Source organism: Sarcophilus harrisii, chromosome 6, assembly GCF_902635505.1.
Source record: "Sarcophilus harrisii chromosome 6, mSarHar1.11, whole genome shotgun sequence".
Lineage (NCBI taxonomy): Eukaryota > Metazoa > Chordata > Mammalia > Dasyuromorphia > Dasyuridae > Sarcophilus > Sarcophilus harrisii.
This window is the reverse complement of record NC_045431.1, coordinates 142,187,545-142,259,633: the sequence shown is the minus strand read 5'-3', so window position 1 is coordinate 142,259,633 and position 72,089 is coordinate 142,187,545. Positions and strand designations below refer to the sequence as shown.

At 34.0% G+C, this 72,089-nt stretch overlaps 1 long non-coding RNA gene across 2 annotated transcripts; it reads right to left on the bottom strand.

Moving 5' to 3' along the window:
* Positions 1 to 35,083: 35,083 nt before the first annotated feature.
* LOC116419776 lies at positions 35,084 to 55,807 on the bottom strand. Of its 2 annotated transcripts, none has more exons than XR_004230077.1 (3): positions 55,763 to 55,807; positions 46,940 to 47,121; positions 35,084 to 35,847 (listed from the first exon to the last, which is right to left on the bottom strand). It is a non-coding gene; the product is annotated as an uncharacterized LOC116419776 (long non-coding RNA). The 2 variants fall into 2 exon arrangements; XR_004230076.1 differs by having other exon boundaries at positions 55,642 to 55,794.
* Between the last annotated feature and the right edge of the window lie 16,282 nt (positions 55,808 to 72,089).

Genomic DNA, 72,089 nt, shown 5'->3' with positions numbered 1-72,089 from the left:
CTCCCTTTTATTTGAGAGTAGGAATTTGATTTATATATATATATATATGTAGATCTGTATACATAAATATACATATATATATACAAACAAATATGTATATAAATTCATAAATATTTAATATGTGTATGTATATACAGAGAGATTATATGTATGGGTATATGTATATATGTACATATACATACATATATCCATACATCACAAATATTTGTTTCCATGTCAACTGGGGAAGGGTAGGGATGGTCTTTTACCTTTTTTAGTATTCCCCAAGACTTAGGGCAAAATCCAGCACATAGTAAATGCTTAATTGATATTTGTTAACTAACTTTTCTCCAATATTTCTGAAGCACTTATAGCATTTTCTTTTATTTAGTTTATGTAAATATGTCTTCTGATAGATTGGTCAACATTACAAATTATCTAAAATTTTTATTCCTTCATATCACATGCAATAGAGCTCTGCACATAACAGGGTCTTAATGGTTTTTTTTTTAACTGGAATGAATTGAATCAACCTGTATTATAAATAACAATTTTTTCTACTTAAAATGTTGATGGCATCATTTTTAAAGTACTTTGTGTTTATACTAATATGACATGAAATGTGGAAACTTAGGGGAGACAAAGTAAAATGAATGTGCCAGATGTAGCATATTGAATATTTGTCACTCAATAAAAAATAAAGATATAATAATGTCATAAATCCATAGCATTTCAATCCTTTATTTCCCCTAGGTTTAGTAACTTTAATGAACCAGATTTGCCTGTAGATAATTTGAGATTAATCAAAACACTATTGAAAAGTAATTTCTTTTGAATATTAGAAAATTTGGAAGAATTATCCAGACAAGATCATACAGAGAGGTAGTTTTGCCTCATCTTCTTTCTTGTCCTTTCACCTTTTAATAGCTCTTCTACCAGTGAGGGCAGGTAGATATAACAAAAGGTAATGAATCTCATATCATTCTAATTTGGATTTATTCTAGAAATTCTCACAATGGTAAAGAAAGTTAAAACTAAATGGCAAAAATAATTGAAAATTTTGATAAATACTGCTAATGTGGCATATATTATTATATTTATAGTTAATAATATATATAATAGTTATATTATATTATTATTATATTATTTAAAATATAAATATATACATATTTAATAATAAATATATATATTTATTATATATATAATAGTTAATTACAAGGTAGTTTGGGGGGACACTAAAGTATCTGGGGATCAAGGAAAGCTATTGTAAAAGATTGTTCTTGGAATGCTTCTTAAAGGAAGAATAGTATGAAGCTTTGATAAGGAGATGGTGGGTAGATCGATGGGTAGAGAGAGATATAGATATAGATGTATGTCACCATAATAAGAAAATAACTCTTATAATTTCTCAATCAGCAGTCCACCAATAGCATTATCATCATCATAAGCATTCACAGCATAATTTGATGTAAACTATCTATTTCCCATTACCACTAGTTTTCAAGGGTTATTGTACTAAATTGATATTAAATAGTAAATGTACTCTTGTTTCATTTCCCTCAATGATGATGCTTTCTTCATCATGTGTACCATTATAACAATGCATCTACAGCACTTATCTCTTATTCATAATTTTGATTTGATCAATAATTTTTAAATTGAGAATTGAGATACCATTTTATCAGGGTTTATTTCTCCCATCTCCTACCACACATGACAAACTTGGAGACTACTGGTATCTAAGCATATGTTAGGACTTTTATTACATTGAAAAATAGCAGTTACATTATTCCAACTTTCTTAAATCTACAAACACATTAAAATGATTATCGTTTTATCTTGAAGTTTTTAACCTAATTTTTTCTGCTTATGTCTCTGTCAAACTTCTTCCTTCAATTGCATTAGTTTATATATTACTTAAATCAGGCTTTACATCAAGATAAGATTTCTGCTGTTCCTATGTGGCTTGTATTATTTCTTGGTTCATTTCTTGACTAATTTATTTTTTTGTTTAGGAACTGTTGTCCTCTCTCTTGCTCCTTTTATCCTACAGGAAATTCCTGGAAAAATTGTCACAGCCCTATCATTCTTTCTGTCTTATTTCTCCTTATTATGATTTCTTTTCTATTCATGTTTATCTTTAGACTGTATGTGGGTTTTATATTGGCCCTTTTTACAATATTTTATTAAGTAGTCTGTTTTATATTTCTTATGGTGTTCATATCTTTTCTCCCCTACTTATATTACCAGTTCTTGAGGGCAGAGATCACATCAAATACTCTTTCTATATTCCCCATACTTAATATATTACATTCAATGTCAAGATAGAAGGGACATTAGAGACCATCTTGCCTATCTCTTTCATTTTTCCAGTGAGGCACAAATCAATTGTGACTTTGCCTAAGGTCACACAGTCAGTTAGTGGCAAAATCAAGATTCAAACCTAGGCCTTTGAGTGTTCAGTGTTTCTTTTATTGTACCAAAAAAGCAGTTCTTTAATAAACATGAATTAAATTAATTATGTGACTTCATGGGCATAAGACAAAACAATCATAATAATTGATAGGGGTCATTTGTTCCAAATATTAACTTTAACACTTAAATGTAAATTCAAGTAATCAGGTTTACTGGTGAAGAATAATTTCCTTCCATTATTGATTTTGGTCAAAGCAATAAAAAGGAAACTACATAAAATTCTAAAACAGGAAGAATTCTCAATTTGATTTTATCTAAATATGATAATTTTTGAGAAAAAAATAGAAGACAGTTTGGCAGTCTAGTTTTAGATCAAAACCATATTTTTATGGAATGTGGTCTTACACCATATTCCGAAATAAATCCAAGATGGATATTTGATCTTAATATTATAGCTTATACTATTAAAATATAGAAGAGAAACAACATATGACATTTCACAGCTACAGGTAGGAGGTTCATTCTTAATCATACATGTGATAGAGACAATTGGAAAAAAAAGAAATAGATAATTTTTCATTGTATGAAGAGGAAAAGTTTCCCTACATGCAAACTAAATTAATAAAACAAGAATAAGGAGAAAATTTAGGTAAGTATAAAATTTATTTTTATCAAATTTATAAGATAAACAATGGTTTTCTAAGATTTGTAAACAATTAAGAGAAATATAAAAGACCAAAAACTATTTTCCTGTTAAATAAGTGGTCAAAGCATATTAGCCAGTAGTTCTAAAAAGATGAAATACAGTCTAATAACAACCACATAAAATACTGTTGTTAATCACTAATAGTAAACAAAAGTACATATTAAAATAACCCTGCTTTGCCTCACATCCACCAAATTCACAAAGATCACAAAAGATGAGAAAATTATTCCAGTCTGTGGAAAGACAGACACTAAAATATTGTTGGCAAACTTATGATTTAGTACTACTATTCTGGAAAGCAGTTTGTAATTATGCAAATATAAGGATTAAAATATCCATATCCTTTCATCTAGACATTACACAGGTAGATTTAAAACCACAGGAGGCATTGATGAAGAGAAAGACTTCATGCCATCCAAATACTTGTTAGCAGTACTTTTTATAATTGCTAGGAATTGGGAACAAAGCACATTATCATTTATCAGGGAATAGTTAACCAAGTTGTGAAACATGAATATAATGGATTATTACTGACCTGTAAGAAATGATAAATATGATGAATACAGAAAAGCATGAAAATTATATGAATTAATGCAAAGTGAAGTAAGTAGAGATAATAGAATTATATATCATTAAAGTAAAGAAAATGGAAAATCTGTTCACAAAATAATAGAAAATGGAAGAACAAAGTTGGCCCCAAACATGGAAAAATATCTCCTCTTACTCCTTTTCAGAGATGAGGGATCATGGAGGCATGAGAGATCTTTCTGAACTATAGTGCTAGCAAAATTAGTGGAGTCTAAGGAGAATCAACAGACTGTTGGTTTGGTTACTGGGGAAAGGGATGAGAGATAGTGAAGAGTTGAAGATGTCACCCAAGCAGTGAATCTGAAGGACTAAGAATATTATGATTCCATTGACAATAATGAGGAAGTAGGGAAGGGAGAAAGGTTCCAGGAAAGAAAAGAAGTTCAGTTTTGGACATGACTTTAAGATATTAATGGAATATAAACTCAATGATTTAAAAAAGGCAGGGTCTCCCACTACATTCAGGGCCCATCTTCTGCAATACTGAGCTTTATATTTACCATTGGATTCAGATGGTTCTGAAGAAGAAAGTTAGACTGGTGACTTTTCACAATCCTCCCTCATTTATCTCCTATTCACTTGCAAGTCATGGGATCACCTTTCTGATGTCATGGTCCTCTTTCAGAACAAGGGACAAATAGCAACAACATCTAATAGGCAATTGTAAATGTGAATCTGAAGATCAACAAATAAAGATAACTTAGATTTGACAATATAAATGTATAATATAATAATAAATACTATAAAATAGTATTTTACTATATTATACATATTAAATATATTATTATTTATTTTGTTGTTATGGATTGATTAATAATATATTAATGTATTATATATTATAATATAATACTTATGTGATTATTATCATTAACATCAATAATAATAAATGGCAGTTAGGTGATACAGTACAGTGACTACCCTGAAATTAAAAAGATTCATCTTAGTTCAAATCTCTTCTAATGTACTCATTGTGGGACTGGGAAAGTCACTTAATCCTGTTTCTCTCAATTTCCTCATTTGTAAAATGAGCTGCAGAAGGAAATGCAAACCACAAGGTACCCCCCAAATGGGGTCATGAAGAGTTGGACATAATTGAAATGGATAAAAAACAATAATAATTTTATATTAATGGGAATATATAGTGCAGATATGAGAAGCATGAAGAGGATCATGGTCCTATAAACTGTCAGCTCATTTCTTATGACAAGGAAAAGGAAATAAGTTTAGAAGTCTGTAGAGTCATTCCTCTGTAAAACACTAACTTTTTTTCTTTTCCCATGTGGCTGCAGTCTTTCCTTTGGCAGTGCTTTGAAATGCTTTGAATTCTTTGAAAGCATTTGACTATAATTTAGCACCTTACATTCTGCTCTTCCTAGAGCTTCTCACTATCCTTTCTAATGATTATATTGGTTTTTCTTTCCCTTCTCTTCATTTATATTTCTATAATCATTACATTTAGATATTACAGCAGTAGGTGATAAAAGAAAAGCTATTATTATCAAATAATAGACCCCTTTTCTCATTTTAACAGCCTCCAAACTGTAGCAGCAAGGCAGATTGTATGGTGTTTATCTGATTATCCCAATTATAAAGAGAGAAATTTACATACTTTTCTCCAACAAAGCAAAAAACTAGTATTCATTGCTATGCTAGTTGTATTAAAAACATAATCACTGATTAAATTTTACAAGTCTACCAATGGGAGAAATACAGTTTTATCCAACCAAAAAAAAAAAAAAAAAAAAGGCAGTCTCCTTGGCATTCTCCAGCAGTTGACTGGTATGACATTTTCCCAGTCACTCATGCATTACTCAGTGCTTTCCGGTGAAGATGATTCACATCTGACTTTCTATATTCAAAAGAACCAAGACTGTTCAGTTGACACTATGCAGATGCTGCTTGTGACCAACCAAGCTGAACCCTTTCCAGATAGTTGCAAGGCTGTGGGAATAATACTCTGACAAAACATTGTTCAGCTCTTTTCCTCTGGATCTTTCAGAGCATTTGAGAAATGTTACCTTATTCATCTTCATTCTCTGCTGATTAATTTAATCAGGTGGGTTATCACTTTGTAAAGGAGGACATTAAAGCATCAATCAAGGCCTTAACTTCCCTACTCCCAAGTGGTAGAATATAAAAACATTCATTTAAGAAAACTCTGCATGGGCTGTGGCCAAGGCTGGGGCCAGGACACTTATTCTTTTTGAATTCCTGACTAAGTACTAATTTAAATAGGAATGAAGATATTTTTACCATGTTAAATACAGCTTCATTTTATCTAATGTAAAAACCAGAGAAAAGGAAAAAGATATTTCAGGTTCAATATCTATTAGTTCCATATCTCTTAAACAGATCCCTAGCTCTATTAAATAAAAGTGGCATCTGGCTCATTTGTAAATGATTTATGATTTATGAGTACTTTGATTAGTAGTACTTTGAATGAGTATTTTTATTTATGAGTACTTTGAATTAATAGTTCTCCTCAAACTAGAAAGATCTACAACTAGGAGACTACTAGCAAATATTTAACAATTGACTCTACAAAAAGGTAGCCTCCACATTATATATACATATTGTAATATAATGCAAATAATATGCATATATAAAATGTTATAATATATACACATATGCCTATATTCATATATTAACATTTACATATCAATACATTTATATATACTTAAAATTTATACATTTACATATAAATGTATTCATATACACTTAAAATTTACACATTTACATATCAATATATTTATATACACTTAATATATACATGTATATATTATATAGATATATAATATTAATCATATTATGTATACAAATATGAATCAAATTTTAAAGTCTAGTCTGTATCATTTTCTCCATCACTTTCTTGTGTTTAGACAATAGACAACACAATAAATAAGACCTGATTTGTAGTGTTTGTAGATTTCTGAAATGTATATGTTCACATTAAAAATTTAGTTATAAATTTTTCACAAACCTCAAGAACTGGTTCCAATCCATCCCTGTAATTGTATAAATGGATACACTTCACCAGTCTTCTCAGCCAATTGTTTCACCCAATAGTTATAAAGCTTTATAACTATTTATGTATATATTTATATATAATACATTTATATTTTTCAGTCTCTTCAGTTAATCTTCCTAGCTTGAATAGACTATTGCAGAAGGTAGAAATGTTGAACTCAGAGAGGTGTGTCTTTTGAATTTTTCTTTACAATTCAATGGTTAAAAGTTAGTGTTTTACTTTTAACATATATAGCCAAATAGCTGCTCCCTTAAATAATTTTTATGCCACTCCTGAATGGAGTCCATCATGGCTAATATGGATTACTAATTCACATAGGGACTGGGCTAAAAAATAATACAGCAGAGTGAGCAAATAATCATACAATCTCTTCTCTGCCCTTTGTCACACACTCCAGAATCCTTGGTCTTGGTTGTGTTATAAATATCATAAGCTGTTAATTAATCAGCAAAGCTTTATTAAATGTTTGAATGATACTGGACCAGATGTTGTTAGGGATACAACATGACTAAACATCTTTGCTATTAAGGAATTTATATTCCAATTAAATATGTATAAATATGTATATTTTTAAGGGGAAAAGACAGGAAAGATCTTGAAATAGGAGGGCTAAAGGCCTTTATGACCTGAAGTTTGCAGTAAACACTGATCATCATAAAAAGAATTTGCCGTGTTTGTGTGCAGTTATTTTAAATACAATGGGCAGTAAGAACCCTATTAAGGTACATAGTAAGATAAACAACTCAAATTTTTCTTCTTTTTTCAGTACTATGAAGAATAATACTTGACTTAGGAAAAATAATATAAAAGTGGTAATAAGAAAATTAGAAGGCAACAACAACAACAACAACAACAAAAGACAGAGTACTTAAGAAGTCCTTGATAAATTCAAATCACCACACCTGGATGAATTATATATCAGCATACAAGAATAAGTTGTGATTGGGATTGCTGAATCGATCTCTGAAGAATCATGTCCTTCTAAAAAGCTATTATTGGTTTAAGAAGCAGGATAATGAAAGTCCTAATATTCAAAAGGAAGAAGAATGTGGCTACTTCAATTTCATAAGTTTGATGATGATACTTATTAATTATTAAAGGACTGCCTTGTGAATACTTAGGAAATGAAATGGTCAGAAATAGTCAACAAACATTTATTAAGCATTTTCAGTACTATATCCCAGACACTGTGCTAAGGGAGGGGAATATAAATACTAAAGGAGGGGAATATAAATACAAGCTAAAAAATAATCTCTGGCCTCAAGGGCTTATAGTTTGGCAAAAGAAATTTAAAAAGGGAGGCAGGAGAAAAAAAAAAAAAAACCTCTCATAAAGGTATGGTAGAGAAGTCTGAGGTGAAACCTGATAATTAATGAGGAAATGACTAGTCTGTATGCCTTAATTAAATAGAGATTCTAGTGTGAGCCGTCTAATCAGAGAGTAAAGTTAACGGGCAGAGGATACTTCCTGAGTGTGAATTTAAGGACTGGAGTGATCTTCCAGGATAAAGAGATTTATTAGACTTCCAGAGAAGTCTAGGTTATAGTGTGATCACATGGGTGACTGGGATGAACTATTACAAACACAGTAGGAACAATTTATGCTGCATCAACCACATTCATTTTTCTTTGTTTCTCTTTTCTTTCTTTCCTTATTTCATTCCTTTCTTTCTTTTTTCTTCCTTTCTTATTTTTCTTCCTTCTTTCCCTCCCTCCTTCCTTCCCTCCTTCTTCCTTTCCTCCTTCCTTCCTTCCCTCCTTTCTTCCTTCCTTCTTTTCCTCCTTCTTTCCTTTTTTCTTCCTTCCTTTCTTTTCTTTCTTTTTCTTCCTTCCCTCACTCCTTCCTTCTTTCCCCTCTTCCTTCCTTCCTTCCTTCCATTCTTTCTTTTTCTTTTTTTCTTTCTTTCTAATTTTTGTTCTCTGTTATAATATTGATAGGTTGGGGGAGACTCAAACAGTGCAATTGCACTTCATTAAAATCATTTGATAAGTGTCTCACAATACAAGAAAATGCTGTATTATAAACAACAACATGTATTTGCATGAACTAGAAAACTGATTCACTAACTAAATACAAAAAGTTGATTAGCAAATATTTGTGAATTTGTGTGGATGCTTTAGTTGTGTGATATAGGAGAAAATTCCCATACCAAGAAAACTTTATATCTCCATTAGAATGTCAGCTTCATGGGGACAGGAACTCTGTATCCCATAGCATTTAGCACCATGTTGGGCATATAGTAGGCACTTAATAAATTGATTAAATTATAGCTTACTTAAATTTTAAATTCAGGGCTTTCCCCTCCTGAGAAACATAAGTTTTAACATCTATCTTTAATATGGGCATGAAGTTATTTTATTCATTTGTCTTCTTTGTTGAATTCTAGAAAAAAGCTTTCTTTGGAAGCATGTAAAACTGTCTACATTGCATATTGGGTTTGCATCCCTTTCTGTGTAGATTATCTTTGAAACCTTTGTCTATTGCTGCCAAAATCTTTTGCACTTTAGTGATCTCACTAATAGTTCTCTTGCCACCTCCTTTTTTCCCTTAGTAAATATAATTAGATGATCTACTTTGTGTCTAATATTTTTTCTTCTGGAAAAATTCTTGGCTTGTTCAGTCCTTCCACAAAATGAGACATGAAGGGTGGCACACATAAAATTCCTGACAGTCAAAGTACCCATTTGTATTCTCATTTACTAAATAGGGCCTGAGTGGCCTGAAAGACATAATGATCTTCTTCAAGTGCTTAACTTCCTCCTTGGGAGCAATTTGCCCAATGAAAAAAATTCTGCTGATGTGCTATTGTTGCTCTAAATTTCCACAGTATTTTTTCTTCTCCTCTTAGGATTTCAGGTTTGTTGCATTTTTTTGGTTGCCACATCTGCAAGTTGTCTTTGTAAGGACAGGAAACATTTTTGATAGCCCACATCTATCAAATAGGATCATATGGTGAATATTTAGGGTTAATTTGAAAAATAAATAAGTAAAAGAATGCTGAACTTAGTAAATTAAATGGACTAAGTGACTTTATATAATATATATTGATCATGCCTCAGATCTGGTTATCTCCAGAATGGCATATATCTATGTGATGTTTAAAATTTAAAAAGATACTGTTAGAACTCTGAGCAAACGGCACTTTATTAAAGAGTACATGATCCCCTATAATAACTGGATCTCAGATCTTCTTTATGTTCTAAGGTGCTCTCCTTTTCTAGGACCTTTATTGAACCCTCTAGAAAGACTTCACAAAGTACCGAATCCCATCGGTTGATGGAGCTTGCTTCAAGAGTCAAAAAATGTTCCATCAGCTACAAATTGTATATCAGCAAAGTGGGGAGGGTGTTTTAGGTTGGGTAAAGCATAGGACATCTCCACTGACTAAGTGTTCATAAAAGGTCATAAAATGGCCATTTGCTTAAATTGGATGAGAAAGTGGTACAGAGGATAAAAATAAGTTGGAAGACTTTCCATGTGAGTTACCTCTGTCACACTGGGTTTGGTCACTATAACAAGGAAAAACAAGGGTAGAAGGCCTCTACTAAGCTTCCTATGATTCCTATGCACAATCTACAATTCACAGCACTGGAGCCTAATATACAGAGCTTATAATTCCTATCTTTATGGAATCCTATCAAGTTGATTAATATTGATTAGAACAGAGCAGGAATCCAGATGAATCCCCTACTCCAATACTTTGAGCGAAATAGAAACAATGATTAAAAATTGTTTTCACTTTTTAATACATCTTTTATGCATTTCCTTATTTGCCAATTATATATTAAAAGGTTTTGATAGATATCTCTCCATCCCTTCTACTCTTCCTCTTCCTTGTGACTGATTGTACATGTGAAGTCATGCAAAATGTATTTCTATATCGTTCATGTTGTTAAAAGAAAAAGCATAGACTAAGAAATAAAATGTAAAAAAGAAAAGATTTTCCTTTTTAAAAAGGATGCTTTAATCTGTATTCAGAGTATATCATATTTTGCTTTCTGGAGGTGGATAGCATTTTTCAACTTGGGGACTTTGGAATTGTCTTGGATTATTGCCTTAAACAAAATAGCTAAGTCTTTCACAGTTTTATCATTTTATCATTCTTATAATATTTTGTTACTGTATACAATGTTCTGGTTCTGCTCATTTCATTTTGCATGAATACATATAAGTATTCCCAGATTATTTTGGAACCATTTTGCTCATAATTTCTTATGGCATCATAGTAATCCATTGCAATCATATCCCACGACTTGGTCAGTTAGTTTCCGGTTAATAATTGTCCTCTCAATTTTTAACTCACCCCAAAAAGTACTACTATAAATATTATAGTACAAATAGCTCCTTTTCCATTTCCTTTGATTTCTTTGGGAAACAGGCCTAGTAGTGACATTGCTATGTCAAAGAGAATGCACAGTTTCCTAGCCTTGTGGGAATAGTTTCAAATGGTTCTCCAAAATGGTTGGACTAGTTCACACTGTTAGTAACAAAGCATCAAGGTTCTGATCTGTTCCAATCTTCCAACATTTTTTGTCTTGTTAGCCAATCTAATAAACATGTAGTAGAATCTGAGTTGTTAGAATTTGCATTTCTCTAATCAGTAGTGGTTTAGAGTATTTTTTTCATGTAACTATGGATAACATTTCTTCTGAAAACTTCCTATATATCCATATCCATATAAATATATATTTCACATTTATATTCACATTTATGCATGAAATATGCATTTTACTATACATCAACTGGGTAATAGCTCTTCTTTTTATAAATTTGGTCCAGGTTCCCATCTATTTCAGAAGTGAGGCCTTTATTGCATAAACTTGTCACAAAAATTTCTCTCCTCTCGCCCCCCTTTTTTGTTAACTGTTTTCCTTCTACATTTGACTGAATTTTGTTTCTGCAAAAGCTTTTTAATTTTATATAATTAAAATTATCTATTACACTTCTGTAACCCTCTCTATTTATATCTCTTGTTTAATTACAAACTTTTCCTTTATTCATATATCTGATAAATAAAATTTTGTGTTCCCCTATTTTATTATTATCTTTATGGTATTAAATTATGATATCTAAGTCATTTATCCATTATGACTTTATCTTGGTATGAAATGTTGGTCTATACATAATTTCTGCCAAAATACTTTCCAGTTTTCCCAGAAATTTTTGTCAAATGGTGAGTTCTTTATTCAAAAATTTAGACATTTGGGTTTGTGTATTGTCATTTACTACTATGTATTGTATACCTAATCTATTTCCCTGATCTACAACTTTCTTCTTAGCTAAGTATCGGATTGTTTTGATGATTAACACACAATGATATAATTTGAAATCTGAAACTTCTAGATTGCCTTCCTTCACCTTTTTTTCATTGATTTCTTTGATATTCTTGATTTTTTTTGTTCTTTCAGATGAATTTTTTTCTTGCTCTATAAAATATTTGGGAACTTTGCTATGTAACTAAATGAGGAAATTAATTGGGGTAGAGTTGTAATTTTTATTATGTTGGCTTGGGCTACCCATGAGCAATTAAGATTTCTCCAATTGTTTAGATATGACTTTGTGTGAAAAATTATTTGCAATATGTTTATGTAATTCCTGGGTTTGTCTTGGTGGGTAGATCTTCATGAATTTTATATTATTTACAGTTTTTTAAAAGGAATTTCTCTTTTTATCTTTTGCTGATGGATAATATGTAGAAATAGTGATGATTTGTATAGGTTTGTTTTATCATGTAACTTTGCTAAAGGTGTTAATTATTTCATCTAGTTTTTTTAGTTGATCCTCTAGAATTCTACCTTTGGATTAAAGATACACACAGCATATTCATGTTTTGCTCTGTTTCAAATGGTAGACCTTGATATCCTTCTCAGACATAACAGTCAAGTCCACAGCTGCCCCAGGAAGGTGCACACCTTTTTTGCTTCCCAGAATGCTACAATTCTCCACTTCTTTTTTTTTTTTTGTATTTAATAGCCTTTTATTTACAGGATATATACATGGGTAACTGCTTAACAATTGAAACCTCTTGTTCCAATTTTTCACGCTTACCCCCCACCTAAAGCAGGATGACAGTAGATGTTAAATATATTAAAATATAAATTAGATACAAATAAGTATACTATAGAAACGTTATTTTGCTGTACAAAAAATCAGACTCTGAAAATATTGTACAATTACGTGAAGGAAATCAAAATCAATTTGCTAAATACAGGATTGAATTCAATGTAATGGTTTTAGTATCTCCCAGAGTTCTTTTTCTGGGCATAAGCTAGTTCATTATTACTGCTCCATTGAAATGATTTGGTTGATCTCTTTGCTAAGGATGGCCTGATCCATCAGAACTGGTCATCATCTATATTGTTTTGAATATATAATGATATCCTGGTCCTCCATTTCACTCGCATCAGTTCATTAAATCTCTCCAGGCCTTTCCGAAATTATCCTGTTGGTCATTTTTAAAGAACAGTAATATTCCATAATTTTTCATATACCACAATTTATTCAACCATTCTCAACTGGGACATCCATTCAGTTTCGGTTGGACTGTTTATCCTTGAACCTAATTATTCCATGATCAACTAATCTATTCCTTAGCCAATACAAATATTTTGGTACTGCTGCTCTATAATATAATTTTAGATCTGGTACCTAAGCCACCATCATTTGATTTTTTTTTTCATTAATTCCCTTAAATTCTTGACCTTTTTTTTCCATATGAACTTTGTTGTTATTTTTCTAGGTCATTAAGAATAGTTTTTGGGAGTCTGATTGGTATGCCTAAATAAAAATTAGTTTAGGTAATATTGTCATCTTTATTATATTTGCTCACCCTATCCAAGAGCATTTTAATATTTTCAATTAGTTAGATCAGACTTATTTTGTGAAAAGTGGTCTGTTAATTTTGCTCATAAAGTTTCTGATTTTCCTTGGCAGATAGATTCCTAAATATTTAATTAGTAGTTATTTAAATGGAATTTTCTCTTTGTAACTCTGACTTTTTTTTTAGTGATATATAAGAATGCTGATGATATGTGGGTTTATTTTATAACCAGCAACTTTGCTAAAGTTGTGGATTATTTCCTAATAACTTTTAGTAGAATCTCTAGGATTCTCTAAGTATACCATATGTCATCGGCAAGGTGATAATTGGCTTCCTCATTGCCTATTCTTATTCCTTTATCTCTTTCTCATCTTATTGATATAGCTAGCTTTCTAATACAATATTAAATAGTAACGGTGATAGTGGGCAGCCTTGTTTCCTCCAGATCTTTTGGAATGGTTTGCAGTTTGTCTCCATTACATATGATGCTTACTGATGGTTTTAAATAGATGCTGCTGATTATTTTAAGGAAAAGTCCATTTATTCCTATACTCTCAAGTGTTTTAATAGGAATGGATGTTGGATTTTATCAAATGCTTTTTCTGCATCTATTGGAGATGATCATATGGTTTTGTTAATTTTTATTAACCTGGCCAATTATATTGATAGTTTTCTAATATTGAACCAGCCCTACATTCCTGGTATAAATCCTACTTGATCATGGTGTATTATCTTGGGGATGATTTTCTGTAGTCTTTTTGCTAATATCTTATTTAAGATTTTAGCATCAATATTCATTAGGGAGATTGGTCTATAATTTTCTTTCTCTGTTTTCAGCCTACCTGGTTTAGGTATCAGTACCATGTCTGTGTCATAGAAGGAATTTGGTAGGACTCCTTCATTCCCTATTTTATCAAATAATTTATATAGCATTTTTAAATGTTTGGTAAAATTCACATGTAAATCCATCTGGTCCTCGGGATTTTTTCTTAGGGAGTTGTTTAATTGCCTGTTCTATTTCTTTTTTCTGAAATGGGACTATTCAAACAATTACTTCCTCCTCTGTTAGTCTGAAGTCTGTATTTTTTAGGTAGTCATCCAATTTCATTGGTTTTCAATTTATTGGCATAAAGTTGAGCAAAATAACTCCTTATTATTTCTCTAATTTCCTCTTCATTGGTGGAAAGTTCTCCCTTTTCATTTTAAGACTACTAATTTCATTTCCTCCCTCCTTTTCTAATCAGATTTACCAAAGGCTTATCTATTTTATTGGCTTTTCATAGAACCAACTCTTAGTTTTATTAATTAGTTCAATAGTTTTTTTTACTTTCAATATTTTTAATTTCTCCTTTTAATTTTAAATTTCCAATTTAGTATTTGATTGGGGTTTTAATTTGGTCTTTTAGTTTTTTTAGTTTCAAGCCCAATTCATTAATCTTTTCTTTCTCTGTTTTATTCAAATAAGCCTCTAAGGATATAAAATTCCCTCTTATTACCCTTTGGCTGCATCCCAAATTTTGGTATGATGTCTCATCATTGTCATTATCTTAGTGAAATTATTAATTGTATCTATAATTGCTGCTTCACCCAATCATTCTTTAAAAGATGAGATTGTTTAGTTTCAATTACTTTTTGGTCTATTTCCCCTAACTTTTTTGTTGAATGTAGTTTTATTGCATCATGATCTGAAAGAAAGCATTTACTATTTCTGCTTTCTTGCATTTAATTTTAAGTCTTTATGTCTAATATGTGGTCAATTTTTGAATAGGTTCCATGAACTGCTGAGAAGAAAGTATATTCCTTCTATCTCCATTCAATTTTCTCCAAAGATCCAACATACCTAATTTTCTAATATTCTATTTACTTCTTTAATTTCTTTCTTATTTGTTTTGTGGTTTGATTTGTCTAATTCTGGAGTGCAGGTTGAGATCTCCTACTATTACAGTTTTGTTGTCTATTTCTTCTTGCAACTCTCTTAACTTCTCCTTTAGGAAGTTGAGTGCCATACCATTGGTGCATATATTTTTAATATTGATATTGCTTCGTTGTTTATGCTCCCTTTAGTAGGATTGTTACCTTCCTATCTCTTTTAATTAGATCAATTTTACTTTTGTATTGAATGGATGGCTTCTTTTTTACTTCACCGAGCATTAGATTTTTTCCTTTTACCTTTACTCTATATGTATCTCCTCTTTAAATGTGTTTCTTGTAAACAACATTATTGTAGGGTTCTGACTTTGATCCAGTCTGCTATCCTGCCTCCTCTTTATGGGATTCATCCCATTCCATTTATGGTTGAATTACTAAATCTGTATTTCCTGATCCCTAATAACCCCCAGATTGTGCTTTCTTATTCTTGCCTCCCCAACCCTCTTTCCCCTTAAACTTTTCCCCTCTTGTATCATGATTTTATCCTCTTTTAATCCCTCCCTACCCCTTTGAGGTCTTTCCCCTTCCTTCCTTATTACTCTTTTCTTTTCCTTTTCCTCTCCCCGTTTTTAATGGAGGGAGAATTTTCTCTAAAACAAATGTCAATTATTTTTTCTTTAAGCCAACTCTGATGAGGTAAGATTTACAATGTTCCTCCCCTCTCTAAATTCCCTCAGATATGATAAGTTTCCTTAGCCTCTTTGTGGGATGTGGTTTCCCTCTTTTTATCCCTCCTTCCCACCTTATTCTGCCATCATCCCTTTTCATATCTACTTCCTTTTTATGTTATATCAGTACAATCAAATTATACATGTATTCTTTTGTATATCCACAACAAAATACAATTCTCAAGAGTTATTTTTACCTTTCTGCATCTCTTGGGTTCTATTCTTGGAGATCAATTTTTTGTTTTAGTTCTGGTTTTTCTTCAGAAACAAATGGATTCATTTGTTTCATTAAATATCCATCTTCTTCCCTGGAAGAAAATGCTCCAGCTTAGCTGGGTAGTTTTTCTTGGCTGCATCTCCAAGTTCTTGTGCCTTTCGGAATATCATATTCCAGGCCCTTCAATCCTTTAATGTGAAGGCAGCCAGATCTTGGGTGATCCTTATTGTGGCACCTTGGTATTTAAATGGTTTTGGCTGCTTGTAAATTTTTCCTTAATCTTATAGTTCTGAAATTTTGCCACAATATTACTTGGGGTTTTTATTTTGGGTTTCTTTCAGAAGGTGTTCGATGAATTCTTTCAATCCTATTTTACCTTCTAGTTCTATTACATCTGGCAGTTCTCTTTGATGATTTCTTGTAAAATAGTATCTAGGCTCTTTTTTTCATCATAGTTTTCAGAAAGTCCAATAATCCTCAGATTATCTCTCCTAGATCTATTTTCCAAGTCTGTCGTTTGCAAAGTAGAAAATTATTGGTTTTCAATTTGTTATTTTTTGTTTTCTTATGTTCTTGTTCTCAATGAATCATTAGTTTCAATTCAGTTCTAATTTTTAAAAATTATTTTCTTCATTAGCTTTTTACTTCTTTCTGTATATGTCCAATTGAGTTTTGAATGTATTGTTTTGGTCTGTGGAATTTTTTCCATTTCACTAATTTTTTTTTAGTGAATTATTTTCTTTTTCAATTCACAGATCCTACTTTCTTGCGTGTTCTTTGTCTTTTCAATTCCACAAATCCTACTTTCTGAGTGAATTCTTTATTTTTCAATTCGTATTTCAGGAAGTTGTTGCTCTCTTGTAAGGCTTCTCTTTCCTTTCCCCATTTTATCTTCTAACTCTCTTTTGAGACTTTTAATGGTCTCTTCTGAGACATTATGTAAGGAGGACAGTCTGATGCATTTTGCTGTTTGAGGGTTCTCTTCAGGTTTGCTGACCTGCTCTTTTTCTGCTAGAAGCTGTCGATCGTTCTTTTCATCTTTTTATTCATGTTTTAAAAGCCTTTAGGGTGGTCTCTAGGAAGGGGTTACCAACTTCCTCTGCAGAGCAGGGAAAGATGTAAACCGATATCCGGCTCCGGTATGGGGTGCTCTGGTGAGGTTTTCCCTTCCCCAACAGGGAGTGGATTCAGCACTGGCCGACTAGCGAACTGCTTAGTAGGGCTGAGTGGGTTAGCATTGCCCTTGGCTAGAGACTAAAGGGGTGAAAGTGTCACTGCCCCAGGCCAGAGCCTCTTGTGGGACTGTGAGTATTGCGGCGCCCGGGCGGCGCGGCAGGCCGCGGACCGCAGACCGCCGAACCCAACAAACTCTGCCAGTGTCTCTGCCTGATGCAAATCGGCCCTGGAAAAGCTCTGTGGCCCCAAAGCCGAGCTCCCCACTGAGCAGATTGGAGGCTAACCGGCCTGCGTCCTCCTGCGCCAGGATCACCTGCCCAAGGAAAGCCCATACTGCGTGTTTGGGGCTGTGGCTTAATGCTGAGATCTGTGCCTACCCTCTGTTTGAGGACTCTCCTCGGAACCTAATTTCTCTCCCGTCTCGATCTCCCCTGGCCCCGGAACCAACCTTTTTTGGCGAGACTGCAGATTTTCTTCGGTCGGTGAGTTGTTCTACTTCTTATCTTTACGAATTGTAGCAGTCAAGACTATTTTTGAAGCTCGATATAATATTGATAAAGAGGGTAAGAGAAGAGCTTAGAAAGTCGCGTGTGTCTTCTCCGCCATCTTGGCTCCGCCCCCACTACAATTCTCCACTTCAAAAAGAAATGATGACCTTTCTCCTTAATAAGTAGAGAAATAAGCCCAATGTCCACAAATATTTTGCCACCAACTTTTATCACATTTCAAGTGTATTCTCATCACATTTCTCCAGATAAGCATCATTTAGGATGACCTTGAGGAAATTGCTTTTCTTTAGTTGCACTTTTGCTGTGGCATTGCATTGATGAGTCCAGTCTGGATTTCTGGTCCTTTGGTGTCTAATGCTACAGTAACAAGCTGACAAAAAGCAGGATTGGAAATAAAGCTTTTTGTAGCTTTCCATACAAGCATGGTACTCATGACTTCCATGAGAGCAATATAGATAAGACATAATCATTCCAGGTTCAATCATCTCTTTTAACATGGACACTAATTGAGATGGTGGGCTAATGATGCAGAAGATAATAATGTTCTGGGAAGTGGTAGCCTCTGAGTCAATGTGCAAATGACAAATATATTTCAGAAAGTATGAGCCATGGCAACAAATAGTTGCTGGTTCTGAAGAGATTTTGTCCAGAGCTGGATTTGAACTCAGGTTCTCCTGATTCCAGGGCCAATGCTGTATCCACTGCACCACCTTTATTTCCTGAATTTTTATTTTATGATTTACTTTATTTATTTATTTTTTAAAGTTTGTCTTTTCCCGGTGAGATGGAACCCTTTCTCAAACTTCAGCCTTTTTCACACTGCTGTTTTCATGGCTTATTCTGCAGGTTTGAAAAGTTTTTGTGCTTCCCAAGTGTTGTGATCTGGGGAGATCACAATTACTACTTCCTAATTTGTACTCTGGGGCCTTAAAGTGCATGGAAATGTAATCTACACTGATCCTCTGGACCCCTACCCCTTGGGACCTGAAGGGAAACTATTTCTCAGGGTCCCTAATGCCTTTGGACCAAAAATGATACTGCCCTGAGGCTTTAGCTTCCTCTGGACTGAAAGTGCCCCTCTCTGTCCTTGAAACATCCATCATAAATGGGAATAGGCAATGTGATGTATTACTTGCACAGAGATCTCCTATAATCTGTTTCTGACCAGTTGTCAGGTCCCCATATTTTCTCTAGCTTTGAGATCTGTCAAAGCTTCTGTTTCTTTTGTTGCTATCATCTGTGGAAATCTGTATCATTCTTGTGGTCTTCAGGTCAGTCTCCATCCCTCTGTTAAGAGTCTTTGTTTTTCCGACCTCCTAAATTGTCTTGGGAAGTTTAACTTTTCTTGCCTTTTGTTATTCCAGAATTCAATCTGAGTTGTTATTTTAAAGTTGTTTGGAGAAGAATGTTTAGAAAGTCAACTCAATGCTTTCTCTACTCACCACCTTGGGTTCAATGTCTCTGTTTTTCATTTCTAAAGAGATTTATGGGAATGAACCTCCCATTACCAGTTTTGCTAATGAAAGCATTTTGCCATTTTTGGCACTACCTTTAAACAAATCTCAAAACATCTGAGGATTAATAGAAAAAATTAAGTATTACAAAAGTTACAAAAATTAACATAATGGTATAATAATGGTTACTAAAATAATTATCATGATAGTGTAATAATTACTCAAACATATATAAAAAGGAATAATAGATTTTTTTTGATGTTGGACATTTATAACAACCTAAAAGCTGTTAATGACTAAGCTTATCAATATTCTTCATATTTATATATTGAAATGACTTTTTTTCCTTATGGTTTGGCTTTTAAATTAAGGAAAATCTCAAATCATTGTGGAAACACTTGAATTCATGCAATGAATCACATATTACAAGGATTTGTAAGTTAACTTATTCATGTTTTCAGGCATTAGATATCTTAAAGAGATAAGCAAACTTTACCTATGTTATTTGCTTTGTTCTGTCTAGTATTTTTGATTTCTATTTTCAAGCTCAGCAATAATAACATTGACAAAATTTATCATGTCCCTTACTTGGTCTTCAAGGCAAAAAGGAAAGTATATTTTGTCATCTCTTCTTGAAATCCAAACGCAGGCATTATAATTACACTCAGATTTATTTGTCTGTTACTCACTTTCAAGGGTTTTGTTTGTTTGTTTTTTAATGTTGGGATCCTTAGAGGAAGGTTTGGTTAAGCAATAGCAAGGCAATATATTTGGTAGAAGTAAAACAGAGGAATCAGCAGGGATAGGAAACAAGGAATGCAAACATAATAATAATGAAAAAGAATAGAATTTTTTAGAAAGAAAGCAAGAGTAGTAATCATTGATGTCAGATAAAGTTAAAATTAAAATAAAATGAATCAAGAGAAAAAATAGGGAAACAACATTACTGTCTGTCAAATTAATCAATATTGTTATTGCTGTGATGTAAGAAATGATGAGTTGATGGATTTAGAAAACTAAGCAAAAATTTGAACTTATGAAGGATGATGTTATCCATTTTCAGAGTAACAGAGGACAACTATGGCCTTACAAAAGATGGATATGAATGTGTGTGTTATTAAAGATATATATATATCATATATGTGTGTGTGTGTGTTTGTTTTGTAATGCTGAAGAAACTGAGGCTATTGTGCCACAATTCTCTTTTAATTGTCCTGACTCAGTTTCCCTAATTGTCCTGACTAAATTTCCCTAAAATTGTTCTGACTCAGTTTCCCTATTTTGTTCTGCCTCAGTTCCTTTAATTGTTCTGTCTCAGTCCCCTTAGTTGCAAATCCCCCTCTGGTTCATGAAGACTGATCTAACTCAGGGGTATTTGCTCTAAGGTTATAAATTGTCAATGTGTAAACTCAGAAAGGGAAACTCCAGACATTCTCTCTGTAACCAGACACTGTCTTAACTCCCAGTTAGTAAGAATTTATGGTCCTATCCCCCAACCTATTGGAACTGGATTTATGGTTCCTGCCTGGAGATTCCCAATTATCAGAGTTTGGACTCCCCCCTGCCTTTGTTTGGCTACTGTGTATAAATATGTCATGGAGAACTCACATAGGCTGCTGGATGCTGGATTCTTGGAGATGATAGTCTCATTCAGCGCTGGGACCAAACCATGGATCCATCTGGTCCCAGTAAATCTCTCCCTTTCAAATAAAATATTAAAAACTCCCTAATCTCTATCTTGCCTCAGTTTCTCTGGCATTACAAGACAAGATAAAGATTAGAGAGTTTTTAATATTTTATTTGAGAGGGAGAGATTATGCTGGGAGCATATTGCCCCCAGGATTGATGTCTCAAAGAATCCAGCAATGAATGTGAGTTCTCAATACTGTGTGTGTGTGTGTGTGTGTGTGTGTGTGTATGGTTCTAAGCTCAGGTAGATCCACAAAGTTGGGAGGGGGTTGGAGTCCAAACTCTGGTGAGTGGGAATCTCCAGGCAGGGACCATCAATCCTGTTTGGACAGGTTGGGGGTAGGACTATAAATTTTTACAAATTGGGAGGACTTAGGTGGTGTCCAACTAGAGCCAGGAAGCCTGAGATTTAGAGATACCAATTAGATATCTGACATAGGACATCTGGAGTTTTATCTTTTGGAATATTGGAGCCCCATGCCTCTAATTATTTCAGTTCTAATGAGCAGAAAAAGGGGGTTGCAACCTGGGGGATTGAGGCAGAAAAATTCAAGGAACTGAGGCAGAAAAATTGGGGAAACTGAGGCAGAACCACTTAGGGAAACGAAGACAGGACAATTAGGGAAACTGAGGCAGAACAATAAAAGGGAACTGTGGCACAACAGTGTGTATGTGATAGATTTAGAAAAATAAGGAAAGATTTGTATTTGTGAAGGATGATGTTCTCCATTTTCAGAGTAACAGGGACAAACAAGAGTAATGTAGCCTTACAAAGATGTATGTGAATGTATGTGTATTGTTTATATATATATATATATATATAAAAGCTTGGGTAGATACACAAAGTTGGGAGGGGGGTGGAGTCCAAACTCTGGTGAGTGGGAATCTCCAGGCAGGGACCATCAATTTGGTTTGGATATATGTGTGTGTGTGTGTGTGTGTGTGTGTGTATGTATACATGTGTGTATGTGTGTATGTAAATGTATCTGTATCCAACTTCTTGAAGAAGTTGGAAGACTCCAAAGAAAAGCATGGGAGAGAAGCAGAATTATACTGACTACTAAACTGAAGGTCTACAGAGCCATTGTGCTGACCTCACTATTGTATACTTGTGAAACCTGGGCCATGCTAGGAAACTAAATTGCTTCCATTTGAATTGTCTAAACAAAAATTTCTGAAGATCACCTGGCAAGATGAGATACCAGACACTGAGATTCCATCTCAAACTAAATTGAGGTTCTTTCCCCAACTCTATTGCAGAAAGCACAACACCGTTGAGCTAGCCACATTATTTGAATTCCAAATTAATGCTTGCCAAAAAGACTATTTTATGAACAACTCATACAAGCAAGCAACACATGGTGATCAAGAAAAGTAATACAAGGACACCCTCAAAACCTCTCTTAAAGGGGCCAAGCCAAGATGGCAAAGAGCAGACACAGTTTTCTGTTACCTCCTCCAAGCTTCCCTCAAATTAACAGCAGATTAATACTTTAAACTGGTTATGGAGTAACATAACCCACAAATATTTGGAGTACAACAAATTTCTAGAAGAAGATACTGTGGAAGAACTTCAGAAAAGATCTGTTTCAATTGGGCTTTGGGGAGAGACTGTCAAGTTCAGGCCATAGCACAGGGAGCCCGTGGCAGGGAGGTAGAGCAGAGTAGCCAGAGTTTTGCAGCATCCACACATGGGGGAATCTACTGCAAGGCTACTTTGTCCTAATTGTAAACTGGTAGTTAAGCAGATTTGTTGTAAGACACCCAAAAGCCAATACAAAAAGCAAATTGTGAGCCTCTGAGGCTCAGAACAACACAGGATCTGGCCGCGATTACCCCCAAAGTCAGTCAGCAGAACTGCCCCAGGGCAAACTGAAGCCCCTGTCACCCCTTTGCCTTAAGAGCAAACCTCAATATTTTTTTTTAAAAAATGAGCAAAAAAGCAAAAAAAGAACTCTGGTTATAGACAGCTTTGTGGAGAAAGAGAAGAACAAACCTCAAACTCTGATAATTCTAAAGCCAAGCCAGCTAAAGATGAAGCCCCAAAGGGTAATATGAGTTGGCCTCTATTTCACAAGGTTCTCTTTGAAGAATTCAAAAAGGATCTTAAGAGAGAGTTAGAAGAAAAATGGAGAAAGGAAATGAGATCTTTGCAAGAGGGTACGAAAAAGGAAAACCAGAAATTATCTGAAGAAAACTCCTTAAAAAATAGACTTTATGAAATGGAAAAAAACATTTCACTCCTTTCAAAATAGATATGGGAAAAAAAGCAATTCAATGAAAAACAAAATCTGTGAAATAGAAAACAGTGCAACAAACAAAACACTTTATACGAAAATTTAATTGACCAAATGCAAAAAAGAGATAAAATATTAAGTGAAGAAATAATTCACTAAAAATTACAATTGAACAAATGGAAGTGAATGAATCAATGAGACTTCAAGAAACAGTCAGATAAAATAACAACAAAAAGAAAAAAAATAGAAGAAAATGTAAAATACCTCATTGGAAAAACAACTGATCTGGAAAATAGATGTAGGAGAGACAATTTAAGAATTATTGGATTTCCTGAAAACCATGATGAAAAAAGAGCCTGGACATCATCTTTCAGGAAATCATCAAGGAAAACTGCCCAAATGTCCTAGAACCAAAAGGTAAAATAGCCATTGAAAGACTTCACCAATCATCTCCTGAGACATCCAAATGAAAACTCCAAGTAATATTGTAGCTAAATTTCAGAATTATCAAATCAAGGAGAAAAATATTGTAAGCAGTCAAAGCCTCTCTTAAGAATTTTAGAATTGGTTATATGTCATGGGATATACTGGCATGGGATCATGCAGCATGGTGTACCCTCATCAGAGAAGGTGATTTGCTTTATGAGCAAAGGAGAATTGAATTACCTTAGAAGAAACGTGAGATGCACAAAGTTCAAGAATCCACCCCAAACGTTTGTAGGGACTACTTTTGCCCAAGATGTTACAAAGCATTCTAAGCCTGTATTGGTCTGATCAGCCACAGTCTTACATAGATAGTGATATTTTGGTGCTTTTATCACCTCCAAAATTCTTACTCAAGCTCATGGTTTGGGAATCTTGGCTTCTTAGGGCTTTCCTGCCAGAATGACTGGCTGCCCCATCCCGCCTACAATCCTGACACCAAGGTTACCTTGGCTCGAACTTTGAGGTCTGAATCATTGAGAAGGAAAGAGCTTTCTTCCTCTATTTTTCTTCTTTTTTATTAGCCTTGAGGTCTCTCTTGGCCTGGGGGTATTTGTTTCTGTTCTGTGTCATTTGTCCATAGATTTAGGTGCTTACCAGTGGTTAATCCCCGCTAAACTTGAAGTGATCATCTTCTGGGTATGTACCAGGATAGCATATGTAGGAAAAGACATATTGGCTCAGCATGGATGATGTAAAAGACTCAGCTTGTTCTGTCTATGCAGCCAAACAAAGTTAGTTATGTCCTCTTACATGTTAGGGTGTAGGGACTAAACTTTTCCAACCTACAATAAGAGATTGGGACTGAGCTTTGAGGCAATGTCACTTTATAAAAAGGTCCATATTTCCCTCTAATGAATCTCAGGTCTTTCTCATGATATAAAACGTCCCTTTTTTCCAAGGCCTTTTATTTATAAAGTTTAATAGCCAAATATGCAAAACAGGCAAGGAAAAATGTAGAATCTCAGTTATTGATATATATGACACATAAGCTAAATAAGCAGAAATGATATATCAGCATAGTCATGAAATAGGTGAAGCAATAAATATCTCCACTGACTAGGTGTTCATAATATGAATGGGCTCTTCATTGGATTAGGCAGGAAGAGATGGTACAAACAATACATATGCTCCAAGAATGTGATAGTACTTTCCATACTATGTCACCACCTATGCTTGGTCTGGTCATGGAATTTGAGCAACAGAGGATTGAGATATCTTTGTAAGCACACAAGTAAGCTGCAAAGTTGATGACATAACATTAAAGTTTGAGGCCTATTATTGGATTCTTCTTTCTAGTAGAATCTATATTCCTATGTGACTTATACAAACCATGCATTAATATGCTGCTTCTTCCTCTACCTACGACTAGGTGATTATCTGGATATGTATTACAAGATAGATATAATAAAATAATTACTAACAATTGTTAACCCTTATAAAATATTAATAAACTAATTGTTTAGAACAAATTGAAATATTAGTATTGATATAAATGTCTAGCTAAAATATATTTATTATGGATATTGATCTTTATATCAATAGCTATCTAATGTAGATATATCTATTATAGATATAAAAAAATCTCTGTGTCTCTGTTTCTCAGTTAACATTTATATAGCATTTGGGGCAATTAGGTGGCTCAGTGGATAGAAGTTTAGGCCTTGAGTCAGGAAGAAATCAGTTCAAAGTGAGCCTCAGATATAAGTAAAAATTAAGTGAAAGATGGAAATGGCAAATTACTCCAGTATCTGCCAAGAAAACACCAAAGGGTGTCATGAATAGTCCAGACATTACTGAAATAATTGAATAACAAATATGGTATTCAGTCACTATGCTAAACATTTATAATTATCTCATTTGATCCTCACAATAACATTGGAAGGTTAGTGCTATTATTATTGTTTGCAGATGAAGAAACTGAGGTAAATAAGAGTTAAGTGAATTGCCCAGGTCACACAGCTAGTAAATGTATGAGGCTGGATTTGAACTCAATTGAGTTTTCTTGGACTTTTGGTCCAGGATTTTGTTCATGTGGCATAATGAATAAGAAGCCTTGGAGATTTGGCTTCAAATCCTTCTGACATATATTGTCTGTGTGACCATTGGCAAGTAGCTTAACCTCTTGATGCTGACCAGAAATTACAGGCAATTTGTGCATATGCAGAAAGAATTTGTACCCCATGGAATTCTTTAGGTTGATGAAATCACAGGTCTGGACAGAAGGAATAACACTTTTTACCACGTTTGTAGGGAAGGGGAAATATTACAATGGGTACAAATGCCCAGTATGACTCTTCCAATGAATTCATTATAATACAAATTAATCTGAAATCAAGATTTTCAGTGATTCAGCAACACTGGAGTTAATTAATCATGATTAAAAATATGGATCTTGGCAACATTTAGCAGTTTAAGAATATTAAAACTTCTAAATATCTATCTGGTCTTTTTGTTCTGCCTTGCTCTGGAACATTATTTGTAGCATTTGTTCATGTTATGAATATGAATAGAATAATTTGGCAGGCCCATCATTTAACTCATAATTTGGACAACTGCATTTCTTTTCATTTTTTTCAATATGGATGGTTAAAGTAGTTTTTTCTGCATTACTATGGATTTCTTAAGATATTTTGTAGTACCACAGTATTCAATGCAATTAATATGATGTCATATCTGAACTGGATTCTCTGAAGAAAATTTTCATCTATAGGAAAACCTTGAAAACTTGGCAGCATTCCACAGTTGATAAAGAGCCAGGCCAGGAAGATCTGGCTGCCAGACCCACTTGTTACACTCTCAGCCACAGGAACTTAAAAATCATTGAAACTTTGTGTTCTCTGAAATTCTCTAAGACTGTCAGTTGCATAGAAGTTGATAGCCTATTTTAGTAGAGGAAGTTACTTCAACTGAGATGATGCTTCATGGCTTCAAGCCAAAGACTAAAACAGCCTTTGTAGAATTACAGTTGCAAACCTTCCAAAGCACAATGGAAAGTTGCATTTGGAAGTACAAAGTCAACAAAGTTGTGTTTGAAGAAGCCCAGAAGTGTGAAAAAAAATATTAAAAAGATTATTTACTGGGCAGCTAGATAGCACAGTGGATAGAGCAACAGCCCTGAAGTCAGGAGGACCTGAATTCAAATCTGAACTCAGAAACATAAAACTTCCTGGCTGTGTGACTCTGGGCAAGTCACTTAACCCCAATTGCCTCTGCAAATAAATAAACAAATAAATAAATAAAATTAAAAATATATTTACCTGGAAAAGAAAAACAATACTCAGCTATATACTCAGTTAGTATATACATGTCAGTAGATCTAGAAGGAAGTCCAAGAATAATGGATGATATCCTCTCTCTTTGGGGGCATTATATATAATGGACAAATTATATATTTTTAAATATATATGTTTATAGGACAAATATAAGATTCACACATAATGAAAAGGCATGGGGAGTTGGAAGATGTGTCCATACTTGGAGATCACAAATAAATGGGAAAAGTAGAAAACTTGCTGTTTTACACATCATTTGATATCAATTCTCAGTAAATCATAAGAAAAAGTATGTCCTATGGTTGCATTTTTCATAAGTCTTGAAAAGTATTGAAATCACTATCATCAAGCATTTATTAAATACCTCCTTTACTATGCATAAGAAACTGTACTAAGTCTTAAGGATATAAAGAATGGTAAAAACATACTAACTAATGGTAAAAAATACTAACAAATATATGCTTGTATATGTTTATGTAATTATATGTATATGTATATGTACTTATATGATTCATTCTTAGTTGGCAAAACTGGAAGCAATGGAAGAATTTTATGACTGTCAAAATACAATCATATGAGAAAAAATAAGAACAAGACCATATCTATTCGGGAACATCTTTGGGATGTACATGTTTAGAAGTGTGCTTTTTTTTTGCATTTCCATTTTTACATGTTCAAATTATAAAATGCTGCAGTATTTATAAGGCATAATTTTAATGACTTATGAAATACCTAATTGATAAAATGTATATGACATCATAATTATTACCTAGAATCATAACTGAATTAGTCATTTTACTGACTTAATTATATTTTTACTATATCATTCTGAGATAATCGATTTACTGTCAGTAACTAGTTTACTTCCTAGCTATCTTCCAGGCAAAGATATCACTTTCAAGTACAGGAAAGTCCCAAATTGTTTTAAATAAGTCATGCACTCTGGGCTAAGCTTAACCATAATATAAGACTCAGAAATTTCTTTTAAACCTATAAATTAGAAGATTCAGCATCAGTTTTCTCCCCATATCCTTTATTTTCAACTCATCACTCCTTGACATCATATCTCATTTTCTTCTTTCATCCAGGCCCTTTGATAATGAGAGTGACTTTTTTTCCCCAACCTATACATTTCTCTCTATGTGTGTCTCTCTCCCTCTGTCTCTACATTTATGTTTCATTTGCCTGTCTTTCTTTTTCTTTCTCTCTGTCTCTGTTTCTGTCTTTCTATCTCTGCTTCCCACTTCCCCCAACACTTTCTTTGCTCAGTACTTCATATCTCATTCCCATTGTGGCAAAAGGAATATACAATAGTTGTACATATATATGTGTAAGCTTTTATATGTTGTTATTTTTTACTAATATTCACAACATTGACATAATCTCAAATATTTTTAGTCTTAAGCACTTTATTTTTTAAAAAATTATTGCTCAAGTTATTGATACAGTGTTATATAATGTAAAGACAGCTCTTCCAAATATATTGGCATTAGGAAATTGGAGAAGAAAAAGCTCAAGAAAAATAAACTAGAAATAAAGAAGATATTTTATTTTTTAAGATGTGAAAAGTGCCCAGATGGAGCAAGGAAGGATAAGATTTCACTGAATAAAGTTGAGGTAAGATGTTTTGAGAATAAATGCTAAGCTAGATCAAAAATCAATAAAAAGAAGATAAGAAAAGAGAAAGGTCACTGGAGAACTAAAATGTTAGAAGGAAAAAAAAGCAGTGTGGAGGAAATTGAGGACATGAACAACATAGCAGCATGGAAGGGCAGGATAACAGACATAATAAAGGAAGATTTAGAAAATCTTACAGAAGAAAATTTCAGACATATTTTAAGGAAAGTCTACCATGGAACTAACTAATTGGAGGAGTCAAAAAACAGGGCTTTATCAGAACCAGGATTCTAATTCTAATCACTACTCACTTGCCTAAGTCAATGCAATACCTTATTTAATACTCCATTAAGAAACTTTTTCTCTCTCATCTTCCTTCACTCTCTCCTGACAAGTCCCAAGAGCAATTCCCAATGTGGAGCTCTTTGCTGAATTTGTGATTCTATGAAAAGGAAGTTTTCAACACTAGAATCTTCCACAGAAAGTCTGAGCTTATTCTTGGATTGACTGCTATTTTATACAAGATCAGAGTTTTTAAAAAATCACAGCATGTTTCCTTTGGGATATCATTTACTAAAACTTAATATTCTCAAACTGCATAAGGATTTATTCACACTTGCGACTCTCATTAGACTATACATTCCTAGGGAATAATAATTATTTTTTGCCTTTCATTGTATCCCAACCCCTTATCATAGTGACTAGCACATAATAGGGATTTTAATATTGACTAACAATGCCTAGTTTATAATTTGATGTATTGCCTTAGTTGTCATGATGCAGTCACTGGGTCTCCTCTAATTACAATAACCAGAAGGGGTATATAATACCACCACTCATGGTGATGTAAGCTTATAAGCTTCCCATTGAAAATCAGCCAGTTGATCTCAACTAGCTTTTTATTAAAATGATATTTACTAAAATATTATAGTAAGAACAGGTAACTTAGGGCACACTCTTCCACAAGAGTAGACAAAAGTGTATTCTTTTTATGAGAGCTTTATGGCCCAGAAGTGCAAATTTAAATTTATAACCAGAATTCTCTTCTAGTACAAATTGTTGGGCTCATTAAAGAGTATTCTTCCTTTGTTTAGCTACCTTCATGCCTCTAGTTATCTATTTTTATTTATATTGGTCCTTAGAGTGTTTTGGTGCATTTCTTTCTACTCTCAAAATGGAGATGTTGTGTCTTATGGTCAAATTACTCTGATGATGTGGTTAATGATAAGGAGTTGCTGGTTGGAGAGAGAAAAGGGAGAGAAAAACTTTCTTTTTCATTCATATCCCTACTCCCATTCCCAAAAATGTGGGGGATTTGTCTGTAACTTTCACACTGTAATCATCTGAACCATTGGCCATCCACATTACCACTGGAATTGTTCACCTTTTCACTGATTTGCTACTGAAATTACTTAAGCTATTTAAAGTTCCCAGAAGATTTTTATTTTTCCTTAGTTTGTTTGGTTAGCCGATCAGCTGTTCCCTGGGTCAAAGAACTATATACATTTAGAGAGATAATAGGGTATATACAGACCATTTTGATTATATACTTAAAACTTTACATTCTCATATACTGATTGACAGGATGGTGTAGAAAGCCCTTCCCTTACACTAGGGAATTTGGAGAATATTACAGATTTTTGGTTTGAATGCAGATTTAGAACATTTTTCTTTTAACTTTTTACCAGAGAAGCTCAACTTCTTTGCTTTTTTTATTTATTTATCTACCAATCTGCTTTTACATTTCCCCTCCCTACAAGCCTAAGCAATTTTCAGGGACAAGTTCCATAATTTAGTCTCACTCTGCCTTCTACACAATATACGATCCTTCTCTTCTATGCTAAGGTCTCCTTTTGAAGCATGGGTAAGACCAAGGAAGAATTCAGAGCATTTTTCCTCCCATGTTCTCACCCTCTCTAGACTTATAAGTGCTTCTTCAAGCTAGACATTTCATGATTTTCAAATTTTATTAGTATAAACTCTGTTGGGAGCTGGGGGCAAAATGGATAGAGAGCTGGGCCTGGGGTCAAGAAGACTCACTTCCCTGAGTTCAGCTCTGGCTTCAGAGACTTACTAGCTGTGTAACCCTGGCCAGCTCACTTCAGTTTGTTTGCCTCAATTTCTTAATCTTTAAAAGTAACTAGAAAAGGAAATAACAAACCATTTGATATCTCTGCCAAAAAAACCCCAAAATGAGGTCAGGAAGAATGAGACATAACTAAAACAACACAACAACAACAACAACAAACAACTCTCAAGACATACACCAAAAGTAAAAACAGTTTAAAATGAAAAATCTTGAGCAAAATGTAATCTGACATTAAGCATGGTAGTTGCCTTAACATATTTCAAGAGTAAAAAAAAATAGCAATATGTTAGTCCTAAATGGTATTCTCTTTACCTGTAAGTCATAAAGAGACAATCACACTACAAATTTAGTGATAAATTACAAAGATGGAGGATGTTTATTACTGTAATCAAATAAAATATGCACCAAATAGAGATATATTTAATAATCTGCAAAACTGTTAAAGTCTGTGCACATGCTTCTAGTTAAGATAACTTTTTTTTACAATCCAACCAAATATATACAATTCTCCTTTTGTTTTAATTCTCTTAAATCTATGATCAGCAAAAATATTATCTTCTCTAAACCAATACAAAGTTAAACATATATACAAGTAGATATACACATTTTGAAAAAAAAATCTTACATCTGATCAGGAATACCAAGGTTCTCTGTGTCAAGGAAGATTAGCTGTGTTTCTCCTTAGATTCTCCCCATATCATACTCCCTTCAAACTGAGGGAATCCCCAGCACATAGAATCAAATTCAGTTACATCTATGAGTTCCTTATCTATTTGCAATATTTTTTAATGTGTTTGGCATAACTGAAGACAAGAAATTGATTATTTAAAACTTAGAATTTAGAGCAGGGGAAGGAGATTCACTGAATCTTTTCCTGATATGACAAAACCAATGATTTCCTGATATTTTTTTCCTGGTATCTTTAATCCAGCTCCTTTACCCAATACAATCTGATTGGCTTCGGCTTCCCTGATGTAGCTTCCTGGTCTGGGAGAATAAAAGGATGGTAAAGCAGGTCTGAGTATTTTATGTATATAGACACACTCACATACACATGCACACAAATACATGTTGTAACAGCAGAAGATCAGCTCTTAAGATCTATTTTAGTGCCAACTGCTGGAAAATGAAGAATATGTGTAGGTATATGTTTTGTTTATTTTTTTCATTTATCAAGCATTTTTCTGTTTCCCACTTTTCCCACCAAATGGTATTCAAAGTTCTGTATAACATATCCTCTTCCTACCTTTCTAATCTACTAAAACCTCCCTACTTCTCTCCTCTATGTTATCTGTACTCTAGTTACCCTATCCTCTTTGTTTTTGCTTGAACAAGATACTTCTCATTTCTCATTTCTCAACTGTTCATTTTCATTGACTATATGACACACATACAATTTTCTCTCTTCTCATCTCCTTTTTGGTATTTCTTTGACTTCCTTCTAGCTCAGCTAAAATTCTTCCTTCTATAAGAAAACTTTTCAAGTTTCCCACAATGTTAATGTCTTCCCTCTAATAATTATCTCTAATTTTTTCGAAATAAATTCTGTCTCTTAAAAAAACAAAAAGTTGTTCACATATTGTCTCCCTCATCAGACAGGTAGCTTCTTGAATGTAAAAACTGTCTTTTGTTGAATTTCTTGGCACTTAGCACAATTCTTGGCACATAGTTCTCTCTCAATAAATGATTGTAGACATATTGACTCTAGGGCTTTTGTCTGAGACAATTAGAAATTGAAGAAAAAAGTTACTTCCTGGCTTGGTAGATTTTCCTTACCTGAGAGTTGTCTGTACTAATGGAATCATAGACCCAATCCTTATCTCTTCTTTTAGGCAGATCCTATGTTGTAAAGTACTTTGTAAGTCTCAAGGGAGAGAATTACATCTTGTTTTTATTCCCCAATACCTATTCTGTGCATTGCCCATAATAATTACTCCATAATTATTTGGCTTTTAATTGATTATAGACATATTTTCTTTCTCTTAGGAAACTGACTCTAGCTAGCATATATTATTAGTAAGCATTAAGCTGCAGGTTTTATGCTCCTTACAAGAGTTATTTTATCACAATTAACTCAATAATAAAACCCAGTAAATGTTGTTTTCACATCTTAGATACTTAAATTAAACAATCCAGAAAGCTGTTCTTCTTATTAGATTGAAAGAATCAATTCACCTTTAGGTTTATTATTCTCCTTGCTTATTGGCCATTGGACTCAAATTTTTTGTGAATATAATTTTTACCAAAGAATTAAGACATTTTTATTTTCAATAATTTGTGCTGGTCATATAAAATTACTATCTGCTGCACAGTATGACTTCACTAAGATTTTTCTCAGAATATTTAGATTATTGCCCCCTCCTCAAAAAGGAGGGGTTTCCATGTTGTTCATGCCCACTGCTGGTTGTTTCAATCTGTATAGCATTCTTGCAGGAATTGCTATCAAATAGCTTCTATTCCTGAACCCATAGCGATAAGGGGAAGGGACTATGTCACTATCTTATTTTGGGAATAATGAGTTTGATCATTTGGTTTTATTTTAATTTTTACTTGTACATTTTGTTTCTGTTTTTATTTGTTTGAGGCTGAGTCTCCCTATCTCAGCTTCTCTCTGCTAGTGAAATGCCAGGGTCTCTATCTCCCCATCCTTATCATTTTCCCTTTCCCTTTTGTATCCTTATTCTTATTTTTATCCCTACCCCTACCTTTTATCTCAATTCTATCAAGCAAAGAAATTGATGAATTTAAAGGCAAGTTCAGTCATTACACAGTTATTAATGTGTACTATGTGCCTGGAATGGACTAAAGGATGGGTTATGAAGAATTTTTCATCAAAATAGTTTACCATAGATACAGAGTGATTTATCACCAAAGGAGGTATAGGATAAAAATACCCTCAAATATTATCAGAGGAAGATATCTCACTAGCAGGGAGCTCCCAGAAGACCACAGGCACATTTTCAACAGTCTTCACATAAACAATTGAAGTGACAAAGTCAGCTGACAAAATAGAGTTTGAAAAATATCTCTGTTAAGCAGCTTCTGTCAAGTCTATTGTCATTATATACCTTCTAAACACTCACATTGGATGTGTCCTGTCTTCTTTACCTTGCTGTGTAAACTTTGAAAAAATTCCCTGAGAGATGAGGACTTTCACTCAAATATGACATAAGCCAGTCCTATTTAATTTAGAGGTCCCTTGGAACAATTAAAGGCTGAAAAATGCCTCTCTGAGAACATGACACTCCTTTATGTGCTTCCCTTGTCTTAAATCCTGGGGCAGGAAGATAGATGCCCATTTGTCTTGCCTGTTCAAAGTATTAATTGTTGTCTGGTATTCTGATTGAATACTTGGAAAAATAACAAGGCTTTCTCTTTAGATGGGAGAAAGAGCAATTTTGGAATGTAGGCCCCAACACTCCCCTGTCATGTGAGAGTGTAGTGTAGCTTCAAAGAGACGCAGATATAATGATATAACCAAAGCCATCGGAAATAGAACAATACACCTTTTCTCATGCAGTGTCCTGAGTCTGGTGATATATATGTAATGGAATCTCAATATAAAGACTTTGACATCCTGATACACATTATCAATGGGGGTTGAAGAATGTCCTCGGGAAACTTAAGAAAAGAATAGACAAAAAGATAGACCACAATCTGTCTGTGCTAAGAGATAGTAGGATGAATTGTATAAACTTTCAAAATCCCCAATTCTGTGAAATACGTTGCTTGTCTCTAGGGTATCTCATTGTGAAATGCTTTCACCTGGGTATTGAAGGATTAGGGACAAGTGATTGTTATGGGAAACACCCATTAGTTAGTTCTGTTCCTAAGACTTTTCTGCTTGATGAACTTCCTTTTTTCCTCCATTTCAACCCAAATGATGATTTTTTTTTCCTGACCCCTCCTGGGAAAGTTAGGAGTAATAGCAACGTTTGAGGGAAAGTGGCGGGCAGAGGGACAGGTGTTGAGACTATTTAACTGTGTATCCCTCTAAATTGTGCATGGGGGTTTATAATCTTCATTGTGTCTCTATAATGACTATTTGATAACATACTTGAAACCAAAACTGGGTTCCACTTCTTAGTATAACCCTTACCATTGACAAGAGGCTTAATCTCCCAAGGTTAGATGGCAATGCAAACCTCACCCTACTGTTGTGAGGAAGGGGCTTTGCAACCCTTAAATTACAATAAAAGTGTGTGCGAATTCTTATTTATTTGTAAAATGGACATGATTTCATTGTTAATGGGCACCTCCAGTAAGGAAACTCCCCTCTATCCATGTGAGTTCTGCAGTTTATGATTTCAGGAGTTGCCAGAGGCTCTTGCTGGTGAATAGAACTGGCCAGAGCCCCATAGCCAGCAAGAAGCAGAGGTACAACTCAGTCCTAGTCCTTTCCAATTCTGGCCAGTTTTCAGTTCATTGACTAGGCCATATTTTCTTAATTCCATTAGCCAAAATCTCTTCTCAGCCCTGGTTGTGATTCTGATGCAAATAATTCAAGATGCACTAGGAGCAATGGATTTCCTGACAGAATTTACAAATCCTTCATCTTATTTGGTTTTCATTTTATGCAGGCTTCCTGTTTCCCTGTATTAACAAGCACATTTTAACACCAAAAATGCCCTGGATGTGTCAGGTACAGGCCACAATTTGAACTGGATTGTGATGGGACTTGCCATTGAAAATAAAGTATAGGGTTTCAACTTATTTTTCCCACAACCAAAATAAACCCATCTTTCATAAATGACTAGTGTCACTGTCTGCAATTTATATCTCAATGTAAATGTCATTTTCCTGCTTGCTGCTGAATCTTTAGGTTCCGTCCCAGAAAAGGCTCTGTTTGTTCCAGTTATTACAAGCTAGATTCTTGACAGCTCTTACATTAATGATACCAGATTGCTTGCCTTGGTAGCTTCCTTCTTGGCCTTGCTTTGCCATTTCTTCACCCCGCCTCCTCCTGAACTGTTAAACAGAAACAGGTTCTAATGAGATTTAGAGAAATCATGTTGTTCCAGGCCTGGAAGAGAATGACTTTTATTGTTTTTAGGTGACTGTCTTCTCCCTCAACTGACTTCAACAATGATTACTATATGGATTTTGTGGAGTTGGTAGGCAGCTGGAAAGTTACATTTCCCAGACTATGCATTTATATTTAAAGTAAGAGTGAAAAATATTCCACAGGAGATTGAAACAAAAACCCTTGGGAGGACTGATTTTCTATTTCCCTTTGGGGTATGAAACAACCAACTTGCATATTTTAACATTCTAATAAATTCAGTGGGATGATTTCTTACATTTCATTATTACTACTATTATTGTTCTAACCAGTCTATTATGAACTCTAGTTTTGTGCTATTCTAGCTATTTGGAAGTTGGTAGATATGCCTGAGATTCTGCAGCAATGTGTCAATGATGTGCCAAGCATATCCTGCAGAAAGCTGAAGAGACAGTGAAATTTCTGAAGTTGAGATGTGGCTGGTGCCATCTGAATGGTTTTAATCGTGCTGAAAGAATGATACTGTTTGGAAGGCTATTGTGAATGGTGGAAGATAGCATTGGGTACCTACTTATTTGGAAGGACAAAGCGAGAGAAGGGAAAAATGAGGCCAATTTGTGAATAAAAAAGATTAGGAGACTAACAATGAGAAAACATGTATTCCAGGAGAAAATAGGGATTAAAAAAGAAAAGGAAAACACAAAAAACCCTGCCCTTTCATAACCATAGAGATGATGTAAGAACAAAATGAGATAATATATGTGAAAGCACTTTGAGTTCTGAGGGGAAAAGGATGTGGATGAGTCCATCATTATTATATTATTACTATTATTAAGGATGAAAAGCTCTATTTTTGCTCTGAAGCTCAAATTGTTGTTGTGGCATCTAAAATAAGATGATGATGAAATAACTGATGATTCTATGAAGAGTAAAAGAAAAGGAAATATGACTACATAGCCTCTCTCCTGTCCTAAAGCTATCAATGAGAAGACTTTATCTGGGAAAAACTCTACTTGGAAATTGGTTTGACACTCAGTTTCTAGATATTTTGATGTGCCATGGAACCACAGTTTTTCAACCATAATACAAATGCCCTCAACTGACAGAAATCATAACCTATGTATAATGTCTCATCTCAAAGTATTAAGTAGGGCTCAGAGAGGTTAATTGATTTGTGTTGTCTGGTTACTAGAGAGTAAGAAAGAATTGAAAATCAGCTCTCTCTTGATTCCAAATCCAGAACTCTATTCACTAGGAAATATTGCTTCACTAAGTAAAGAAGTCTCCAAGTTATCATGTAAATATAACATTAGCAATAATAATTTACTAGTAACAATAATAACACTCTCAGAGAGTATCTCTTGTTAGGAGAAATCTCTTTCAAAAAAGACATATCTTGTTGAAAAGGATGAAAATTGTAGTGTTCTGGTTGATTTTCTGGAGGTCTTTGGAGCAGCCTTCTTTTCAGCTGAGTAATCACGACAATAATAGCAAGGTGTTAAAGTACAAAGTCCAAATTCTTTATTATCTCCTTGCCTGGGGCCCGGTTAGCTTTCCTGAGCCCTTCAGACTGGAACTTGGTCTCAATAGGGGGGAGCAGGAGGACAGGCCACCCACCATGAGGCTGATGAAGATGGAATGAATCTGTCTTTCAGTCCCCTGGCTGAGTTTGTCCCAGTTTATATGCTCTATTCTAATTAAATTATCATAGGTGTAAATTTTGTAGAATAGGTGTCAATCTTGTGGAACTATATTAAGTACTAAGTACATGTACTGAACTAGAGAACAGTTAATCACCATGCTAAACTAGATAACCATTATATTTATCAATTTCACTGAGTTAGCACTTTGTAAGAATCCTTGTTTCAAGTTCAGAGTTCTGGCCCATAACAGAAAATGAAGAAGAAACAAAAAATCTGTGCGTCTTACCAGATTATAATATTTTAAGGCAAAGTGATTACATGCACTGCCAATTTCACTGCTAATATTCAACAACTATTAACTAGAATCAAGAATAAATGGAGCATAAAATAATAAAAAAAAATGAATGAAAAACATATGCTGCATCCCCAGAAGTCATGATAAAACTATCAAGGGACATGTGGAGTAACATACATGAAAGAAACAGGACACCCATTAGGGACCCTAATGTCATCACCAAAAGATATTGATAGAGGTGTGAATTATCCTTTCAAAGATGTAAGCTCACAAATGTGCCCTGTGAGAATAATTCTTTGTATTCACTGTCTCTACTGAAAATGTATTATATTTATATTTATATGTGGTATATGAATGTTCAATTGTGAATTTCTTATTATTGCATTTCATTAAATGACTTTACTTTGAATTTGCTGTATCTCCTAGTTGTGAAAGGCTGAAGTTTTAAATGTATATAATGTAAATAAACACACAGCGTACCTTGAATTTATTCAATATCTTCTCAATCTAATCAAAAATGCTGTTCCAAACCTGTCCCCTACGTGTAGCATGGAGAATAGTTCTGTAATTCATGACTGTTGCTTCCTTTACTTTTTTCTAAAGGAGATTTTTATTTCCTATAAGAAGTCTGGGACCAAAAGTTTTGCTAAGTCACTCAGCTCTCCACAGAAAGAGGGAGTACCAGGTGCTTATTTGTCTACTATGTGGTACCTAAGTATCTATCTGCTCCCTTAAATATTATCAATCTATGGAATGTAGCTTTCAGGTTTAAGTTAAACTTGTGATTATTCTCATTAAGAGGGAAAGGAAGACCCCAACTTTTAAAGATAAACAAAGCTTATCTCCTGTTCCACCAAATACCAGTTCCACAAGAAGCACATATAGTAAATAGATAAAAAAAAAACATTTATACAAATCTATAGCAAAACAGAAGTCAGAGAAAGTTGAAAGAAAAATATATACTAAGAATGCTGAGTGACAAAGCTCTCCCATTGAAAATAAGGTAATTTTACTCAATCTGAAAGAATTTTAGATTTCACCTAAGGAGAAATTTCCTAAAATCTCTACTGCATCAAATTATAATAAATAGGAATATAAAAAATAAAGAGTAAGTGAATACTGTCATGTAGGAATGTTGACCAAACTAGTTATCACAAGGATTAGGTACAATAAAATTATTTATACTTGTCTAATACTTTGAAAAGTTTGGAATTTTATTGATCATCACTGAAGCACCAAGAGATATTTGCTGGACTGGATATATTAAAGGTATTGTGTTCAAACCTTTCTGATACCAGTGACATCTATTTGGAGCTCCAAGCTTATTCTAATGTAACACAGACATAGTCATTTTACTCTGTTCTTATACTTTATACAGATTGCATATATATATATATATATATATTTTAATTTTAATTTTTTATTATAATAACTTTTTATTGACAGAACCCATGCCGGGGTAATTTTTTACAACATTATCCCTTGCACTCACTTCTGTTCCGATTTTTCCCCTCTCTCCCTCCACCCTCTCCCCTAGATGGCAAGCAGCCCTATATATGTTAAATATATCGCAGCATAGCAGATATATATGTTACAAGTAGATGAAATAACATTACCATTTGGAAACCTTATCCACATAAAAGAACCTGTTCACAGTAAACCACTCAACATATCATTGTTTCTGCTACCTAGAAACATTTGATTCAGTAGAAAGGATCTCAAAGAGATTAGTAGGTGACGGCTTAGGCTTTTGGGGGTCTCCGTCTCCAAACTTATCTCTGTTTCTTGCTTGTTAACTTTGCCTTTCATCTCTTGGCCACTGGTACTAATTTTTTTCTTTTGAAATATATGTAGAAATCTCATGTGCCCATTTCAACTTCAGATATAGTAGAAAATATATTGGCCCAGCTGGCATTATTTTTGCAATGGGCTGCATCACCTTCTAAGTTCAAGTTTCCTTGGTCTCTAAAGCCACACATGTAGATTTTAATGCCAAATAAAGGACAGTTTTGGAATATGCAGGTGATAGAGAATTAAGAACTGATTCAACTGATCTTGCACTCTGTGAGATATGAGGCAAACAGATTCAACAGTAGGCTACTGCAATACTCTAGCTGAGAGGTAGTGAGTACCAGCACTATGGTGGCAGCATCACAACAGAAGAGAAGGGGACATATTGGAAAAAAATGATGCAAAGGCAAATCACTGGGAAGTGAGAGTTAGTGAAGGATTAAGGATGACATATCTAGGGGAATGGGAAGATAGTGAGATGACTGACAGAAATAGGGAAGATAGGATGCAGAATGATTTAGAATAAGTTCAGTTTTAGACAATTGCATTTCAGAGGTCTACTAGACCTCTAATCTGTGATGTTTGAAAGACAGTTGGATATATGATACAGGAAGTCAGGCAAGAACTGTGAGCACAATAGTTTTGAGAATCAGAATAAAGATGACAGGAAAAGATAATGACGAATGTTGGAGGGGATGTGGGAAAACTGGAGCACAAATACATTATTGATGGAGTTGTGAATTGATCCAATCATTCTGGAGAATAATTTTGGACTATGCCCAAATGGCTATCAAACTGTGCATATATTTGATCCATCAATATCTCTACTGAGGTTGTATCCCAAAGAGATCATTAAAAAGGGAAAAGGATTATGTTTGTAATCCTTTATATAATGGCAAGGAACTGGAAACTGCCCATCAGTTGTAGAATGGCTGAATAAGTTATGGTCTATGAATGTTATAAAATATTATTGTTCTATAAGAAACAACCAGCAGGATGATTTCAGAATAGGCTGGAGTGACTTACATGAAAAGATGCTGAGTAAAATGAGTAGAACCAAGAGAACATTGTATACAGCAACATCAAGATTCCGTGCTGATCAATTCTGATGAATGTGGCCCTTTTCAACAATGAGGTGATTCAAATTCATTCCAATAGACTTGTGATGGAGAAAGCTATCTGCACCCAAAAAGGGCACTATGGGAACTGAATATGGATCACATCATAGTAATTCCACCTTTTTTGTTGTTGTTTGCTTGGTGGTTTGTTGTTCTCTTTGGTAGCATGCATAGAATAGAGTCTTAGGATACTGCTCTTACTATGACTCAATTAGATACATACCCCAAAGAAAGGGGGAAGGGGCAGAGCCAAGATGGTCAAGAGTAGAAAGGTCTTTTTTCTGAGCTCTTCCTGGCTTCCCTAAGATCAATACCTTTTGAACTGGTTTTGGAATGACAGAAACACATAAATATTGGAAGTGTAATAAATTTCCAGAAGAAGATATTTTAAAAGAACTTCAGAAAAGTCTCATTTGGGCACAGCAGGATATGATTGAGGTCAGGTGCAGCTCATGAACCCAGGGTGGTGTGGTGTTCTTGCAATGGGGGAATCTAACAGGATGATCTTAACCAAAATATAGCAGAGTTGGCTACTCTGTCCTGGTTCAAAAGGCAGTCAATCAGCAGACTAACTGTGAGACATCCAAATCAACTACAAAAGACAAATAGTGATCCCCAGAAAAACTCAGGACTTGGCCATGCTCTCCCAGAACAGGAAGGAAATGAACAACATTGGCCCCAGGGCAGATTAAAACTACTGTCACCTGTAGGGGAAACTTCCCCTTTGCCTGAAGAATGGGCTTCAACCTTTAAAAATAAGCAAAAAAAAAAAAAAAATCAAAAATAACTCTGATAATGGACCGCTTATGAAGACAGAGAAAAACAGACCTCAAATTCTGAGGACACTAAGAGCAAAACATTTCCAGCTGAAACCCCAAAGGGTACTATGAGCTAGTCAGAAGGCTCTCTTGGAAGAATTAAAAATGGATCTTAAAAGAGAGTTAGAAAAAATGCGGAAAGAAAATGAGAAGTTTCCAGGAGAGTTTGGAAAAGGACACACAGAAATTATGTCCTTAAAAATAGATCTAGAGAAATGGAAAAAGCATATAACTCATTACAAAATAGATTTGATGAAATGGAAAAAAATAAAAACTAACTTGCTGAAAAACAATTTGTGAAATAGGCAAAAAATGCAGTGAACAAAATGATTCATTTAAAAGTTCAATTGGTGATAAATGGTCAAAGGATATGAACAGGCAATTTTTGGACGATGAAATTGAAACTATTTCTACTCATCTAAAAAGATGTTCCAAATCATTATTGATCAGAGAAATGCAAATTAAGACAACTCTGACGTACCACTACACACCTGTCAGATTGGCTAAGATGACAGGAAAAGATAACGATGAATGTTGGAGGGGATGTGGGAAAACTGGGACACTGATGCATTGTTGGTGGAGTTGTGAACGAATCCAACCATTCTGGAGAGCAATTTGGAACTAAGCTCAAGTTATAGAGCTGTGTATACCCTTTGATTCAGAAGTGTTACTACTGGGCTTATATCCCAAAGAGATATGCAAAAATGTTTGTGGCAGCCCTTTTTGTAGTGGCTAGAAATTGGAAATTGAACGGATGCCCATCTATTGGAGAATGGCTGAGTAAATTGTGGTATATGAATGTTTTGGAATATTATTGTTCTGTAAGAAATGATCAGCAGGATGATTTCAGAGAGGATTGGCCAGACTTACATAAACTGATACTAAGTGAAATGAGCAGAACCAAGAGATCATTATACACTTCAACAACAATACTATATGAGAATCAATTCTGATGGAAGTGGCTATCTTTAACAATGAGAGGATCCAAATCAGTTCCAATTGATCAGTACCAAATTAGAACCAGCTATATCCAATGAAAGAACACTGGGAATTGAGTGTGGACCATGACATAACATTTACATTCTTTCTGTTATTGTTTGCTTGCATTTTTGTTTTTCTTCCCAGGTTACTTTTACCTTCTTTCTAAATCCACTTTTTCATGTATAGCAAGATAATTGTATAAATATGTATACATATATTGTATTTAACATATACTTTAACATATTTAACATGTATGGGACTATCTGCCATCTAAGGGAGAGAGTGAAGGGAAGGAGGGAAAAAGATGGAACAGAAGTTTTTGCAAGAGTCAGTGTTGAAAGATTATACATGCATATGTATTGTATATAAAAAGCTATAATAAACAAAGTTCAATTGATCAAATGCAAAATGAGATAAAAAAGCTAACTTTAGAAAATAATTCACTAAAGATTAGAATTGAACAAATGGACATGAATGACTCAATGAGACATCAAAAATCAGTCCAACAAAATAAAAAAAAAATGAAAAAAGAACAAAATGTAAAATACCTTATTGGTATTTTTTTCCTTAAAGCAACTGACCTGGAAAATAGATCTAGGAAAGGCAATCTAATTATTATAAGACTTCCTGAAACCATGATAAAAAAAGAGCTTATCGTTCAGGAAATCATCAAGGCAAATTGCCCTGATGTCCTAGAACCAGAGTGTACAATAGCCATTAAATAATTCACCAATCACCTACTAAAAGAAGCCCCCAAATGAAAATGCCAAGGAATATCATAGCCAAATTTCAGAATTATCCAGAACAAGAAGAAAATATTGCAAACAACCAGAAAGGAACAATTCAAATATCAAAGAACAATATCAGGAATACCTAGGACCTAGCAGTTTCTACTTTAAAGGATCATAAGGCTTGTAACCTGATATTCCAAATGGCAGAGGAACTTGGATTGCAGCCAAAAATCAACTACTGAGCAAAATCAAGCATTATCTTTCAGGGGAAAAGATGGACATTCAAAGAAACAGGTAAAATTCATTGTTTCTGATGAAAAGACCAGAGCTGAACAGAAGATTTGAGCTTCAAATATTGAACTCAAGAGAAGCATAAAAAGGTAAAAAGGAAAGAAAAAAATAATTATTTCTTTTAAAAGTTAAAATGTTCATATCCCTCTATGGAAAGATGACATTTTTTAACTCTTCACAACTGTATCTTTGATGTAGATATATGTAGAGAGTATAGATATAATAGGATTTATTATGATGATGGAAAAGGGATCGCACTGAAAGAAGAGGTAAAATGAAGTCTATTACATCACATGAAGAGGCAAAAAAGGCCTATCATAATTGATGGAAAGAAAGGAGAGGGATGAACATTGTATGGCTCTTACTCTCATCAGATTTGGCTCAAAGAAAGAATATCAGGCATATTTAACTTCATAGAGACATTTGTGTCACCCTATAGGGAAGTTGGAGAGGGAAGTGGAAAGGAAAGGGGAAAGTTACTAGAAGAACATAAGTAGAAGGGGAAAGGTATATGAAAGGAGGAAGGGCTGTAAAAGGGAAGGGCTGTTTGAGGGAGAAAGTAATCAGAAGCAAATTACAGGGAAGAAGAGAAAAAGGAAAAATGAAAATAAAAGTATAATGGGGGAAACAAGATGGCTGGAAATATAGTAAGTCATTTTAACTGTGAATGTGAAGGGGATAAATCCTCCTATAAAATGGAAGCAGATAACAGACTAGATTAAAAGCTAGAATCTCACAATATGTTATTGACTAGAAACACATTTCAAGCAGAGTGATGCATAGTAAAAGTAAAAGGCTGAAGCAGAATCATAAAAACCAGAAAAGGATCTAAGTGTGCAAAAAATGTTTGTGGCAGCCCTTTTTGTAGCGGTGAGTAACAGGAAACTGATTGGTTCTCTATCATTTGGAGAATGGCTAAATAATTTATGGTATATGAATATTATAGGATATTGCTTTTCTATAAGAAATGATCACTAAGATGATTTCAGAGAAGCCTGGAGAGACTTACATGAACTGATGCCAAGTAAAATGAACAGAACCAGCAGATCATTGTATACAGCAACAGCAAGATTATATGATGACCAATTCTGACGGACAGGATTCTTTTCAAAAATAGATGATTCAAGTAAGTTCCAATGGTGTTAGGATGAAGAGAACCAGCTGCACCCAGAGGACTGTGGGGACTGAGTATGGATCACAATGTAGTATTTGTATCTTTTTATTATTGTTTGCTTGCATTCTGTTTTCTTTCTTATTTTTCCCTTTTTGATATAATTTATCTTGTACAGCATGAAAATTATGGAAATTTGTATAGAAGAATTACACTTTTAGCATATTTTGAATTACTTGCCATCTAGGGAAGGGATGGGGAGAAAAGAGGGAAGAATTTTGGAATACAAATTTTTGCAAGGATGAATGTTGATAATTGTACATGTGTTTTGAAAATAAAAAATTTTAATAAAAAAAAGAACTCCAGATCTGGAAGCAGTCTTCTCTCAGGGTGAGCCTCACTGAATCATTCTGCCTAAACCTGTCTTTGGGAGCAGGAGCCTCATTCTAGTATGTCCTCAAATGCTAGACCTTGAGGCAAAGGCAAGATCATGGTTAGTGACTGATAGAGGATTAGTTCTAGCAGCTGTGGATACATGAAGAGAGACTTCTCTCTGCCCCAGAATTAGATTCCCCAGAATCAAGAGAGATTTTCCAATCCTGTGGAGGAGGCAGAAATGGCAGGAGCTTATGGATTGTGGACCCTGAAAGTGCCTGACCCTGACTCTGCTCATGAGGAGGGTCTGGCTCAGACTGGCAGATCCTAGCCTGGGCCCTTGGAAAAGCCTAGTAGAGTCTCATTCCTGAAAGAATTGGTTTGTCAGTCACTAGAGGAGATTGCTAGAGTTGTCCTGAGGATTGTGGAAGAAAACATCATTATCTGTCCTCCCCATATTTCCTTTCTAAACATGGACTGATGGTGAAGAACCATACTCTGATCCATCCTGTACCTGCCCTGGAATTTTCTAAAAATGTGGATCTAGTAAATTGGGTGCACTTGCTTCCAGTCTCTCTTCTCTCCAATCAACGAAGTGAATGAATGGGGGAGCCTAGATGGCGTAGTGGATAGAGCACTAGCTCTGAAGTCAGCAGTACCTGAGTTGAAATCTGATCTTAGACATGTAACACACACACTTACTAGCTGTGTGACCCTGGGCAGGTCACTTACTCCTCCCAAAAGTGAATGAATTTGTGGAAAAATGCTTATTAACCTCTGTACAAAGCAGAAGGCTGTACAAATTAATATAAATATATATGACTGATATGACATATTATATATATATATATATATATGTATGTATATATATGACAGAAACAAATCATCCTCCATAGGGGCAGAATGATAAAAACAATGATGATGAAAACATAATGGGTACCTAGAAATTGAGGAATTATTGAATAAGTTAAGCTACACTAATGCAAATTATGTAACTTATGATATGACTAAAGAAGAAATTCAGAGAAACTTAAAAAAATTGTTTGAATTTGTGCAGAATAAAGTTAACACAACTAGGAAAAAAATATATGATGGTAACAACATGGTAAAGAAAAATAACTCTGAAAGCATAAGAACTCTAACCCATGAACCAGAAGTTTCCCAAATACCACTGATAAATTTTGTTGCTCAACTACTGTTTGATAGGAAGAGGACCAGAGGTGCTATTTCAAATACATTCTATGTATGTATTTGTCTTATGTGACTACGCTTATTTGTTCCAAGGGAAAGTTTTTATTTTGCGTTGGACAGCAGGATTTAGAAGACAAAAGTTGAAAACAAAGAAGAAGAAAAGAACTCCAATGAAACACCTACGTCATCACACACAAGAGAGCAGAATGAAGTTTTGAGAGTGACATAGACAAGAAGAAAAGATGTGCCATTTGTGATTTTTATTATGTCTTTTTGATATTTACAAAACAATAGAGATTTGTAATTTCATGTACAATCCTTTTTTATCCTTTTTTGTATACAAAAATGTTCATGTTTCTTGATTTTTGAAATTTAATGATTTAAAGAATATTTAAGGAGCTTAAAAAAAACTAGATAGTATGGTTGGACCATGACTACCTTTCCTGTCCTTTTTCACAAACTCTGGTTACTTTTCACAAAGGTTTCCATCATTTTCATTCTATTAATAGAAGAATTTAGGTCAGTCAAACAGAAAAAAAGATACTGACATTGGCCTTTGTCCAGAGTGTTCTATTGCTGGTCAAAAAGAGGTTATTTCTGTATTTAAAGTATTTAAAGTCATGTTTCAGAAGCCCAAACCTCTTTCTCTGACTCAGTTTTCTTGGACAGATTTTTATTTCCCAAACTGATTCATCTCTTCTGTTTTTCCTTACCTTTAATGGATATCCATGAGGAAAACATGATCTGCGTCCTTATTGCCTATAGTTTCTCTCCCATGACTTTTTATTCTTAGACAATGCTTCTTGGGTTGCTTCTGTCATTATCATTTTGGTCCAAGTGAAGCAGCAGGTAGTCATCTGTTTGAATGAATCCTTGGGAGTCTCTCCGATGTGTCCTGGATGCATGCCCAAGGATGATAGTGATTGCTATATTTTTGTTATGGGGTTGATAAATAGCTACCTCAGTACCCTTGAGCAGAGAAATCATCAACTACAACTTTTTTTTCCTTCTTCCTCTGACCCTTAGTGGATGAGCTCTCCCTACCAAGATTTAAGTTTCTCTGGCTCTAGTAAGTATGTCAGTCCTTAGAGGACAAGAGTTGCATATTTGTCAGAGCATCTTGTCTCCTTCCACTTCAGGACAGGCCACAAATCTACATAGGTTTTTTTTTTTTAAGTCTAAGTCTACATTAATCCTTTTTCTTCTTTTCTTCCTATTCTACTCTCTAACCTCTTCATAAAGGTCAAATCCTTTCCTTTTGCAACTCAGATCTCTTTTTAACCACTCCAGTTTCCTATAAAAAATTACATAGTAACATCCTGAAGCTAATTCCTAGAATATTGTAAGCTACATGCACACACACACACACACACACACAAACACACACAATCTTATTAAATATAGAGAAATATATTATATATTCCTTATACATTTTTGTTAATGATTATATGCATGTATATGTGTATAGATATGTATGCATACATATATACATAGATGTTTAGATAAATTGTTGCCACAACTCAGAGCTTCATGATCTCTCTCTTTCTCTCCCTTTCTTGCTCTTTCCATTCTCCTCTCCCTCCTTCCCTCCTTTCTTTCTTTTTTCCTCCTTTCCTATTTCTTTTCCTTTTTCCTTTTCCCTTCCTTTCTCCTTTCCTTTCCCCTTTCCTTTCCCCATTCCATTCCTCTTTTCTTTCTCCTTCCCCTTCCCCTCCTAATTCCTTTGTCTTTCCCATTCCCCTTCTATTTCCCTTCTCCTTCCCCTTCCCTTCTCTTCCATTCTTTCCTCTTTCCTTTCCTTCCTTTACTTTTATTCTTCCTTTCCTTCCTTTTCTTTCCTGTCACCCTTCCTTTCCTTTTCTTTTTCCTTTCATTTCCCTTCCCTTTTCTCCTTTCTCCCTTCCTTCCTTCTACCTCTCCCCTCTTTTTTCTTCCCCTCTCACATCCACTCTCCCCATATTATCTCTTCCTTTTAGAAGACTCACCATATTGGTATCAGGCATAGTGTGCACATTCAATGTATATTATCCCCACTACAGCTTAGAATTTTCATTGCCCATTTTCAGAAATTGCCTTTTGAGGAATTACATGAATGTGTCATCATGCCATCTACCTCCAGAGGGCTGGAACTCTGGATAAGTATACTTGAAACAAGGTGTTAACTCAGTGAATTGATGAGATAATTGTTCTCTAGTTCACACTCTAGTTCACTAGATACTTAGCATGGTGATATAATGGTTCTCTAGTTCAGACATATTCAGTGTACTGTAATGATGTAATTGTAATAGAGTATTTAAACTGGGGACAATGTCAGTATATAGAAAATAAACTCAAATGGGATTGAGACTGGCAGACTGGCAGACTGCTGGAGGAGACTGGGTCAGACTGAGATTGGGTCAGACTAGACAGACACAGACTGTGTAAGAGACAATAAAGACTTTGGACTCTATTCTTGTCCATTCTCCTGGTGTCTATCCTGCTGAGACCAAAACCCTTCCAGAAGACCTCTAGAAAGCTAGCCTGAACATTACAAGTATCCCATCTACCTTTCTTGTATTATTATGGAAAACACCTCATTTTCTCTCAAATTGTGTTGCTGCTTAAAACCCCAATTCAGTTCATTTTCTCTGTGCATCTTTGTATTATCACTCCAGTTAATTACTATACTATTTATCCTCTGGAACCTACACCTTGTATTAGTTTGCATAAACATCAATTATTTTCTTCTGGACAAATTTAAGTTTCTTAAGGGCAAAGAATATTTATTTTTCTTTTTGTTGTACCTCCTTACTCTTGCATATTAACTTTTACTTAGCAAATTTTTAATGAACATTTGTTATTTTGTCATATTGACGTGAAGCATAATCCAAACCTGCAGTCTGAACCTGGGAAATCTCAAGGTGTCTAGGTTGTGGTTTGAGGGGATATAAGGATTTTCAGATTATACAGCAAAAGGGAGGTTAAAATAATAATTACAAAGGCAGCAGGAACCAAAGAAATTATAAAGTTATACCAACAACTGGCTTTTAATTTAACTTTGATTCTGAAACTCCTCTAGCACGCAATTCATTTTCAATCATTTCATGGATGGGTTCGAGGCTTAATAAATCTGTTGTTCAGGTTAAAAGTTCCATCCAATTTTATTTCATAATTCCTAATGTCTCATCTCTCAAATTCTATTTCCATCTTCACCTGAACCACTTTAAGTAGTAGTCCTTTCCTGAAGTCATCTTCATAGTATCAAATTTTAAATAACATGGAATAAAAACTAAAGTAACCATATACAACAAGATAATAATACACAATTCTCACTAGGGATAGAGAAATTATTTTTCCATATTATTTTTACTGTATTTTTCATCTTTTGTAATATTAGCAGTACCAACTATATAAGATTTTAAAAGACATTTATTCATATAATTCTCTCTAGATACTATTAATTAAAATGGTAATGGGAGTGGAAGCTGGGTCATATTAGGTTTCTTTTTGCACTTTCAGTTTTTCCTTCCCTGCCTTTTGCCTCTACTACCTGTGTAAACAAGTGTATCATTCTCTCTTAAAGCTTGTTATTGTTGATGTTCAGTCATTTAGTCATTTTCAACTCTTTGTGACCTTCCAGCATGCTTGGCTTTTCTATTTTCTGCTATTTCCAGAAGTCCGTCCAAGTTCATATTTGTTGCTTTTATGACAGTATCTATGTCATCATCTGTCCACCCCTTCTTTTGCCTTTAATCTTTCCCAGCATTTGGAGTCTTTTTCAGTGACCCCTGTCTTCTCATTATGTGGGCAAACTATTAAACTCTTAATGCTACAATTTATTTGTGACCCTCTTTATTTATGGAACTTACATCCAGTAGACACTTTCTGGGAATGTAATGTTCAATAATACCCTCACTTTTCAATTGAGAAAACTGAGGTTCACAGAATTTAAATAGATGCCTGAAGTCACAATATCAGCCATAATTTGAAACCAAGACTTATAACTAAACTTTCCACAACACAGCATTGTCTTACTGTAACATCTACATTTTTTAATCAATCTTTTTTTATCTAAATTTTTATTTAATTTAAATCAATACAAAATATATTTAAATCAAAATACAAATTTAAATCAATACCTGAATTTTAAATACATTCTCTATTTGTTTTCTATCAGCTATGAGGATGAAAGATATGTAGACCATTAAGAGCCATTTTGCTATCTCTACATATTTAACTATTCTCCTATTGGTCTATTTCAATTCTTGTTTTCAACTTAAACTTGTAAACTCATTAGAAGGCTTTGTTTAATCATGCTTTTTGTATAGTGGCCAACACAGAATGGTGACCATGTGGGTATGAAATAAATTCAACTGGAGGCAATAAAATTATAGAAGGACATAATCATGTAGGAGGGAAAATCAGCTCTTTTGGTGAAGGGTGAAATGATGCTACCATTTCACCTGAGTATAATAATGGAATTTGGAAAGGGCAAGAGAGGTAGGTCAACAATTCCCAAATTAATAAATATATAGAATATAAATATATGTAAATTCATGTAATAGCTCACTGAAGTCACACTAACAAAATGTAATTTTCCACTTGCCTAGCTTTTCAATTTGGCCAAGTCCCTGTTTGAACTTCTCTCTTTCCTGGCTGCTTCTGATCTAATTACACCAAGGTAACTATTGAAAGATTTGGAGGAAAGTGATCCATGCCTTATGCAACTTTGCTGCCAGTGGCAACAATAGCAGTAACATCAGCAAGTTTCTGAGATGTACTGTGTCCATCACAATAAACTGATGTTCAAAATAGAGTATTAGAAAGTGTAATTCAGAAAAATGGACACAGCCATCTCTGCAGATATCTGGATACTAGGACTAGAGAAAAATTAAGAAAAATATTTAGAGGTGCTCAGAATGGTTGTGCAATTCTTTTTGAAAAAGTATAAATGTTTATAGCAGTATATTCATTGTGAATTCAAAGGTTAAATAACTTTCTCTAGCTTATATTAATTTCACTCTGAATATTATTAGAGCAACATGGTCAGATAAGGAGTCTGATTATTAGACATTATTTATTGTCTGGGTTGCCTACTTACCCCCAATGTATTTATTTTTAGAACACAGCTAGAAATATCAGAAATGCTTGAAGTGAGAATTGGATGGAGTGTATTTTTGGGGAGAATACATAAGACAATATCTATACAAACCCATTCTGTGCATGCCCTTTCTTGAGGTGTGCTAACAATCTGAATCATTAATGTATCCAGAGGAGCTGGGGCAAGCTCCATTTATAAAACCTTACCAAATTCACAAACAAGAATTCAGTCAGTTAGATTCTATTTCCTCATTATCTGTAGCTTGTAAACATCTACCCCAAAACCCTGGTGATGATTTATTTAAAAATTAGATTTTTTTTTATTAAGTCTATAGTCTCCCTAAAGAAGTAATAGAAAGTCACTATTTTAGGTAGTATAAATCAGGTATAGGGCATCTGTTCACTTCTTACTTTTCAACTTTGCTTCTTATTTTCGAGACTACACTGTCTCTGCTTTCTTATCCTCTCCTTACCTTTTGAGAGAAGGTACTTTCTTTTACAATGCATTGTATTTTAGCCACAATGCTTAATGCCTAATACATATGATTATTGCTTTTTGATTGACTGATGGGTTCCACAGTGAGGCAGTTATATGCTTCATGAGCAGAGTGCTAGATATGAGTCAAAAACAATTGAATTCAAATCCAGTCTTAAGACACTTAATGACTCTATGAACCTGGGAAAGTCATCTTTCTTCTATTTGCCTCAGTTTTTTCAACTGCAAATGGCAATAAAATAGCACTTACATAGTGTAGTTATTAGACCAAAATTAGAAAATATTTATAAAGAGTTTTGTAAAACTTCATGTTATATAAATCTTAATTATTATTATTATTTCTGTTATGGTTCTTATTAAATTACATTGACAGAAATATTAAAAAATAGAAAAAGAATACTAATTCCTATTATACTTTGCCAGGAGGTAGATATTAAAAACTATCTGACTATGAAGCAATTCAAAATAGGCACTTTAGACTTTTTACATTTCACATTGATTATTATTTTCCTCAAAATGCAATTCTTTCTAACAAATCATTTGAGTTGAATTTTTTCCCTACATATAGTATCCTCTGAAATTGGGAACTTTCCCTATTATCTATTAGTTCCACTCAGTGAACTTAGGACCTACAAAACTCTTGAGTTCACAAAATAGCCACAAAACTTGGTTATTATGTTCTTCTAGGGAATTAATGCTCATTCACCTTCTATAAGAGGATTTGAAACAAGCTTAAAAGAAGCAGCTCTAAACTCAGGCACAGGTTCATCAGGCTGGACATGTGCTTTAGCTTCCATATTCTCATCAGCAGTTTGCCACACCTGTTAGGTGGAGAAAGGCTAGTCCTTCCTACTTCTCTAAAGAATTTGCAGTTATATGATGCTATCTGTAAGGTCAGAGATAGGGTGCAGATGGATGGAGGCACTAGCTTCTTAAAGTTCCATTGAGTCACTGGTTTTTACTGCTTAGTAGCCACTCTCTTAGATTTAATGAAGTCTCGGTTGTCTCTATTTTAGCCATCAGTGGGTTGTGGGATCTAGTAATCCTCTGGAGTTTTGCTGTATAATCCCAAATACAATATTTTTCAGGGCACCCTTTGTCCAGAGCACATCTGCTTAAATTCTATGAGATGGTCCCTTTACGATCATTACATATGTGCTTACTGGAGTTATATTCCAACTAAACTGCTTGTTACATATGAAATCCTTCTTTAAAAAAAATCTTAGAAGTTTATTTTGCATTCAGAATTCTTATATACTTTTGTGGATTCTGCTTGAGATTTTAGAATTAATGTCCTGATAAATCTGAATGTCTACTATAGACAGAATTGGCTTGAATTCTGGGGAAATCATCACATTATTGTTATGATGTTCCCAGAATACTGACACATTGGGAGGATCAGTACACTTTGAAGCTCCCTTGTTGTTTATACACTAATGTAATTAAATATGTGCCAGCTACGGAAGAGAAAAGGTCAAATGATGTCTTTGTCTCACAAAATGGATGCTTTTAGATCATAAAAGCAAAAAGTGGATTCAACATTTCATTGCTTTGGATGATTTTGCAACGTTGTATAATGCACAGAGAATTGGACATTTAGTCCATCTATTTTTAGATAATTCTCATTATTAGTCTGAAGAGCTGGGATAGAATCCAGTCTGACTTGGAACAAGCCACTTAATGTTCCTCATTCTCAAATTTCTTATCCATAAATCGATAAAACACAATGTCCCAAAAGTCTTAAGTGTGGTTTTTAAACCTTTAATAAAATAAATCTGCACTAAAGTTTGAGAACACCCTGTTTTGTCTATGTTATGTAAGGATACATTTATGTTAAATTGTCTTTTATGTATAATCTTAGGGCTTCTTCATTTAAGAGTCCTCTAAAAGACACTGTTAAATGTTCAAAATCAGAATCTCTGCAAGTGTGATGCTGTCATCACATGGCCTGTAGGAAAATGGTTGTGATAATGAAGAATTTTTTAAAGGTAAAGCAAAGATGCAGAGAAATTCATAGGGTCTTTGAATCTACTCTGATGTTCTGCTGGGCACATGACATTGTTCTCTTTTCTTTTGTTTCATTTTGTTTTGTATTTCTTTTCATATTCTGTTTTTTTAATAAAATAAATTTAAAAAAATTTAAAAAGCGGGGTTCAGGTAATCACTTATTAGGACAAGATGAAATGTAAAGGGCTGAAACTCTGAAAAGATGTGCTTGAATCAGATAGAAGAGCACTTAAGACTATTCGATGTGAGATAATGGCTCTATAAGAATATATTTAGATGATATGGTAATGTCTCCTCATGATTGGCGCTTGCTGAATGTGTGGTGGTGAGGTAATCGTAGGCAAGGATTGGAGGGCTGAGGGAGAGAAGTCAGAGTCACTTGGCTACAAGACTAGGAGGAGAGAGGCTGGAGACTCCAGAGTCCAGGACCCAGGATACATCTTTGGAAAGCTGCTTTCCTTCCTCCTTCACTTCTCCCACTAAAGATCAAGGGATTTGACTGATCCTGACTCTGACTGATTCTGAGGCCCTCCAGGGAGCTAGCCCAGACATTATAATAAAAGAAGGTAGAAAAGATATCAGTTTATCTTTTGTGTCTGAGATAGTAAAAATAACGATAAAATGTTGGGAGAAATCAGGATTGGAATTTGGACATGACCAATAATATGATACAGCTGAGCAGTACTGTGAAAATAACTCCTAAGAGGTAAGAAGGGAATGAAAAGGTCACATTTGAGGAGTTTGAACCTGTAGGACAACAGCATCTACAGCAGAGGATACTGACTTCCACTCTACTGAGAGATGTGATGGGTATTTGAAAAAGCACAATTTAGACAAAGGTTTAATAGGTCTAAAAGGAGACAAATTGACAACATAAATAACAAAGATGGGAAATTCCAATAAAAGGATTAGCCATCCTATCCCACCTTCTCTCTGGAACAAGGTTTGAGAAAGAGAACACTGTACTCTTATCTAATTGTGTTCATCTAGCCATCTACAATTGAAATCTGATAATAGATTCTAGAGAATCTTTTAAGGGATAAAGAATAAGAAAGGGAGAAAAAGAAAACTTTTTTTTTTTGTTTTTTGCAAAAGGACATTTCATTATCTGTTTCCCTGAAAAAGAAGAATGAATGAAATGAAAGTAAACAGAAAACGAATTCTTCTTTGAGGTAAGGAATCTACTGAGACAACAACAGAAATATACATATTTGGTGAGCTGGAAATTCAGCAGGATAATGAGAAGGCAGGAGAACTGGGATGAGAAGACTATGGTTAGGTGAATATATAAAACCACAAAGATCAGACACACCTGACTTTCTAGAATGAAATTTTATACACACACACACACATACACATACACACATATGCATATATATATGTTATATACACATGTATATATAATTTACATATGAAATCCATATATAATTTACATATAGCCAAATATTTATATAATTATATATGCATGTGTGTATATATCTGTATCTCACACACATATACATACATACATATCACATCCATCTCCTTCTCCTGTAGCTGTTGTTATGGAGACTAGGCAAAACACTAAAGAATAATCTAACTCTCCAAATTGCAGTAGTTTTGACTTTGAAAAGCAATGCCTTCTGCAGAGAAGTCATGGAGCTACAATGAAGAGAAACTATGGGGAAAGATGAAGGTGAGAGAAAACAAGGAACCATATTTATCTCCCATGCCAGTAGAAAGGAACTGAAATTTTGTAACAATACAGAAAGGTAGAAAGCAAATGTAACTAGAAAAGCCAACTAACTGAGTTGGAATGAATACTTACTTAACCTATGTAGTTACTAAACCTACCTTCCCACTCCACTTCCCAGTTCCCTACTAACAGTGAATAGGGGAAAATCTAACGCAAGATCACATTGGTGTGTCGTGAATAGATTTCCATTTTCATTTGCTGGTCTACAAAACTACTTACTCTAACTTCCTTTCAAACTAATAGTTCTGGGTTCCCAAAGAAGCACTATGCTGCTCCAGTCAAATTTCTGAGTACTTAGAGAATACCCTATTGTGAAGTAATGCATTATCCCTACTCACTACCATAGCTCTTGAGATATCATCAGTATGAATCATTGTGGATATTGTTCAGTTGTTCAGTCACATCTGACTTTTCATAACTTCTTGAACTCAATAAATTAGCCCCTTCTTTGCTCCCTTGTGTCTTAAAGTCTGCCCAGGTTCATGTTCACTATTTCCATACTATCCATCCATCTCATCCTCTGCTGTTCCCATCTCCTCAAAATCAAGGGCTTTTCTATTGATACTTGAAAAACTATAATTTTGACTATATGTACCTTTTTTGGCAAGGTGATGTCTAGTTTTTTTTTTTTTTTTTTGGTATGTTAATCTAAGTTTGCCATAACTTTCCTTCCAAGGAGCAAGTATTTTTTAATTTCATGCTTGGAGTAGCCATCTGCAGTGATATTTGAGACTGACACTGCTTCCATTTGTACTTCTCTATTTTCCAGGACTTGATGAGACCATTTGCCAAGATCTTAGTTTTGGAGGGAGATAAGCTTCAAGCCAGCTTTTACATTTTCCTCTTTCAGTCTCTTTAAGAGGCTTCTTAATTCCTTTTCATCTCTTTCATCATAGTAGTATCATCATAGTGGTATATCTGAGATTGTTGATATTTCTCCTAGCAACCATATTTCCAGCATTAGAATCGTTCAGCCTGGCATTTTTCATGATGTACTCTATAATAAGTTAAGTAAATAATGTAACTTAAACAGTCTTATTCTTTTTTCAATTTAAAAAACCCATCAATTTTTCCATGTTCTAGTTTTAAATGTTTCTTGGACTGAATAAAGGTTCTTCAGGAAACAAGATAATCTGGATGTTACCATCTCTTTGAGGACTTGCCATACTTTGTTGTGATTCACATAGTCAAAGGCTTTAAAGAAATCAATGAAGCAAAAATAATTTTTTTAGAACTTCTTTGCTTTGTCCATGAACCTGCAAATGTTGGCGAGTTCTTCTGTCTCTTTAAAATTTTACCTTCTCTTCTTATAATTAATAGTTGACATATTGCTGAAGCCTACCTTGAAGAATCTTAAGCATGAACTTAAATGTGTGAAAAGAGTACAATTGCTCAGTAATTTGAATATTCCTTGCATTTCCCTTCCTTAGGATTGGGATATAAATTGATCTTTTCTAATAAAATGCCCATTATTATCTTTTACAAATTTATTGGCATATTGAATGAAGCAGTTTAACAGTATCATCTTATAGGATTTTAAATAGCTTAGCTGGAATTTCATCATTTCCACTGACCTTATTGTTAGCAATGCTTTCTAAAGTCTTCATTATCCAGGATTTCTGCCTTTTGATCAGTAACCAAAGCATTGTGGTTATTGGTGATGTAAAGATCTTTATTGTATAGTTCTTTTGTGTATTCTTGTCATTTCTCCTGCTTCTGTTAAATCCCTACCATTTTGGTTATTATGCCCATTTTTTTCTTTTTTTTAAATAGCTTTTTATTTACAAGTTATATGTATAGGTAATTATATAGCATTGACAATTGCCAAACCTTTTGCTCCAATTTTTCCCCTCCTTCCTCCCACCCCCTCCCCTAGATGGCAGGATGACCAGTAGATGTTAAATATATTAAAGTATAAATTAGATACATAATAAGTATACATGACCAAACCGTTATTTTGCTGTACAAAAAGAATCGGACTCTGAAATATTGTACAATTAGCCTATGAAAGAAATCCAAAATGCAGGCAGGCAAAAATATAGGGATTAGGAATTCAATATAATGGTTCTTAGTCATCCCAGAGTTCTTTCGCTGGGCGTAGCTCGTTAAGTTCATTACTGCTCCATTGGAACTGATTTGGTTCATCTCATTGCTGAGGATGGCCAGGTCCATCAGAATTGATAATCATATAGTATTGTTGTTGAAATGTATTTTGATTTCCTGGCTCTGCTCATTTCACTCAGCATCAGTTCGTGTAAGTCTCTCCAGACCTTTCTGAAATTATCCTGTTGGTCATTTCTTACCAAACAGTAATATTCCATAATATTCATATACCACAATTTATTCAGCCATTCTCCAATTGATGGGCATCCACTCAGTTTCCAGTTTCTGGCCACTACAAAGAGACCTGCCACAAACATTTTGGGACATACAGGTCCCTTTCCCTTCTTTAGTATCTCTTTAGGATATAAGCCCAGTAGTAACTGCTGGATCAAAGGGTATACACAGTTTGATAACTTTTTGAGCATAGTTCCAAATTGCTCTCCAGAATGGCTGGATGTGTTCACAATTCCACCAACAATGTATCAATGTCCCTGTTTTCCCACATCCCCTCCAACATTCCGCATTATCTTTCCCTGTCATTTTAACTAATCTGACAGGTGTGTAGTAGTATTTCAGAGTTGTCTTAATTTGCATTTCTCTGATTAATAATGACTTGGAGCATCTTTTCATATGTATGCCCATTTTTGTATGGAATTTCCTTTCATATCCTTAATTTTCTTGAGATATCCACTCTTTCACATTCTGTTGTTTTCTTCTGTTTTTTGCATTGCTCATTTAAAAAAAAAATCTTTCTCTACTTGCTATTCTTTGAAATTCTGCATTCAATTGGATATTTCCTTTCTCCTTGACCTTTGGCTTTTCTTCTTTCTTCAGCTACTTGTAAAACTTTATGATAAAGTCATTTTATTTCTTGTTCTTTTTTCTTTGGAATGCTTTTTTGTTGCTGATATGTGTAAAATATTGTGAACGTCTGTCCATAATTCTTTGGACACTCTATGAGATCAAATGCCTGAAATCTATTCATCATCTCTAATTTATTTTCATAAATATATTTATTTAGGTTGTACCTATATGATCCGTTGCCATTGTATAATTGAATAATTTAAGTAAAATTTTCATTTTTTATTTTATTGACTTGGACTATTCATGAGAAGCTAATTTATTTTTCCCATTGTTTAGATGTGAGTTTATTTGTGTGAAAAATGTGTTGTAATTGTGTGCATATCATCCCTGGGTTTAATTTGGCAAATAGACTTAAGTATTTTATATAGTCTACAATTAATTTAAAATGGAATTTGTCTTTCTAACTCAATTCTGAACTTTATTGGTAGTATATAGAAATGTTGATGATTCCTATAGATTGATTTTTTTTTTTTATTCTAGGCAACTATATGGTACAATGAATAGAATGTTGGGCCTGGAATTTATTTCAAATAGGTTCTCAGATACTTATCTGTGTGACCCTGGGCAAATCATTTAACTCTGACTACTTAGTTATTCTTCCTCTATAAAATAATCTGTTTTTTCTGACTGTGAAACCATGATGTCTACATTGTTTGTTTGTAGTATTTTCTTGAGTTGGAAGCTCTAGAATTTTACTATAATATTCCTGGGAGTCTTCATTTTGTGATCTCTTTCAGGAGGTATTCAATGGATCCTTTAAATGTGTATTTTATTCTTTTGTTCTAAAAAAAATAGGTGGGGAGCTTTTTTTTTTCTGCCAAGGGAAATTTGAATGTTTACAACATCATCCGTGGGCCAAACAGAATTATAAACTTATAGAATTCAAACAAGCAGAAGTTTATACTACCTAGCTTTCAGCCCATGATAGTCTGTAGTTGATTATGCAAATAATTTTGCTGGCTTTTTATGATCCACCCCTGTTCTAGAATATAGGAATGTTTTCCTTCATAACTTCTTGAAATATGATGTGTAGGCTCTTTTAATGATCAAGACCTTTCATGCAATTCAATAATTATCTCAAGCACATTCCCAAGAGCTTCATCTTACTGTTAGTTCACCTTTTGTTAGTGAAGTTTCATATGATTATTGCTAAAACAAGGTTCAGCTTGTATAATTTGGACAACCAGACCACTCTAAACCTTGTTGCACATGTTTATCCAAAAGATCATTTCCTAATTCCTAATCAGGCAAGCTAACTTTACAAGCTGCTTACATGATATGGTAAATATTGTTCATCAGTAGACAATGGATAATACCTTTCAAAAGTTATTATAAATTTTTCATTGTTCTTAACAAGAATCAATTAGAACTTTCTTTTGGGGTCTTGATCAAAGAAAGAGAGATAAACATCATATATAAAATTCCATGTATGTGTATATGTATATATATAAAATACAGAGAGAAAGAGAGAGAGACACATATAGATGCCTAGTAAATAAATGGTGATATAGGTTTCTATATTTAGTATAATAGTCTATAGATTAGGTGTCTGGGGTTCATAGAGATTTACAAGATCTGCCCATGTGCACATAGTAATTGCCCAAGGCAAGATTTTATCCAGACCTTCTACCTACGTATGTAGGGCTTTTTCTACTGTTACACTGAATCTTGTCCTTTCTGGGAACTCTCTCACACTGAAAAGACTACAGAGTATTTCTTTTACTATTATAATTTTGTTTCTTTCCTCTGTACCATGATCATATGTATATATATATATATATATATATATATATATATATATATATTTATTATACACACACACACACAGAGTCAGAGAGAGAGATACATAATATTGTCATTTCTTCTTTTTTCACCATAGATCTCATTTTGAAGAATCGTTTAGAATCAGTCAACCAGAAAAAAATAATAATCCTAAATAGTAATGTTTAAATAGGTATTTTTGTTAAAAAGAACTAGATTTTCTATCTTTTTCTTGTTACTCTGTGAATCTCTGTTAGAATCACAATAAAGTAAGATTTGCACAAATTTTAGTAGCTGTTTCAAATCTTAAGGAAGTACAGCAACCACATTTGCTGTTTTTCTCTTTTCATAACAAATTATTGGGCCAAGTGGGGGGAAAAACAAACACAAATTTGGTATAGCTGATTTATTGATTTTTAGAGGATTCTGTGCTGCCTGTTTTCAGTTCATGATGGCAAGAAGAGAATAATATGGTGGGGTTAGGGTAGCTTTCTGCCCACTTACCAGTCCTGCTCTTTTCTTCCTTTTCTGTTAGCATATAGTGTGTGTGTGTGTGTGTGTGTGTGTGTGTATATATAACATTTCATCTCTTGTTAGAAGATACAATTCAATTAATCCTGTTAGAAGCTCTCAGCACTAACATTGAACTTCTTTCTACTGGTTCATTATAATTTAGTTAATTCTTCGGTTCAGTTCCCTCTAGATTCCCACATATAGGAAATGAACTTCATTTGTACACAGGACTTTTATACTCTTTGAAATGGCTCTTCATTTGTCCTGGCCAACATATGCCTAATCCATGTTTCAGTTCAGTAAAAGTGTTTACATTTAAGGGGATCATATTAGATTTCCCATGGAAAAAGACAACCTTTAATAATTAGTCATCTCAACTTGTTGCCCTCCTTTAACTCTAGGAAAAGAACTTAAAATAGTTAAATAGTTAGGAAAGGAATATCCTTAGTGATAATTAGTTAGGTATACATAGAAGTCTATTTAATGAAGACATGTTAAACACCAGGTGTTTCATGTGTCAAATTGAAATGCACCAATGAATCACATAATGGTGATTTTAAATGCCTAATGAAGAAGAAACCTGCTAAGAGTTCATGCTGCCTACTTTACAAAGTGCTGTGGAGGTGCTGAGCTTGGAAAAAGGAAGAGATCTATTAAAGTGTGCTCAGAATCTATTAAAAATAGGAATGAATTGCACTGCAAACCTTTTAGCCCTTCTGCTTAAAGGAATAAAGTTTGTTAAAATAACACAGTTAGGGTGCACTTTATTTTCAGCTTTAAAGCCTCTGTCAAATAGCTCTTGTGGACTGCAGAGAGCAATATGATTAAAATGAAAAATGTTCCTCCACTTGAAAGGGACACTTTAGTAGGGAAAGAATATTGGGGTATATATTGTTTTCATCCCCCTATAACTTCCATTAATTGAAATGAGTGCTACATGTGCCTGTTAAGAAGGAATAGGACCCTTGTGACTATCTGAGTAGATTGAGGAGGGTGTCATATTTTTATTGCTTGCACATGAAAAATACAGATTCACCCAACTTTTATCTTCTTTTTTAAAAACAGACTCACATTTAAGAGTTTCCTCTGTTTCAAAATGATTAAAAACTATTTGTAGTAAGGTCTCTTAATCATGTTGCTTGCTCTATTGGGAGAAAAGAAAAGGCATTTGCTTGCTAAAGCGACTTTATTTTGTCATATGTTAGTTTGTTTCACATAGTAGGAGCTCAATATACATTTCATGATGACATTAGTTTGTCAGGATGCAGAAAATAAATATTTCCAGCAGGGACATATAAGGACTAAGGAGAACAATAAGAACTAGTAATGATTTAAGTTATATAATAATAACAATAACATAACACTTTAAGTTTCCAAAATCTTTTGCAAATATCTCATCTGAGCTTCACAAAAACCCTGGGATATAGTGATTTTATTATCCCTTTTCTACAGATAATAAAGCTGAGGCAGGTAGAGATTAAGTGATATGTCCAAGGTTACACAGCTAATAAATATCTCAGAACAGATTTGAACTCAGGTCTTCCTACATTTATATCTATTGCTATATTTATAATGCCATTAGCTATGTATATGTAAACATATTTATAATTTTGTGAATATGTAAATATATATGTATATCAGTTAAGTGTACATACATATAGAGGTCTGTATAGACATAGATGATAGATATAGACATGGACATAGACACAGACATGGATATGGATATGAGTATAGATTGAAATATAGATAGAGATATAGCTACAGATTAAAAACAGATGTAGGTAATAGTTTTCATGAAAGAAAACAAAAAGAGGTAGGCTGGAAAATGTAACAGTGGAAATAAAATTTGAACCATTTTCCCCCATAGCTAATAAACATCAACTTTACTCTTTGTACTCTGAATATGAAGTTCCTGTCCAATAACCAGTGAATGAGCAAACTACTAATGAAACTCAGGCAAATTAATCTTAATATTCTTCATATAAATGAAACCAGAAAAAGGTAAATTACAAATAAATGTGTGATGGTTCATGAGTTCTGCCAAAATTGATTTCATTGTGATTCTATAAACACAAAGAAGATGAAAGCTTATTTTAAGAGATATGTAATAATTTCACTTTGTAGTACTAATGATAAATATTTGAGAAAAAGAACATCATGAACTGCTGTCTGCATATAAGTATTTGGATAATGCTTTTCATGTTAACTTTAATTGAATGAAAATAATTATGTTTTATACCCATCTTGTGAGATGAATGAAGCAGAGACATTTTTAAATAAAGAATTCAAAATAGTAATTTTGCCTAAAAGATAGATGCCAGAGAACATAGTGAAAAAAATGTTGGGATCATGGTTCAAGTGCAACAAATAAGAGAGACTAAAAAGGTTGATCGAATATAAAAAGGTCTCATATTTATGTCATGAATATATTTTTCAAAAAGAAAATTGAGACACATAGGATAAGGAAGACATCAAATAAAAATCAAAATTAAATATACTATAACATTTATGTTGTATGTATGTGTATATATGTATATATGTATATATATATATACATATAACTATTTCAATATAATTTGTTTCCTTAAAAATCCTGTGTATTTAATTTTACATATTTAAAAGCATTATTCTAAGGAGAGATTCATAGGCTTCATTAGCAGCCAAAAGAGGTCTATGACACAAATGCAGGTTAAAAACCCCTGATTTAGAGATCCAATAATCCTATCTTGATAGGTCAAAGTTAGGCTGGTATTTAAAAAAAATCTCTTGAATAATTCCTTAGAGTGCTAGATTCTCCAATTCATTATATAAAGTAGGGCTGCTGGAATAAGTAAAGGGAATATTAAGATTGAAGTAGAAAATAGATTAATATTAAATATTTAGTATCCTAGAGTCTATTGGTTCTCCACCTAAAACCTTTAAGGTCAAACTTATGGAATCTTCATCTTAACTTCTTTAAAGCCAATGTTTTGTAGGAGGAGAAAAAGAAAGTGTCTGCAATGTAAAAAAGGAGGGCAGGTCTCCATTATTTATTATCTCTGGAGATTCTGTCCTCTTCAGTTCTGTTTCTTTAATTTCTTCTTGGTGTTTAAGGCAACACTGAGGAATAGGCAGTAGAGGCAGTGTGATAGAATCAATAGATTATTTCAAATTCGTAAAGTTCAAAACATGCTGTGGATAGAACTGTATCCTTGCAGTCTTTATAAAATTGGGAAAATTTTCATTTGTTTTTATATAATTTAATTACACACATTTCTACTCCAGCCATTGCCTGAATCTGGCCATACTAGACTATTAGCCCTTTCCAACTATGGCCCTCTGAGAGAATTGTTTTACTCTCTAAAACTCTGTCTCAGGGTCCAAAATGTCTTAATTGTTCAATACATCATTTATACTTCATTGTATATATATAGTGTATATACACTAGTTTTGCTTCACATCTTCTTGCCCAACTAGATATCTTACTAATATTTATCCTGCTACAGTTATATGATACTTCTTTTGTCTGATAACCTCCCCATCCCCCACCATTTTCTAATTCTGAGATTGTATCCAAGTCAGAATTGGGATACTGACTCAAATTCTCTATGACACCACTCCATGCTTAGGACATGCCCATTCTTGGACACCAAGCCTCAATATATGTTGTTCTCTTTGAGATCAGAGATTATCTCATTTTATGCAACATTTAGCATAGTTTTCAGCAAGACATAAGCATTTAACATTTTAAAAATTCATTCATTTATGTCATGTGGATTGTAGATAAAGAACTATTAACCTGTGATTTCAGGCTTAATATTTTCTTCATCATGGATATAGATTGCCTTTATGCTTCCAAATCAGGACCTCTCATATTCTTCATATGCAAACCAACAACATCCACAATGAGTATTTTATTTGCATATTTTTTTAAAAAAGATATAGGACCCTCAATTTGTTTCTTTCAGTTTTCTCAGATAAAGATTTTAATTTCAAAGAGCATTGAAAAGGAGTTGCCATTTTCATTCAAGAAATAAACTGAAAAACAAAACATCATTGTTTTCCATAAGAAGTAAATTCAAACATCCAGCAATAATTATAATATGCTAATAATTATATTTCAATGTTCATTCCTGCAAAACCTCGTGTTCCAAATTTTTCTCCTTCCCACTTCTCCCCTAAACAGCAACTAATCCATTATATATTAAACATGTGCAATTATTCTATACATATTTCCACATTTATCATGCTCCACAAGAAAAAATCTGATCAAAAAGGGAAAAAAGTGAGAAAGAAAAAAAGCAAGAAAACAATAACAAAAAGGTGAAAATACTACATTGTGATACATATTCAGACCCCAAAGTCTGAATGTAGATGGCTCTCTCAAATCACTTCATTGTTGAAAAGAGCCAAATCCTTCATACCTGATCATCATATAATGTTCTTATTAATGTATACAATGTGTTCTTGGTCCACTCATTTCAGTCTGCATTAATTCATGTAAGTCTTGCCAGGTCTCTCTGAAATCATCTTGCTAATTGTTTCTTATAGAACAATAATATTCCAAAACATTCACATACCCTAACTTGTTCATCCATTCCCCAACTGATGGGCATCTACTTTCTACTACAATAAAGGGCTGCTACAAATATTTTTGCACTTTTTTGTGACCTCTTTTCCCCTTTTTATAATTTCTTTGGAATCAAAGGGTATGCACAGTTTGATAGTCCTTTGGGCATTGTTCCAAGTTGTTCTCCAGAACAGTTGGATCATTTCACAACTCCACCAATAATATATTAGTGTCTCATTTTCCCACACCATCTCCAACATTTATCATCATCTTTGGAAAGGTGATCAGATCTTAGCCAATTTGAGAGATGTTTATTGGTACCTCAGAGTTGTTTTAATTTGCATTTTTCTAGCATAGTGATTTAGAGCATATTTCAAATGACTAGAAATGGTTTTAATTTCTTCATCTGAAAATGGTCTGTTCATATCCTTTGACCATTTATCAACTGGAGAATGGCCTGTATTCTTATAAATTTGAATCAATTCTCTATATATTTTTAAAAAGACTCCTTTATCAGATCCCTTGGATGTAATTGTTTTTTGCAATTTTCCACTTCCTTTCTAATCTTGTCTACATTAGTTTGGTTTGTACAAAACCTTTTAAATTTAATATAATCAGAATTATCCATTTTGTATTTCCTAATGTTTTCCATTTCTTTTTTGGCCCTAAATGCCTTCCTTCTTCACAAATCTGAGAGTCAGATTATTCCTATTTCTCTTAATTTGTTTATAGTTGTCAGCCTTTATGTTTAAATCATGAACCCACTTCTATTTTATTTTGGTATTGGGTGTTAGGTGTTGGTCAATGACAAGTTTCTTCCATACTATTTTCCAATTTTTGCTGGGTTACTGTTTTTAGAACTAAATTGCTTTTGTAGTTGTCAGAAATAGAGTGGTGGATCAGTGAAATAGGTTAGGTACACAAGACACAATAGTCAAAAACTATAGTAATCTATTATTTGATAAATCCACATACTCTAACTTCTATGGTAAGAACTCACTATTTGACAAAAATTTCTGGGAGAAAGGAAAAATAGCATAGCATTGTAAGATCGTCAGTGTATCTACTTTTATAAAGGATAAAAGTGTTTTTGATGTAGCTTAATCATTTAATTGAAATTATAGTCTAGAATATTTTTCTCTTATCTTGGTTTTCCAAATTATAGAAACATTAAAGAAAATATTTAGAGAAAATTAACAACCCAATTGCAACAGGAAAAAATTATATAAAGAATTTGTCTATTGAGAAGCAAGTATCTAATCAAGATGATTTGACATGTTAGCTCAATGGATTTTTGTTCAATGATGCAACATTAAAAAAATTTTGTTGATAAAACACTAGTATAGGAAACAAAAGACTAAAGTAATGCAAGTTAGGGGACTGACAGGTACTTGTAACCTGTTTATGCCTATATAAACCTAGTGCTGTATGTCTTATAATTTTAAACTTGTGAAAATATATAAAACAACATGGTAATTAACTTCTCTTTCTGTGACGTTGGGAAGTCATTTAAGTTCTTTAAGTTACCTTATGTATAAAACAATGAAATTGGGCTTGGTGGATCCTTAAGTCCAACTTTAGCTATAACATCCTTTGATTCTAGACAATTTTTAGAATCATCAGAAGAAGGAATAAATAGCCTTGTATAAGGAGCTGTGTAGGGATAGTTTTTCCCTTTACTAACCATATCAGAGATCACAGTCCAGGTGTTGTTTTTGTTCATGAACAAATGTATGCTTTAAAAATAATAACTCAGAAAAAAATTATATACCTATAATGTCTTTGGTTTAGGGAACTCTTATTTAGGTGATCAGATGTATAACTTTTCATTTTAGCGTTTCATTGGGGCACTTAGATATTGAATGACTTGCTCAGTCACACAACCAGAATATGTAAAAGACAGTCCTCCTGACTTGTATATCACATCACTATTCATTTGGTCATGTTTCCTCTACAATGCAATAGGCAGAAAGAACTGGGCACTAACTTAACAAAAACTAGTGTTACTGCAAATTCATTCATCCAGAGGAGATTGAAATGAATTATTCCACTAAAAAACTTTCATTTCCCATCACACAAATTGAAGTAAATTCTCAAATAGACTATTCTCTAAAAGGAGGTCAGTATTTTTTTTTATCTCATTCCCTCTAGCGTTTTATGTTTCTACTCTGAACCTCAGGGAAAATCTGATTGGGCTCATATCTGGAATCTTCTCACAGATAATTAATAGATTTTCTTATAGGAAAGTATTCAAAATATAAAAGTTATTTTTATACTCCATCACAAAAGAAAGACCTGCATTGACAGAGATAGAAACATGAAGCATTAATGCATAACTGGCAGGGGATTGTTGTTTAAAATAACAAATGTTAAATTAAAACATGAAATACCCTATGGGATTGTAAAATAGAGACTTCTTCCCTTTAGCTCTGTAGTTTCTGAGTGGCAGCCTCAAAGGGCATTGTCACATATTCAGGAAGTATAGACCATAAGAGTAAGAAAACAACAACAACAAACTTTTGAATTCTGGAGGTAGATGCTGGTATCAAAAAACCATCTCTCAGGATTGCTGCGTTTGTATTCAAAGCAAAAAACACAGGACAGAAGAGGAAACTAATGATTAATCTAAAGCACAGGTGGGCTCAAAGTTATGTATAATTATAGTCATCACAACTCAGGGAAGAAGGGAGAGACACAGAGTTCCGATATGTTTGCCAAATTAAAAGAGAGAGATTGCCAGGGGTTAGAGTCACTCTTTTTAAACTCTACTGTCTAGACCATTTTTACTAGTCCACTGGCCAACCTGCTCTAATGCTTTCTGCTATTTAGAATTAAATTTATTGTTATTTCATTTCAAAACTCTTCACCATTAAGCAACTCTTCCTGGAAGTAGCCAGGGATGCCCCACTCAAGAGACAAGCTGTATAGAAAATATGCACTGGTGAGAAAAGTTAAGTATAGTGTTGGGAAGGGTTACTTCTCTTGCTTACCCAACTATACCACATAATTACCTTCAAAGTGACTCAATGGAAAAACTGAATGAGAATAAAACTGAAAGTTTAAAATGGGAATACTCTGGCACAGACAAGGAGTGAATTGTTCTTATTGCTTTAGTAGGGAGGAAACCTTTTTGTAGCTAATGGTCTAGTCCAGAACAGCAGAGACTCTATTTAAAGGTTTTAGGGAATTGACCGATAACGTTATTTAGAACAAAAATGAGTAAAGTGGATTGGTGTCTCTAAGTTATATTTGAAGGGAAATTGCTTAAAGAGTCAAAGGACAAGCTAAGCATTTGACCCAGAATAAGAATCATATGGGTTGGAGCACACATGGACAAGAATAATAATGATGGAATGGTATTGGTGGTGATGATGATGATAATTTTTGATTTCTGTAGTTTAATCACAGATAACTTGATGGAAGGAAAGCACACCCACCACATTCTGTGTCCATGTGCTCCTTAGCCACCTCCCTAGAGTCTTTGAACTACATAATTTGTAATGATTTTCTCTGAAAACTAACATCAACAATAAGGAAAACAGGGGGGCAGAGCCAAGATGGCAGAGAAGACACACGCGACTTTCTAAGCTCTTCTCTTACCCTCTTTATCAATATTATATCGAGCCTCAAAAATAGTCTTGACTGCTACAATTTGTAAAGATAAGAAGTAGAACAACTCACAGGCCGAAGAAAATCTGCAGTCTTGCCAAAAAAGGTTGGTTCCGGGGACAGGGGGGAGATCGGCGCAGACGGGGAGAGAAATTAGGTTCCGAGGAGAGTCTCAAACCGAGGGTGAAGGCACAGATCTCAGCACAAGCTCATAGCCCCAACCCGCAGTACGGGGCTTTTCCTTGGGGCAGTTGTGATCCTGCACGGCAGGAGGACGCAGCCCGGGTTAGCCTCCAATCTGCTCAGTGGGGAGCTCGGCTTGGGGCCATAGAGCTTTTCCAGGGCCGATTTGCATCAGGCAGAGACGCTGGGCAGAGTTTGTGGTGGTCTGCGGTCTGCGGTCAGCTGCTAATACTCACAGTCCCACAAGAGGCTCCAGCCTGGGGCAGTGACACTTCACCCTTAGTCCTGTAGCCAGGGCATCTTAACCACTCAGCCCTACTAGCAGTTTGATAGCTCAGCCAGTGCTGAATCCACTTCCTGTTGGGGAAGGAAAACTCACCAGAGCACTCCATACTCGGAGCTGAAATCGGTTTACATCTCTCCCTGCTCTGCAGAGGAAGCTGGAACCCCTGCCTAGGAGACCACCCTAAAGTCTTTAAAACATGAATAAAAAGATAAAAGAACGATCGACAGCTTCTATGCAGAAAAGAGCAGGTCAGCAAACCTGAAGAGACCTCAAACAGCAAAATGCATCAGACTGTCCTCCTTACATGATGCTCTCATGGAAGAGACCATTAAAAGTCCTCAAAGAGAGTTAGAAGATAAATGGGAAAGGAAAGAGAAGCCTTACAAGAGAGCAACAACTTCCTGAAATACAAATTGAAAAGTTAAAAATCTCAGGAAGTGCAGGGAAACAAAATTGGTGAATTGAAAAAATAAAAAATCTCAGAAAAGTAAGAATTGTGAATTGAAAAATAAAGAATTCACTAGAAAGTAGGATTGTGCATTGAAAAGACAAAGAACACGCAAGAAAGTAGGATCTGTGAATTGAAAAGAAAATAATTCACTAAAAAAAAAATTAGTGAAATGGAAAAAAATTCCACAGACCAAAACAATACATCTAAAACTCAATTGACATATACAGAAAGAAGTAAAAAGTAATGAAGAAAATAATTTTAAAATTAGAACTGAACAAATAGAAACTAATGATTGATTGAGACAGCAAGAATCAGTCAGCAAAACAAAAATGACAAACTGAAAACCATGAATTATCTACTTGCAAAACGACAGACTTGGAAAATAGATCTAGGAGAGATAATCTGAGGATTATTGGACTTTCTGAAACTATGATGAAAAAAGAGCCTAGATACTACTTTTTACAAGAAATCATCAAAGAGAACTGCCCAGATGTAATAGAATCAGAAGGTAAAATAGGCATTGAAAGAATTCATCGAACACCTTCTGAAAGAAACACTAAAATAAAAACCCTAAGGAATAATGTGGCAAAATTTCAAAACTATCAGATTAAGGAAAAAATTTTACAAGCAGCCAAAAAAAAACCATTTAAATACCGAGGTGCCACAATAAGGATCACCCAAGATCTGCTGTTCACATTAAAGGAAAGAAGGGCCTGGAATATGATATTCCGAAAGGCACAAGAACTTGGCTGCATCTCAAGAATAAACTACCCAGCTAAGCTGAGCATTTTCTTCAGGGAAGAAGATGGATTTAATGAAACAAATGAATTCCATTTGTTCCTGAAGAAAACCAGAACTAAACAAAAAGTTGATCTCCACATAGAACCCAAGAGATGCAGAAAGGTAAAAATAACTCTTGAGAATTGTATTTCTGTTGTGGATATACAAAAAGAATACATGTAAAATTTGATTGTACTGATATAACATAAAAAGTTAAGTAGATATAGAAAAGGGATGATGGCAGAATAAGGTGGGAAGGAAGGATAAAAAGAGGGAAACCACATCCCACAAAGAGGCTAAGTAAACTTATCATATCTGAGGGAATTTAGAGAGAGGGAGGAACATTGTGTGAATCTTACCTCATCAGAGTTGGCTCAAAGAAAAATAATTGACATTTGTTTTAGAGAAAATTCTCTCTCGCCTCATTAAAAACGGGGAGAGGAAAAGGAAAAGAAAGAGTAATAAGGGAAGGAAGGGAAGACTCAAAGGGGGAGGAGGGATTATAAAGAGGATAGTATCGTGATAAAGAGGGGTACATAAGTTTAAAAGGGGAAAGAGGGTTGGGAGGCAAGAATAAGTAAAGCACAATCTGGGGTTATTAGGATGGCAGGAAATACAGATTTAGTAATTCTAACTGTAAATGTGAATGGAACCCCCATAAAGAGAGGAGGCAGATAGCAGACTGGATCAAAAGTCAGAACCCTACAATATGTTGTTTACAAGAAACACATTTAAAGCAGGGGATACATATAGAGTAAAGGTAAAAGGCTGAGCAAAATCTATTATGCTTCAGGTGAGTCAAAAGAGGGTAGCCATCCTTATCTCAGATCAAGCAAAAGTAAAAATTGATCTAATTAAAAGAGATAAGGAAGGAAACTACATCCTGCTAAAGGGTAGCATAAACAACCAAGCAATATCAATATTAAATATATATGCACCAAGTGGTATGGCACTCAACTTCCTAAAGGAGAAGTTAAGAGAGTGCAAGAAGAAATAGACAACAAACTGTAATAGTAGGAGATCTCAACCTTGCACCTCAGAATTAGACAAATCAAACCACAAAACAAATAAGAAAGAAATTAAAGAAGTAAATAGAATATTAGAAAAATTAGGTATGTTGGATCTTTGGAGAAATTGAATGGAGATAGAAGGAATATACTTTCTTCTCAGCAGTTCATGGAACCTATTCAAAATTGACCATATATTAGACATAAAGACCTCAAATTAAATGCAAGAAAGCAGAAATAGTAAATGCTTTTTTCAGATCATGATGCAATAAAAACTACATTCAACAAAAGTTAGGGGAAATAGACCAAAAAGTAATTGAAACTAAACAATCTCATCTTAAAGAATGATTGGTGAAGCAGCAATTATAGATACAATTAATAATTTCACTCAAGATAATGACAATGATGAGACGTCACACCAAAATTTGTGGGATGCAGCC